The 69,028-nt window shown below is 47.3% G+C and overlaps 6 protein-coding genes across 10 annotated transcripts; 3 read left to right on the top strand and 3 right to left on the bottom strand.

The window, feature by feature from the left end:
* The first annotated feature begins 18,514 nt into the window (after positions 1-18,514).
* On the top strand, positions 18,515-27,356 carry LOC120660021 (LYR motif-containing protein At3g19508-like). 2 transcript variants are annotated; one of them, XM_039938338.1, is made up of 4 exons: positions 18,515-18,560; positions 22,381-22,606; positions 22,708-22,786; positions 27,221-27,356. In XM_039938338.1, exons 2-3 carry the CDS (start codon positions 22,415-22,417, stop codon positions 22,774-22,776), a joined length of 261 nt encoding a protein of 86 aa, XP_039794272.1. In that variant the 5' UTR covers positions 18,515-18,560; positions 22,381-22,414; the 3' UTR covers positions 22,777-22,786; positions 27,221-27,356. The 2 variants fall into 2 exon arrangements, with proteins under 2 accessions (XP_039794272.1, XP_039794271.1); XM_039938337.1 differs by lacking the exon at positions 27,221-27,356 and having other exon boundaries at positions 18,519-18,560; positions 22,708-23,183.
* On the bottom strand, positions 24,408-26,097 carry LOC120660020. 2 transcript variants are annotated; one of them, XM_039938335.1, is made up of 4 exons: positions 25,827-26,097; positions 25,642-25,744; positions 25,141-25,253; positions 24,408-24,739 (listed from the first exon to the last, which is right to left on the bottom strand). In XM_039938335.1, exons 2-4 carry the CDS (start codon positions 25,733-25,735, stop codon positions 24,662-24,664), a joined length of 285 nt encoding a protein of 94 aa, XP_039794269.1. In that variant the 5' UTR covers positions 25,736-25,744; positions 25,827-26,097; the 3' UTR covers positions 24,408-24,661. The 2 variants fall into 2 exon arrangements, with proteins under 2 accessions (XP_039794269.1, XP_039794270.1); XM_039938336.1 differs by having other exon boundaries at positions 25,849-26,097.
* Positions 26,097-40,661, top strand: LOC120660017 (cleavage and polyadenylation specificity factor subunit 2). The gene is made up of 18 exons (XM_039938332.1): positions 26,097-26,342; positions 27,221-27,389; positions 27,556-27,652; positions 27,725-27,851; positions 27,933-28,048; positions 28,268-28,362; positions 28,442-28,593; positions 35,605-35,662; positions 35,732-35,839; positions 36,255-36,507; positions 36,849-37,030; positions 37,327-37,422; positions 37,525-37,623; positions 37,951-38,082; positions 38,400-38,444; positions 39,616-39,780; positions 40,118-40,189; positions 40,385-40,661. The coding sequence occupies exons 1-18, from the start codon at positions 26,194-26,196 to the stop codon at positions 40,481-40,483; spliced, it is 2,214 nt and encodes a 737-aa protein (XP_039794266.1). The 5' UTR covers positions 26,097-26,193; the 3' UTR covers positions 40,484-40,661.
* Positions 40,662-41,413: 752 nt separating this feature from the next.
* Positions 41,414-44,850, top strand: LOC120660018. Its single transcript, XM_039938333.1, has 5 exons — positions 41,414-42,491; positions 42,578-42,636; positions 43,089-43,217; positions 43,581-43,716; positions 44,293-44,850. Exons 1-5 carry the CDS (start codon positions 41,778-41,780, stop codon positions 44,617-44,619), a joined length of 1,365 nt encoding a protein of 454 aa, XP_039794267.1. The 5' UTR covers positions 41,414-41,777; the 3' UTR covers positions 44,620-44,850.
* Positions 44,851-58,841: 13,991 nt separating this feature from the next.
* Positions 58,842-63,429, bottom strand: LOC120660014 (beta-amylase 2, chloroplastic-like). 2 transcript variants are annotated; one of them, XM_039938328.1, is made up of 10 exons: positions 62,753-63,362; positions 61,857-62,144; positions 61,686-61,763; positions 61,393-61,596; positions 61,033-61,227; positions 60,520-60,684; positions 60,157-60,417; positions 59,758-59,976; positions 59,173-59,392; positions 58,842-59,075 (listed from the first exon to the last, which is right to left on the bottom strand). In XM_039938328.1, the coding sequence occupies exons 1-10, from the start codon at positions 63,131-63,133 to the stop codon at positions 59,047-59,049; spliced, it is 2,040 nt and encodes a 679-aa protein (XP_039794262.1). In that variant the 5' UTR covers positions 63,134-63,362; the 3' UTR covers positions 58,842-59,046. The 2 variants fall into 2 exon arrangements, with proteins under 2 accessions (XP_039794262.1, XP_039794263.1); XM_039938329.1 differs by lacking the exon at positions 61,857-62,144 and having other exon boundaries at positions 62,753-63,429.
* A 1,190-nt stretch (positions 63,430-64,619) lies between these two features.
* LOC120660015 (5-amino-6-(5-phospho-D-ribitylamino)uracil phosphatase, chloroplastic-like) lies at positions 64,620-66,631 on the bottom strand. 2 transcript variants are annotated; one of them, XM_039938331.1, is made up of 2 exons: positions 66,466-66,631; positions 64,620-66,147 (listed from the first exon to the last, which is right to left on the bottom strand). In XM_039938331.1, the coding sequence occupies exon 2, from the start codon at positions 66,025-66,027 to the stop codon at positions 64,888-64,890; it is 1,140 nt and encodes a 379-aa protein (XP_039794265.1). In that variant the 5' UTR covers positions 66,028-66,147; positions 66,466-66,631; the 3' UTR covers positions 64,620-64,887. The 2 variants fall into 2 exon arrangements, with proteins under 2 accessions (XP_039794265.1, XP_039794264.1); XM_039938330.1 differs by lacking the exon at positions 66,466-66,631 and adding an exon at positions 66,284-66,459.
* Positions 66,632-69,028: the final 2,397 nt, after the last annotated feature.

The following is a 69,028-nucleotide window of genomic DNA, read 5'->3' as shown; positions in this document are numbered from 1 at the left end:
GAGAAAATTGTTAGTAACTAAATCTATCACATTTATTACAATTAGATAATGATAAATATATTTTTTATAGTTCTGAATTGGAATATTTAATTGGTTAAAGATACCGAGAGATAGATAATTATTAGATATATCTAACTACTCCGTGGGGAGCACGGGTTGATAGACTAATATATCTAACTATTATATGGTCTAGCTATTAGAATGGTTTAAGATAACATGACTACAATTTATAGCCCACGGCTGACTAAATGATTAGTCTTGCTTTTACTCATCTACTTATCGCGGTTAGTTATACCTATATATACATACGTATTGTACCAATATATACATATTAATTGTACCAGTTAGTCATCTATGGGGCCCCTGTATTTCGGGGGCCGGGGCGGCCGCCCCTCAGGGCCAGGTTTGGGTAATTACCTTTGTGCCCCTGGTTAATGTTTTTATAGGGCTGAATGGATAGGGTTGTGAAGGGGTACAAGTTGGAACAGTAATCTTTTTATGAGGCCCACAGGAAATAAAGCTCGTAAGCATTTTTTAAGAGCATGTTCAATAATAGAGCATGTTATTGTCTCTTAAGTTTACAAGAGACATCTATAAAATGACTCATACAACAGGTTGTCTCTAACTTTATCTTTTTCAATGGGTCCATGATCACATTCTCTTTTTTTTCTCTCTCCACTTTATTTACTCTCACTGCCTAGGAGCCTGTGAAGAGGCATCTCTTAGATAAGAGCCTCTTCTCCAACTTTTGACGTTTCTCTCTCTGCCATGTAAGCAAATAAAGAGCTATAAGCCCCTTGTTGTACTTGCTCTAAAGGGGCTAATAGGAATAAGCCTCACCTTTTAAGCGTAGGCATTTGGATGGAATGGGGCTTATTGGTTGGGCTTATTATAAACCGCTTAGTTAATTTGATTACAACTTTTCTACTTCAATTCGGGCTAAAATGAAGCATCACATGTTTACAATCAATGCGATTAGACTTGTGCCCTGTAAAAAACCTCCTAGTAAAATATATTTTCTACCTCAATTTGGACTTGTCATCTCGTTTCTCATACTGCCACTGATTGTCTTAAGAATTAAATGCACTATTAATATATAAACTCGGTAAATGGGTGACAATTAGGTGCGTCATCTTTCTAATTGTTTATTTACTCAAAACTTCCTCTTTAGAGGCTTTGACTTGCGGGCGGAAAGACTGCACCTACGGCATGCACATTAAGAACAAGTTCTTCTTACACAGGTCAAAAAAAATCCCAAACCCTAGCCCCGTTCATAGTGGGCCATCACCCGTGAGAAAGGTGGGGCCCCTCAAGAAGGTGCCCGGGGGCTACACACATGTGGTTGTCACCGTCGACAAGTTCAAGAATGGATTGAGGCTAGGCCGATCACGATGGTTAAGTCTGATCAAGCCTTGGAGTTCTTCCTTGACATCATCCATCGCTTCGGAGTCCCGCCATCATTACGGACAACAGTACGCAGTTTACGGCCAGGAAGTTCCACAAGTTCCGCAACGACTACAACATCAAGGTGGATTGGGCTGTTGTGGCGCACCCCCGCACGAACGGGCAGGTCGAACGCGCAAACGACATGATCCTGTAGAGACTTAAGCCCAAAATCTTCGAGTGAATGAAAAAATTCGGCGGTCGATGGGCCACCGAAATCCCCATAGTCCTCTGGAGCTTGAGGACAACTCCCAACCAGACGACCGGGTTTACACCTTTCTTCATGGTCTACGAGTCAGAGGCGGTCCTACCGACTGACCTCGACTATGGATCCCCGAGGATCAGAGCCTACAACGAGAGTGGGGCACGGACATCTCTCGAGGACATCACGGACCAGGTCGATGAGGCATGCGATGTCGCACTCTTGCGGTCGGCCAGGTACCAGCTAGCGCTCCGCATGTATCATGGTCACCACGTACGGGGTCAAGCGTTCAACGTTGGCGATCTGGTGCTCAGGCTCGTCCAAAGCAACAAGGATCATCACAAACTCTCCCCGCCATGGGATGGGCCGTACGCCATCGTGGAGGTGCTTAGACCAGGCACCTACAAGATGCAGACTACCGGCAACGAGGTCCTCACCAACGCATAGAACATCGAGCAGCTATGTTGTTTCTACCCTTAGCTTCCTCACGTTACAAGCCCACTTGGGCCACTCCTTTGGTTCCAGCTCCCTTCGTTTGTGAGTGACGCCCGACCCCTCCGAGAGTCGGGCCTCGCTCGGAGGCTCCAAGGGCATACACGCCCAAAAGAAAATTCGCCTCACGCCCAACCCCTCCTGGTCGAAAAGTCACCAAGAAGTGCTCGCACTGGTTCAAACTGGTCGGATCACGGAACGAGCCTACGCCCCAACGGCCACAGTACCTCCGCTCACCAGGTCGATAAAAAAAATTCTCCAGCGAAGATAAAAGCACGCAGCACGAATAAGGAACGTACCGACCACAAGGGGTCAGGGCAGAAGGTTTAATGAAATAGAAAAATATTCTGGCACAAGCACAAGAAAAACATTCAAAAGCTGCGACAGGACTGGCCCCCCTCCGGAGAAGGTGGCCGACGTCAATCTCGGCAGCGACATGGGCTAAAACTCCGATGAAGTCACCGATGAGCGCCTCCCGCTCCAGAAGATTGGCCCCCTCGGGAAACCTGAACTCCAACCGATGCAGACCCCAGCCGGACTGAAGCTGGGAGGCCAGCGCCAGGGCAGCACCCCGACAGATGCCGAGCTGCATCGCGCACTCGACCTGGAGGGTAAGGCACCGGAGGTGGTTGGGCAGTAGAAGCCCTTCCATGCCTATTATCCCCATCGTGTCAAGTGTGGTGTGGCATAAGGCCTCGTGATGGTGCTCCAAGTTGTTTAGGTGGCAGCGCAGCCCTTCCGTCTCACGGCGGAACACAGCCACCTCCTCCTCCAGGTCTAAGATGAAAGAGGTAAGCAGCAGATGAAACACACCATGAGCAAGCATGTTAGGGTTTTCTGACACACTAGAATAACTGTCGCTTGAGCATGAACGTCCGCAGGCTCCGCACGGGCTGACGCCGTCCCCCCCCCCCCCCAAGGCGTGAGGGTGGCCTGGATGGCGGCAAGGTCGAACTGTAGGCATCCCACCACCCGTGTCGCTTCGGAGTACCGGCCTTGGGCCTCGAAAGCCTCCCGAACTAGGTCCCGCAACTCTTGGCATTATATTTAGTCGGACGTTGTGGATGGAGAGGAGTCTGGCGACGCCACACACGCCTCTGGAGACATCGCGCCGGCAGCCCCGGCCGACGGCCCCCTGTTTGCATGCATATTTATCCAAAATAATGCCAATTCCGCGTGTCCCCGGGAAAATATTGCTATATCAGAATTTGGCCAGAAATGTAACTAAAACACTCTCCAGGCTCCAAGCTATGAAAGCCGACCAATCAGAGCGTGCCATTTAGCCTCCCATGGATCAGAGGGCCCACATCCAAGCTATCAGCTCCTGCATGAATGCATAAAATATGAGCATCAACGTTAGTGGTAGGAGTTATTACTAATGAATTTCACAAAGTGTTGGTGAATATTTGTGTGCAAGTTGCTTATCCTTGAATATCAGGAGGAAACACCTTGAGAGCAAGAACACATCATCAACCCAAGGGAACACCCTCTCGACCAATCAGGCGCGAGCACGAGGATTCACGGGTCACCCAGACCAAGTAAACCGCCTTAGGATAGCACGACGCACGGATAACCAACCTTGGGATCCACTTACCAGTCACCTAGAGAAGATGGGAGCTAGTTGGTACCAAAAGTAGGACGGCCGAACACCCAGTTCGGCCGGACATAGGTCGGCACCACCAACCTTCAGGCTTCACATGTCATATCCTCATTGGTGCACAATACTGGTTCCAAGTGCTTGGAACCCAACTCTCAGCCGAGCAAGCCATGGCTCCCTCCTATAAATATGAGGGGAGGGGTAAGAATAGGGAGATACAATCCACTCCTCATTCTCACCTTGGGCTTGAGAGCTCTCCTTAGAAGCTTAGTGCTGCCTAGGGAGTGTAGAAAATAGGGAGAGAGTGAGGGAAAGCCGGGGAAGTGCCGAGTTTGTCGGCACTCTTCTCCCACTTTTACCTCGACAGATGCTTATCAATCATAGTAAATATTTGTGGTCATCTTTGTGCTTTAGTTATTTAATTTAAGCAAAGCTCTAGTCCCTAGTTGTTTATGGGATCATTGTTTACTAGTATTAGTGGGTAACTTTGGTCTAAGACTCATAATAAAGATGTATGTTCTTGGCCGAGACTAGAGTTATTAAAAGACAGTGTAGATGTGGTTTCTAGACTAGACTTTATCCTTGATTATTGTATCACCTCACGGTTTGTAGTGGTAGATGACAGTCCTATTTACTCAGCGTAACCCTCAATGTCCGGGTATATCGCAATAGCTATATTACCAGAGCGACCTGGTCTTATCCAGGAGAAGCGGGTAGCTCGAAGTAAACAGCTAAGTTAGTTCTATCTTATCTTAAATTCTGAGCCTTAGGAAATCCTCTCTACCCTTACCTCTATTTATTGTGGTGTCCTTAGATGAAATTGAACCTTGATAGTATACTCACGTTTCTTAGTGGATACGATACCCTGGAATACTCCTGGGTGAAAGATACAGCGGTATCCGTGCGCTTGCGGATTCTTTCGTGACATTCAAAGATACCAACATTCCCCATGTGGAGATAAGCGATGGGGACCCATGGTGGCGACCCTACCCAGACACATGACCAAACGACCTCAGCCACGACAACGGCCAAGAACCCAGCAACAAGAATGGCGAAGCTTACCCTTGGTGATGAAGAGCGTTGCGGAGGCGTGCGGGGTCCTCGCGGTGTCGCGCTGGAGGCCTCGTCGGTAGCGGGACACTTCTCACTAGCCATCAGAATGTAGGAGGTGACGATCGTCAGAGATGGTCCTCCCAGAAACCTGGAGATGGTCCTCCCAGAAACCCTTGCCTCCCTTCCCCTCTCAAAGTAGGTGAGTCAAACACGTGCGCAAAACCTTCTGCCGAAGGCTCGAAGCGGCAATTCTTCATTAGCTATAAGTACAGGCTTAGCCGCAACATCGCGTTGGGCGTTAGCTGATGTGTGAACATACCATACTGCCGAAGGATGTCCACCAGCACTGGGTCCGTGGGAAAACGAAGGCCTACCAGAAAAATTCCATGTAAACGACAACTTCATTGTGCCGAGGGTGCTTAGTGGTCTCCCACTAAGCCGCGGGCTAAACGACCCTTCGGATAGCATCTCGTTTTTCACCATAGTGGCGAGGGACGCTTGGGTCGTCTTGCTAGGTCCAAGAGTCGTGGTTGGGGGAAGCATCGAACAGTCACCCTTGGGGGCCATGATCTTTGGGGGGGGGAGTCTGCACCCAGAATCTTCGGAGAGGAGCCGAGATGGCAGAAGGTGCAGCGGTATTCAGAAGGCAAAGAGCGATTGAAGGGGCACTGCGACGCAACAGCAATCGGGCTTTATAAATATCTCACCGCGACGTGGTAGGGACCCAGAAAGACGCAAATACCCCCAACATAGTGCTAATCTCATCTCTTCAACCAACGTGACAGTGCAAGGGCATTTTGGGAAACTCGAGAAGAAGTCGGGGCGTCGTGGAATGCGGCCCAGCCTGTCAGTTTCGCGAAGACTTTTTTCTTTTCCTTTTCCTATTCACTATTTTTGTGCAGGGTTGCTCCGAACCTCTCCCCCGGCAATGAAAAGCGAAAAGGACCCAAAGGGTGACGCTTTCGAGCCGTGTTGCACGCAGTGAAGGAGTCGAGCCCTAATCCTCCCAAAGAAGGTTATCGGCCCCAAGGGGCTACTATTGGGGAGCATCACCTTCGAGTCCATCCAAAGGTGGGCGGAAGACGTAGGAACATGGAAGTCTTCATAGCACTGCCGAAGGACTATGATGACATAGTCCGAACGTGGCAGCCTTCGTGCTGAAGCCTGAAGGCAGTAAAGGGGTTGCAACATCGAAGGCACGTCGAAGGACCGCAGGCCCAACGGCAGGAGAGGCCCGCGAAGAACGCACCTAGCTGTAAAGAGAGTTGAGAAAGGAGATTACATTGTACCCTGGAATATTCGTCGAATATGATCGTTGAGGTGGTAAAATGGTGTAATCAGTGAAGGGGTAGGTGAACGGCTCCCTTATAAATATCCCAATAACTGTTCTTGGTAGGACATTGAATACATAGTTTTAACATACCATGTTCTGTTCCCAAGCTGTTGTGGTACGTCTCCGCTCCGGAGGGTATTTTCCACCAACAGGACACCGTTTCACCACTCAAATTGATTATATACTCAAATTACAATAACTTGAATTCTCAAAACCCCTCTCAAATTTGTTGTTTTACTCAATCGGTCATCATTCAGCAAACCAACTGACGGGTCAAAATACTCTAGGTGTAGAATGAGCTTGTCAAGTTGGGGGCAAGTGGGCCTCTAATCACCGAGTCAAGGTAGATATGTTAAAAGCCGTTGCTTCTCCTTTTTTCTTTCTCTCTTCTCTTTTTTTTACTCATGTGTGTTTTTGCTCTCTTTCACTCTCTTCAAATGACATCGAGTACCTAGAAAACGAGACTATGGTTTTATTCGCTGATCACTCCTACTCAATGAGCCATCTCAACCATTCAGTCAGGCAACCAATCGATGGTGCAAAAAAAAAAAAACTGTGCTTGTGAAGTGTTTTTTGTTAAACTTTGCTCGGCTCGAAATTATCCTTCATGTGGAGTATTGTTAAACTTTGCTCGGCTCGAAATTACCCTTCATGTGGAGAAATTGCCTACGAATATTATACAAGAAATTAGTGGTTATAGTATGATTCCAAAATTTTTCTCTCAAATCATACTAAAATTTACACAATTTAATAAATTATCCTCTTACTTGCTACTAATTACTCCAGTGAACAAATAGTAATGACCGAGATGAGGTGGTCACGTGGGTTAGAGTATCTCCAACAATATCTCACAAATCACAATTTTTATATAGTTTTTGGGGGCTGATTCTCATCTCATAACCATCAAATAATACATCCAAGTCCAGCAAGAACTCTCATATTTCAGCCTTTATCCAAATTTAGGAGGGCTGGTGAGTGGAGCTCACGGATGGAGGGTTCCCTAAGGGGCGGCCTAGGGGATGGAGGGGAAGATTTGGAAGCCTCTCTAGCTTTGAGATTCAACTATCTTTTAAATTTGAGACGGAAGGTTTGATAGATGGTTTGCTGGACTTACACACAAAGCTGCAAGCCTGCAACTGCTAGACTATTTTGCGCGTCCACGATACCCGTGTTGGGGGTTCTGAAGGCGTATTTCCCCTAGCAGACCGTTCCGCTGGAACCGAAAAAAAAGGAAGAAAAAAAAACCTCCCTTCCCATCGCGTCCAGACCACTGCCCCACTGCCCCACCATGGAAGCGGCGGCGGCATCTGCTTCGGCGGCCGTCGGTAGAGGGAGAGACGAGACAAGGCAGCCTAGGGCGGCGGCGTGCGATGTGGAGGCGCTGCGGAAGTACCTGGAGGAGAACAAGGGCGACCGCGTCAAGTGCCAGGCGCACATCGACGCCTTCCGGTCGTCCTGCTCCCTCGGCCCCAACGCCACCTCCAAGACGCAATCCTCCTAGAGACTGAAGGGACAGGCAGGCCGGCCTCTCAGATCGCTGTACGAGCTCGTGCTTCCTCGGAATTACATGTCTTCTGTAGATCAACACTTGTTTTGAATAAGATAGGATGTATGCTTCGGATCATCAATGGCTCTGTGCAACAAAGAGAAATCAGTGGAGCAAAACATGATCGAGTTGTTCTCAGTTTCTCACATACTGTATATTGCAATTTTTCGCTACATATAGCTCCAGATTGAATTTTTATTTAGTTGGTCTCTAGTTGAGTTTCCGAGATACTAAGTAATCATTTGGGTATGAAAACTGTAAAATAGCATTGAGCTTTCATCCTAATAGACTTTACTGTCTTTAATTTGGGACAATGCGTACATATGGTCAAATGAAATCTGTATATGTGGCTGTAGCCCATAGACACTTTGTTCTATATTCTGCCTCACAAATTGAGGCATAACCTTTAGTCTAATAAATAACTAGGACAGGCATCAAATGACTACAAAGTCTATATGTGCATTTGAACTCTCATATGTGCTATAACGGATTGCTGTTACCAGGGCCCTTGACCCTCAGCTGTGCCTCAAAAACAGCCTGATACAATCCAACATATAAGAAGATCCAATTACTGAAGATATGAAAAAGAAAGAAAAGAAGGGGCACAAACCAAGCCGCACCATCACTGGTGTGCAGTGTTTTAGCTAGCACCTGTGTCCCGTGCTTCCATAGTTATAGCTATGTAGGATGGGCCTTGGAATGACAAGGGTATATCCCATAGTTCATGGCACACTGCCTAGATAAAATATGACATTATGACTGTGAGACACAGATCATCTATCTGCAATAGTGAACAATCTAACTGACAGAATTGTTCACCATGTTTACTTTCTTTCTGAAGCCAAGTGGTGCACTGGTGCAGAACTTCTGAAGCAATGGGTTCAGGTTAGATTAACGAATTAAAACAATGGGTTCAGGTAAGACTCACAAATTGAAAATTAAAACAATGGGTTCAGGTAAGACTCACAAATTGAAAAGTCTGGTTGCTGATTGATGTCATCCTCTCCAGGCATTTTGAGTTATCATGCATAATATTTGTTTGGCCCTGGAGAGGTCACCAACACCACGCTTTCTTGCATAATATTCTGATTATGTGACCATATCAACCAGAAATTGAGAAAACTTTGAAACTATGGCAACCAGGAATTCTTTTAGATTTACTGAAGGGAACATCAAGGTTAAGTTGCTTATTTACATGATCATTGGTTTGTGAATTTAAGCCCCCCCCCTCTGCCCAATGTGTGTCATAAATACTTAAATAACTATGCTCACCCTACCTAAATTCAAAACACCTACATCTAAACGGTCAGTAAGAAGATGAGTATTCTGCAGCATCATGATACGGTTCTACTTTTAGAATGTAAGACACTGCTCGAATGATCTGCTCTTTTGTCAAATTTTAAGACATGTTGCTGTTTTCATTAAACTGGGCATCTGTCACATTCCCCGTCCACATCATGGTTTGCTACTGTCCATATATCCAACCCCTCTTAGTCTTTTTTTACTTATCAGATTGCTCTAGGGCGCATCAAGGACGTCCTCACTTAGAACTGTAGCAGAAGTTGTTTCATGTTCTAAAGCAATCTCAAATAAGTCTGGGAATCCTCGTCTGCCTTGTGTCTTGGAAAATTGGTTTTATGTGCTTGAACCAACTGATGAGATAATTCTCCCTCATGTGTAGATATGATGGTTAATTTCCCCCCTTCCAAAGTTTAAGCCACAGTCTCTAATTATGTCTGAACATTTTATTTGTTGTTGGAGGCCCCACAGACTTCTGATCCAAAATTTAACAGAAACATTCAGTATTCATTTGATTGCCCACCTCTTAACCCAACTAGCAATTATACTGTAACAAGTAGGGTTCCCTTTTTGCAGCCTAGTAGACACATTTTTTGAGAACTGCTCCAATGGCAGTTCAAACTCCTACATGTCAGCTCCCAAAGGTATATGTTCTACTAAGGAAGCTTATAAGTATCTGTCCACTCAGTCAGCTACTGTTCTTCCAGATCCTAGGGCCTCGAAGGATATCTCCTTTTGCTCTATCTGTTCTTAAAAGATCTTGGAAGCATCACTTTCTTGCTCCTCAAATTAAGCTTTCACTTGGAGATTGATTAGGCACTCTCTTGCAACTGGTTACAGGGTGGCGAGATTTAATCCTAATATTGATAGCACTTGTAAGCTTTGTGGCATGCTAGAATCAGATTTTCATCTGTTCTTTGCTTGAGATTTCTCCAGAGCTGTTTAGTTTTCTGCTAAACCTTCTTTGAGAACAGATTCTCTTCCTTGTGAGGATGAAGGTCTGCAGGGCACTTTGCAACTTTTGCTTCAGAATAATTTTTCAAAATACCTTTTGCAAGAAATACTCACAAGGTTGTGGTACATTTGGAAGGCTAGAAATGATTTTAGGTTTAATAACAAGAAATGGTCAGTTCAGAAAGTTTGTCATGAACTTAATGCTGACATTCAGATTTCTAGACTGTTTTTCATGCCGGAACGTTGCGTCCTGAAAAAAAGAGGCGGAATGCTCTTAATGTGAGGGATTCTTGGACCAATGAGACTAACTACTTCTTCCATTCTGCCTCTTTTGCAGGGAATGTTGAACTCATCAAATCAGCATCAAGCAGTCATTTGCTTTGCTGATGCAGGTGTTTCCCCAGATGCAGCCCTTAGGGATGCTGGTTTAGGCATTTTCTTGATTTTTACAGGTCAGGAGAGCTCTGGCTCTCTACATATCAAAGTGAAGACAAGGGCTAGTTCGGTTCTTATGGCAGAGCTTGCAGCATTGCTTATGGCGGCCAAGGTGATAAAAAATTTGCAGATCAAGAATGCTGTCATTGCAACCACTTCATGCATCGCAGGAAGATATTTTTTCTCGAACACGCAGGAGAGCTGCGCATCAATATATTAAGAAGAAAAGGGGAAAAGATCCCCAAAATGTTACAGAAATGATGGGCCTGCAACTCACCCAAAAACCAGTTTTAAGAGACTCTTACAAAAAGAAAAAGATAGTCATGACCCGAAACACTAGACCAGAAGCCTCTAAGTGGCTGGAGCTGCTAGTGCGAGGAGATGAGATACTCCTCGAGCCCCGGCAAAAGACCATTGCTGCATTTCTTCTTTGATAATCCTGATGACACTGGACGAATTAGGGCTGATTCCATCAAAGACACAGCGATTACGGTGATTCCATAAGGACCAGGAGCCAAGAATGATGATGGAGTTCACCCCTTTTTGCACTTGACCTGAAACTCTGTTGCTTGTAGACGCCCACCAATCCTCAAAAATTCTTTCCCCAGCTTGTGGTGCGAGTGACTGCAAGCCAAGGTCATGCAGCACCGCAAACCAAACTTGCCGACTGAAAACACATGACATCAGCAGGTGATCAATTGTTTCATCTGCTTGATCACAAAGTGGGCAAGCTGCTGGATGACGAAGTCCTTTCCTTGCAAGTCTGTCAGTTGTCCAGCATTTCTTATGTGCCACTGTCCACATGAAGAATTTGCACTTACCCGGGGCCCAGCTTTGCCAAATTCTCTCCCAGGGACTAAAATGGATGGCCCCAGTAAAAAGTGCCTCATAAGCTGACTTTGTAGAGTAGGAACCCGAGGTGGAGAATTGCCAAATGTGTGTGTCTTCTACAGCTGGCTGCAACTCAAAATTCTCAAGAAGATCCCAGAGTTGCAGATACTCAATTATGACATCCACGGTGAGAGCACCTTTTAGGTCTGAAATCCACCTCCTATTGTTAAGGGCATCAGCAACTGTCCTTCCCTTTCCTCTGGCAGTTACAATTCTGAACAAGTTTGGTAGAGTATGTTTCAAACTCTGACCATCCAACCATTTGTCAGTCCAAAAGAGGGTGTTGGTTCCATTCCCTACTACTGTAACCACTGCAGCAGCAAAGAAAGCTTTGACCTGGGGTTGAGCTTTGACAGGAAGAAAGACCCATGCTTTTTCTAGTTCAGTCTTTTGTAACCAGAGCCATCTCATCCTCAGAGCCCAGCCTAAAAACTGAAAGTGGGAGATGCCCAGTCCTCCCAAGAAGCATGGTCTAGTGACCTTAGGCCAAGCAATTAGACAGTGACCCCCCCCCCCCTCACATCTTTTCTTCCTCTCCAAATAAATCCCCTCCTTATCTTATCAATGGCTTTGAGAGCTTGAGGAGGCAGATCCAAGGCCAGCAACAAATAAATCAACATAGAGGTAAGAACAAATTGTACCAAGATGCATCGACCAGCTTTGGTTAGGAGTTCAGCTTTCCATCCTGGCAGCCTGTCACCAATTTTATCAATGATTGGCTGAACCTGTGCTTTGCTTAACTTGAGGGGGGACAGAGGCACACCAAGATATTTGCAAGGAAACTCTGAGATTTGGCAAGGGAGATTGCTGTTCAGGATTGCAATGTCGTCCTCCAAGCATTGGATGGGATGAACACTGCTTTTCTGGACATTTGTTTTAAGGCTAGAAGCTTCCCCAAAAAGCTGTAATATATCCAAGGTGATGTTAATATCACTTGAAGTAGGCTGTAAAAAGATGACCACATCATCCGCATAGAGAGAAATTCGGTGCTGCAAGGCTCTCCTGGCCAGTGGTTGGAGAAGTTCTTCCTCGGAGGCTTTCTTTATTAAATGACACAGAACATCCATGACCATAATAAACAACATAGGAGAAAGTGGGTCACCTTGCCTCAACCCACGCCGGTGTGCAATTCTTTCTCCAGGAGAGCCATTCAAAAGAATCTGGGTGGAGGAAGCAAGTAGGCCACTAATAATATCACACCAAGCAGGCCCAAATCCCATTCTCTGCATTACCTCTAGAAGGAAGGGCCAAGATACTGAGTCAAAAGCCTTGGTGATATCTAATTTCAGGAGGATGCGTGGCTGTTTTAGCTGATGCAGAAATTTTGTGGTGTGCTGAACAAGCATGAAGTTGTCTAAGATGAATCGACCCTTGATGAATGCACTTTGATTCTGTGTGATCATTTGGTCAAGTCGCCCAGCTAGCCTGTTAGCTAGCAATTTGGTGATGAGTTTTGCAAAAGAATGGACCAGACTAATAGGCCTGTAATCTTTGATATTAGTGGCAACATCTTTTTTGGTAGGAGAGTGATATATGCAGAGTTTAGGACCTCAAAGTTGTTCATTTTTCTACTCCACATAGCAGAAACTGCAGCCATAACATCAATTTTAATTATTGGCCAGCACACCTTATAGAATTTTCCTGTGAAACCATCCGGGCCAGGGGCCTTGTTCGAAGGAAGAGAACCAATTGTTTTCCAGACCTCTTCTTCCGAGAAGGGGTTATCCAAACCAGCTAGATCAAAGCTAGGCACATTCAGTTCAGCAAGATTAACTGTGACCTCGCGATCAGAGCTGTCCCCTAGGAGTGATTTGTAGAAGCTGAAGATGTTTTGCTCTTTTTCCTCATGCTTTGTGAGCACCATACCCTCATCTGTCACAAGTTTACTTATAAAATTCTTCCTCTTTCTATGCCTAGCGAAGGAGTGAAAAAGGGCCGAATTGGTGTCTCCATCGCCAAGCCATGATATACGTGACCTGCTGCGGGCAATAGTGCGCTGCATGGAGGAGAGGGCCAAGGCATGAAGCTTGAGCTTATTCCGCAACCAAAGCTCCAAGTGTGATAGAGCTCGATGATCTTGTGCAATTTCCAATTGATGCAAAATTTCCCTAGCCAACCCTAACTGGGTATTAACATGCCCAACTGTTTTATGACTCCAGCTTTGGAGAGCCTTAACTGTTGCCTTGAATTTCTTTGCAAGGGTGTCAAAAGGGCAGTTTGAGGCCTGGACTGAGGACCAAGCTGTCAAAACTGTTTCCTGAAATCCATCAAGAGTGGGCCAAAAGGATTCAAAGTGAAAGCGGGCTTTGGCAGGTTGCACATCATTAACACCCAATAGTAGTGGGCAGTGATCCGAGCCATCAGTGGCACTACTTTGCAGGAGGCAATTTGGGAAGAGATCTTCCCACTCAGGTGAGCAAAAAACCCTGTCAAGCTTGACAAGCGTGGGTGTGTTTTGCTGATTCGACCAGGTATACTTTCTGCCATTTAAAGTCATTTCTTTCAGTTCCAAATCATTGATTAGACGGCGGAATCTGCCCATCATTGATGTGTTAATGTTTCCATTATTGTTGTCCTCCACATTAGTGATTAGATTGAAATCCCCAAGCACTGTCCAAGGACCACTACAAGCAGATCTGATCGTTCTTAATTCTTGCAGGAAAAGAACTTTACTGTCATCTCCTTGAGGCCCATACACGCATGTCAACCACCAGGGGTGAAGGGCGCAAGGAGAAAACTGCAAGGAGACACTATGGTTGTCCACCCGACTAGCAGTTGCCAGGCCAAGACTGTGCCGCCATGCCACCAGAATTCCTCCACTAGCCCCAACAGCCGACAGTTCAATCCAGTGAGTGAAGTCAGAACCCAACATAGAAAGGATGACACTGCTAGAAATGCCTGACATTTTTGTCTCCTGTAAACAAACAATATCGGCCTTGACAAAGGTAACCAGAGTGCGCACAGTGTCTTGATGAGCTCTTGAATTGAGACCACGCACGTTCCAGCATAGAATGGTAGATGGATTCATTTTGACACAATAAGGGGAGGCGACCAACACAAGCGATCCTCAATTATCAGGCACATCCTCATCAGGAGTTGCCCACCCAAAAAGGGCTGCCATGGCTTGAACATGTGTGTGTAACAGTGAACTCGAGGATGTGAATAACTTGCCATATTTACCTAGGCTTTGCTGATCAATGCCTTCAGTCTCGCCAATGATGTTCAGCGCTCGCATTACTTTCCTTTTGGATCTTGAGGGAGCACTCCGGCCCGGGGTATCGGGCGCAACGCCGGCCAGCCGCCGACTCCGGCGCAGAGGAGCAGCAGGTGTACATGCCCGGGATCGCAGCCGAACGGGCCAAGGGGTGGGGAGGATTCTTGTCGTCTTCTTCGACATCCTGTCCATGAAGCGCCCCTGGCGATCGGAGGGTGAGGCGTCGCGCTCGAATGGGGGGGAGGGCGCAATAGGCCATGATGCATCAAGGTCTTCAGGTAGTGGACACGGTTGTGGGCGCCGCCGGGAGTAAGTAATGATCGGCCGGACCTGTGATTGTGGCACAGGATCCGAGGGCCGAACTGCCTCAAAGGTAGGCGACCAAGCACTGATCTCCACAGCGACGGGAGGGATTGTGGCGATACATGTCTCGAGGGGGTCAGCCTCAGCCACAACCAGTGAGTCACCTGCGGCGGTGGGCATAGCGTCCAGGGGAGCTTTTTCAGAGCTAACGGCAGGAGGGCAGGTCGCGTCGGCGATGACAGGGATGCAGGCATCAGCTGGCAGGCCATCGTCCTGGCCCGCCACGAGTAGCCCACCCGGCCCGGCAACAGCCAGCGTAGGAAAATCTGGCACCTGGTCCTCCACTTCAGTCCCAGTCGGCCCAATAACTGAAGGAGATGGGCCGGGCGGCACCACGGACGTAAACACCTCCACAGGCCCCGCACCAGATGCTTGGGATGCTGGGCTGGACATCAAACATGACTTCAATGCTTGTGGCGACGCCTCGGGTGAAGGCCGCGTGTGCCCCTCGGGAACCATCGACCCAGCAGCCACACAGGGCACGGGAGCCGGGAGGTCCCCTGAGCCGCATCGTCGCGCCGGCCCCCCGCATCCGTGACTTCAATGCCAGGGATCCTCGGCGGTGAATTGATCGACGCGAGCCCCTTGGGAACCATCGACCCAATAGCTAGGCAGGGCACGGGAGCCGGGGAGGTCACCAGAGCCGCGTCGTCGTGCCAGCCCTCCGCATCTGCGACTTCAATGCCAGGGATCCTCGGCGGTGAGTTGATCGACGCGAGCCCCTCGGGAACCATCGACCCAGCAGCCATGCGGGGCACGAGAGCCGGGGAGGTCATCAGAGCCGCGTCGTCACGCCAGTCTCCCAAATCGTGGGGGGATGTCACCGGGGTTGGCCCCAGCCGAGCATGAACCGGCACCGGGCCCGAGTTCGTCGGCGGCGAGCTGAGTGACCGGCGCGCCGAGGACCCCGGAGAAGGAGAAGGGCGCCATCTTCGACGACCATGACGGTTGTCATCACCCGGAGATGGAGGGGGTGGGTTCCCAGGGTTCAGCGGCAGATCATATGGCGAAACAGAGATCACGATGGGATAGCACAGAGTTCGCTTCACCGTAGCAGAAGACCCAAACACCGGCGAGGGCTCAACGATCTCCAAAACTATCTCCGGAGGGATCAGGCTAGGGTCGGAGCACCACGCCGCCACTCTGAAGACGTCACGGCGATCCGTCGTGCTGGGATGGAGCGCACTGATCCAGCAGTAGTCGCTCAGGAGCAGCTGGGCGGTAGTTGGTTCCCAAGCATGAGCCGGGATGCCCACCAAGTCGACCTCCACGGCGACCGACAGGGTGCCGGCCGAGGAGTGGATGAAGCGAGACCACCGCATAATGTGAAGCCGAAGATTTGGGGTGACGATCGCTCTTCCGCCATTGAAGACCCGCTCCATCAGCTCCAAGCTCGGCAAGATCAACAAAAATCTCGCTGGACCAAAAGGTTGAAGAACCAGCAAGGATTCGTCGATCTCAAACCGGTGGGCGATGAAGTTGACGACTGAATCAGCAGCACCATCGATCACGGACACCACCAATGCCCGAGCGAGAACGTCCTCACATTGTGAAATGCTGTCCGAACGATCCAGAACATGCCGGGGCAGAGGAGGAGCAGCATCACCGACCAGGGGAGGCTCCCGCCCAGGAGAGCGCGGCGCGTCGCAGCCTGAGCCGCCACGCGACGCCTCGCCCCCAGAGTCTTCCCGCGTCGTGCCGTCACCGTCCATACAAGCACCGCCATCACTGGGAGCAGACGAGTCCCGACCAGTCCTCCGACTGCGCCCAGACCGCCTACGCCATCGACGCTTCCTGCTGCGTCCTTCCCCGGAAGCGCCAGCCCCTGCCGTCATGGTTGCAGGTGAACCGGCTGCCGGGGCTGTCGAGGTGATAGGCCGCCAAACCAGTCTTGGCGGTTGGGGTGGGGCAGTCCGCGGAGGGGAGAACCGACGGGGGCAGGAGTAGGACTGGTGCCCCAAGGCACGGCAAAGGAAGCAACGAGGCTTGTCACAGCATGCCGCCGCCCGGTGACTGGGGGAGAAACAGTTGAAGCAGCGACCCCGAAGGTCCACCGGAACAGGCCGCCGAGGGAGAGGCCGGAGCTCCAGACGACGGCGGTCACGACGAGTCCGGCGACTCTCCACGGTCACCCAGCCGCCCTTGTTGGGGCGACACACCTCCTCCAGGCACGAATGACCCACTTCCGCCTTGCTCGAACGACCCTTCGTCCTCAACCCGATGTGCGGGGAGTTTCGAGTAGCAGGCGGAGAGCCCCGACGCGGCGCAACAGCAGCTTGCGAGGTCACCGCAGAAGGAGCATCCGCCAGGGATGGGGGGCGCAGCCGAAGGACTCACCGGAGGAGGGGGAATCATCGTTCCATCGCTGGGCCTTGGAGCGGCCAGCGGTGGTGGCGTGGGTGGCCGCCGGGGCTCGGAGTGAACGCCGGTGTGGGGCTGGAGGAGTGGAGGGTGGGGGGAGGGACGGTGGGAGGAAGGGGGGAGGGTGGGTTGCGAGCCATCGCTGCAGGAAGATATCTTTTGGAGGTTACGATCATTTTCAAGCAAACCCAAGAAGGATCATGGTTCCAGGTGGTTAAAATAGATAGTAAGCTTGATCCTGCTGCTCATCACCTTGCTTTACAAGCGAAATCTGGGGTCCTTCTGACCTCATCACTGTACATTGTTCTTGATCTGTATAATATAAAAGAAGTTATTATCAAAAGGCAAAATAGCCATTTTGGTCCCTCAACTTTATTGTAAGGGTCAAATTCATCCCTCAACTTTTAAATTGGCCAATATAGTTTCTCAACTTTCTTTTTAAGGTCATACCCATCCTTATGATGATATTATACTCCATAATAATATGAGATAAATGCAAAAAGTCCTTTTTACCCTTGGCTTCTTCTTCCCCTCCTTAATTTCCACTCTTTATGCGCCCGCAATACAATACGATATATCGATAAATAAAATTCTATGTTCCAAATTTGACACTTGTGGTGTTCAGCTCCTAACTGCATTGATGCTCATGCCACTATATTGATTTGCTTGCATTGCTAAGTTTTTTTAGTAATAATAAACTGTTGAAGAATTTAGAAGAGGAAGGAGAAAAGGGTAAAAAGGACTTTTTGCATAAATCTCATATTATTATGGAGTATAATATAGCTTAATGATAAGTTTGATCAAAAAATGGAAGTTGAGGGACTATATTGGCTTGTTTGAAAGTTAGGGGATGAACTTGACCTCCGGGTCAAAGTTGAGGGACAAAAATGCCTATTTTGCCTTATCAAAAATGAAAACTCCTACATTTCATCAGTGGAAGTCCTACATGCTCCAATGGAATTTAACCGGGCATCAGTTCCCCTTCCACATCATGGTTTGCTTGTGTTAATGTATCCAACCCCTCCAAGTCTTTATTTGCTGATCAGATTGCTGTAGCTCAATGACATCATCCTCACATCCAGGATTGTAGCAGCATTAGTTTCATGTTCTATAGCAATCTCAAATGAGTCTGGGATAGTTTTGAATACCAACAAATAAGATCAATAACTCAAAATAGAGAGCCAACAGAAAGGGTACATTTTTTTTAAAAAAATATTGATGCTGGTTTCATATTTTTTTGATTTAAATAAATTATTTATGAATTTACGCTGTCGCCAAATGGGCCGGGCCGCGAAATGGGGTAGAGTAGGCAGGCCAGCCTGGGAAAAGTAGTGCCCTTGACACTCTTTGCTTGAAGCGAAGCAGCAATCAGCAGCAGCTCGCCCGCGGTTTTTTCTTTTTTATATTAAAAAAATAAAATTTCAAAAATATATGTCCGTTTTGGAAAATTTCAAAAATATACCCCGGTCGCCCTATGGGGGGGCGACAGGGCTCAAATGTAATTTTTTTTCTTCAAATTTGCAACGAAGTCCCTGGAGAAAAAAAAAAGAGGGGGCCTGTCGCCCCCCCAACGGGCGAAGGCCCCTGTCGCCCACCCCAGGGGCGACAGGGTCCTGTCGCCCGTTGGGGGGCGACAGGGTACCTTCCCCCTATTTTCAACCCTGGCCACCATTCGCCGCCATTCCCTTTGTCATTTGAGCCTAAAAATTCAGGATAAAAAAGAGGGGTGAGGAGAAGAAAAGCGGCGAAACTCTGCCGAATTGCGTACTCCTGATCTACAGGTAACTTTCGTATGAATCCATTGATATTGTATAACAATTTAATTTAATTAGTGGATTAGCTGTATTAGATTTGGTGTTTTAGAACACTCGTTTAGTATTACAATTTCAGTACTATTACAGACTTTTTTTTAAAATTAATTATGAATTAGAATAGAATTATGAAAGTGCCTTATTGATATTGCAGCATAAGGCAATGACTGCCTCAAATTGTGGAGGATTTTCATGGACCGAAGAAAAATCTAATATAATACTTGATATCATGACCCATCTTGTTATCAGTAAGAAGTTGGATCCGTTAGCGGATGGTACGATAGAGATGGTGTTGTCCAAAGTAGTAGAGTTTAAAGATTTCACATTATTTCGAGGTATTACGACGCAAGATGTAAAGGGACACCTGATAGAACGTCGGAAGATATACATGAGAGTATGTGAACTAGCGAATCATCCTAATATCATTGGATTCTTACAAAGTTCTTCTAAGATATGGATGCGGCCAGAGGTGTATGAGATGCACATTAAGATAACTCTCATTCAGTTGTAATCCCGTCCGTCATTTCGAATCCATATTTATGAAACAGTAACATTGTTTTTTAATTATATGCTAGGATTACCCCGAGGACACGGAGTTGATTAACAAAACGATACCAAATTTCCGTAAATTGGTATGTATCTTCGGTGGTGGATTTATGCCGCAAACTAGACGAAGGAGGCGGATAAGATCTTCGGGTGATAGTACTTGGCCTGCGCAAGAACAGATGCCCGAAAGTTCGTCAAGTCATGTTGCACCACCTGCAGCACAAACTTGTGTTAACTGGGATGATGACATGGATGACTTCATGCCCCCCAAACCCTGGCCTCCAACACATGATGTTACTCCCCCTGTACATGAACCTAGAATCAGAAAGGAGACAAAGGAAAAGACAAGAGGTTCGTCAAGTCATGTTGCACCACCTGCAGCACAAACTTGTGTTAATTGGGATGATGACATGGATGACTTCATGCCCCCCAAACCATGGCCCCCAACACATGATGTTCATCCCCCTGTACATGAACCTAGAATCAGAAAAGAGAGAAAGGGAAAGCCAAGAGGTTCGTCGAGCCATACTACACCATCTTCAGCACCACCATCTGTCAACTGGGATGACGACCTAGATGATTTCATGCCATGATCTATAACATATGATGTTCATCGGTTTAAGATGTATTCGCATTTAGTATTGTTAATGTTGTATTATGCTTGTATGTATGTCTCGTACCAAACTTGCATTCACTGGACATGTACATAATGTCGAGTTTGAATCGTACTTAGTCGTAATGGAGCATCAAAGTATAAACATACCATCTATTGATTGTAATGGAAAATACGAGAGTGATCAGAGGCGAGCGTTGAAGTGTATAAATAAGCGGTCCACAGCTATCTCATTACAAATAAACATCAGAGATATCTAACCACCCCTATGGCATCGGACCCTCTTAGCCCTCTGCTGGGCACGGACATGGCACGAAATAAACATAAGTACTAAGAAATGCATTACGTAATGTGAACCACCAAATTTTACATCATAATACAACGATAATGAAACACACACCACACATGCAGTGGCATGTCAGAACCCGTTGCAAACTACGGTAAACAGATTCCGGACTAACCTAACATGCCTTAGGTAATTTAAAAAAAAACAGAACAAACACAATGATGCAGCATGTCACTAGCACTAGGGTAGTCCTAGTAGCCGTACCCCCACGTAGCAAACTGCGTTGAGCCTTCTCCGCAGTATCCACCCATTGCAGGTGGTGCAGGCGGTGGTGCCGGAGGCGCATGGCCCTTCTTCTTTTGACAAGGGCAGTTGCAGTAAGGAATAGTGTATGGTTCATCCTGTGAACCGGCTGCATTGCTGGTATCATCAACTTCGTCGTTTTTGTTACCCTCGCTCACTTCCTCATAATGGTTCACCTTGCATTCCAGATCAAAGATCTTTATCTGGAGGTACTCGATGAACTCCTGAACAGAATCAATTGGTGCATGATCTACCCACCTAGTAAAACCACAGTTTTCTGGAGTATCGGAAGACTGCAAAACAAATTTCATGTAAGGTGTCTCATTGAAGATAAAGAAATGAAACAACGGCGTGCCCTCTCTCGCTTTCTCTCCCTGTCAGCTTCACGTTCGGCCGCCGCCTTACGATCCACCTCCTCCATCCTCTTGCGGATCTCTTCTTGCTCTTTGTTGCGCTTCTCCTCTTGCTGTTCCTCGTGCTTCATTCGGCGCCAACGTTCTGCAGCCCATCTTGCTTTTTGTTCCACAATGTCCTTTGCCTGCTGCGACTGCACGGTGTCGAACCACTGCATAAAATCACAAAGAAGCGGAGGAGACTTTGTCCAACACAAGTTAGAATCATAACTCAATGTTAGGTCATAGAGAAAAATAGCGTATGTTGTCCTACTACCTTGGCCCGGTCTTTGCTATATCGCTTAGGTAGATCATATTCGTAGTTCTCACACATAAAGAACCTCATGCCGTAGTCATCTCCTAAAACCTCAGATTGCATGAACTTGCATAACGAACCGCAGAAGCACATTGACACATTAATTCCTTTGGGTACGGTGGCTTTACACTTGCTCTACGGAATGTAGGTTGATCCTGACGAAGACATTGAGGCTATAGTGTGGTGCGCCAAATAACAAACAATGATTTAAGCAATGCACATATCGTATACCAAATCGATGCTTGAAAATATAGGTACTGTTATAATTTTATTGTCTTATACTGCAATATCAATAAGGTACTATCATAATTCTATTCTAATGTATAATTATTTTATTTGAAAAAATCTGTAATAGTACTCAAATTGTAATACTAAAACAGTGTTCTAAAACACCAAATCTAATTCAGCTAATCTGCTAATTAAATTAAATTGTTATACAATATCAACGAATTTATACGAAAGTTACCGGTAGATCACAAGTGCGGAATTCGGTAGAGCTTCGCCGCTTCCCTTCTTCTCACCCCTCTTTTTTCTGGATTTTCTTCGATTTTTTGAGGTCAAATAAGAAGAGGGAATGAGGGGGAGGCTTATATAGGCGGCCTGACCCGGTCGCCGGGGGGGGGGGGGGGGGCGACAGGCCCCCCCTGTCGCCCTTAGGAGGGGCGACCGCCCCCCCTGGCGCCTGTAGGCCAGGCCCACTGGTTGGTCGCCCGAGGGGTGGGCGACAGGGGCCTGTCGCCCGTTGGGGGGGGGGCGACAAGCCCCCTCTTTTTTTTTCTCCAAGTACTTCGTTGCAAATTTGAAGAAAAAAAAATTACATTTGAGCCCTGTCGCCCCTCATAGGGCGACCAGGGTATATTTTTGAAATTTTCCAAAACGGTCATATATTTTTGAAATTTTAATTTTTTTAAATATAAAAAAGAAAAAACCGCAGTTCGCCCCGGGCCCCCGGCGGTGTGCGGCGATGCCGAACGCGGGGCTGCGCGCGTACCGCGAGGTGCTGCGCCTGGTGCGGCGGCTGCCGGCGGAGACGCGGCCCTACTACGCCGAGTACGCCCGCGAGAACTTCGTCAACTACCGTGACCTCTCCGCCGACGACGACCTCGCGGCCCTCCTCCGCCGCGCCTACGCGCACTCGTCATGGGCCCTCTCCAAGGTAGTACGGCCGCTTCGTTCTCAACCTCGCTTGCTTGCGTCCAAGTCCACCGCGACCGAGCTGTCATCTAAGCAAGCAGTGCTGGCCTGGCTGCCTTGCAGTACTCGATCGACGCGGAGAAGGCGGCGGCGCGGCTCAAGTCTCTCGGCGACGGCCACGCGGGGCGGTGACGCGCGCAAGGTGTTCGACCCTATGCCGCTCTACGCCTGAGGCTTCAGTTAGCCTTTAATTTTGTGCTTGGTTTGGCAGGCGCTTGCATTACTCCGTCTTGAATAAATCTGCTCAAGGTTTTGGTTGCTTTGATCCCGACTACAAGTTCTATGGCCAGATGCACACGTAGTTATCTTTGTCTGTCCGCCCTTTTTCAATTCATTTCAACTTTGCCGGCTTCGTGTTCGCCATCTTTATTTCCTTCGTGGTATCCAGCTACATGGATAACGTGCGCTTGAGCTTGATCCTGGACATGTTTATCTTGTGCATAAGTTCTGGATTGCCATATTCCGGATCATAGATGAGTATGTTAGGATGTCATTTTCTCCGTAACATTGTTTTTTATGAATGAGAAACAAGTTTTTGATGACTTTGGGACAAATGTTGGGGGGGGGGGATTCAAATTTAGAATGAAATTGTTCTAAAAATAGGGTACAACATCAACCAGAAGAAAAATTATTCAAGGAGAACAAACGTTGTTTAAGATGAACAAAAATTATATACCTATGTTTTAGGTTACTATAGGGAATCGGGACCCATCTCCGTAGTATTAGCCCTAGTAGATCGAGTACTCGTCTAAGTTTTAGGTTTTCCTATGCTGAGTTTTTCAGTGTTAGGATCCTGGAGTTCCTTCTTTCCTCAGGCATGACAAGAATTTTACAGCATAGCATCATCTAGGGCTAATGGTCACATTTTATATGCCCAAGGGTCATTTTGATCCATGCCACTCCAATTTCTTGAAGTTGGATTTCATGTTCAAAATCATGCCATTGAGTGGCATGATTTTGAACGTGACACCCAATTTCACGGAGTTGTGGTGGCACGAATCGAATTTTCCCATTAGTCTAGGGTCGTCTGGTTCTCTGCAATTGTGTACATACTATTATTAGTCTTGGGTTGTTTGGTTCTGTGCAACAACAATCGCTCTGTTCGGTTGGCTGTGGCTGGCAGCTGTTGCTGATTTATTATTAGAAAAGTATTGTTCGGCTGGCTGTGGCTGGTAGTTGGTGCTGATTTATTGTTAGAGAAAAATACTGCCTGCTAGCTGGTGGCTGATATTGATTTGGTGTGAGAGAAAAGTAATGCTGGTTGGCTGACAAGCTATTTGAACAGAGTGAATAGTAGCACACTCCGGAGATGGGAGACTCAAGCTGATTTTAGTGGACTTTTTCCACAGAAAAAAAACTTTGGATTGCAGAAAGATCGACTTAGCATTCAAAGGAATTGCTCAACATATAATCATCTAGGACATATAATGCTTGGGCCTGTACAACAGGCACTGAAAAACGGCACATTGGGGATGCTTTAACCTCATCTCTGTGACTTGTGTTTAATAAATAAATCATACATTTATAAAATATAGCGAGAACTCATTCAATTCAAGGTGAAAACGTGGTGGAACACATAAATATAACATTGCATCAGTTAGATCACAACAACCGGGCAGCTGCAACCACTGTTGTGATTAGAGCTAAAAATCAGTGACACAAGTAAATGCTTTCGTTGAATCAAACTACAAAAAGATCCAACATGTTATTTCTTTGTAAGACACCTTCAAAAAAAAAGATGATTGGAATGAAAATTAGTGAGATACATAAATGCCTTCTTTATTGGATGCAACAGCAAAAGGATCCGAGATGTTAGTATTTATCTGTAAGCCTTATCTTTAATTAAAGAACAAAAAATGCTAGTTAAAAGCGCAACTGGAAGCAGGCAAATGATACTTTACAGCATAGGATCAGCTGAGAGCGATGTTTCCTTGTATTTAGTTCACTGTCAAGCTAACGATCACAACAGTTAACAGAGCTGAAAAGTGCTCTTTAGAAAGAAACTAATATCCTAAATCTACTTCTTCCTATGCTTTGAGGTCTTCATTGTAATCAGTCTTGGTTCTTCAGGCATTTTGGCTTCCACGTTCTGTTCCTGTGAATCAGTATTAACATTTTGAGACACCTCATTACACATGCACATACAAAAAAAAGGTACCGCAGGGCTTCCAGGCAAAAACAGAATTTTAATACTGTAAAGCAATACATATAATTCCAGGATGAGAGAATTAACATCTTTCTCAATAACTGTTTCAAGTCAACTCATGATCCCGAACCTTAAACAAAACTAGAAATTGAAAAACTAGCTAGCAAGTATGTGTTGATGAGTGAATTCTTTAAAAAGTAAACTAGAGTCCAGCACACTTTCTTTTTTCACACAAATTGAACAATGATATAATCTAATAGATGCAAATCCAATTTTCACACAAATCTAATAGATATGGAGGAACACAGGGAGCTCTACAGGTAAGATTTTGGAAGATGAAATGTACCGACCTCCTCCCACTGTTTCTGAAGCTGCAGGAGTTCTTTACAGGATGCTATACACTTAGCATGGTACGCTGCAGCCAAATCTTTAATCAGGGCCTTCCTTTTGATTATCCCGACCACTTCAAAACATCAAGAAACTAGATGTCAGACCACTGAAAAGATTAAAATATTACTCCAAAAGCAAAGTTTTGATAAATTAGCAGTTGACAAACTAAAAGGTTTGGTGGATGCTCTTCTCGAGATAATGACAATTTCCAAGAATACAACTGAGCATCCAGTTTGACAACATTCTAATATCCAACGACACAGTCCTTACAGTAATAGTTTTCTGAACTTCCCTGGTACCAAAGAATAACCTACATAAAGCTAAAACTAATTCAATCTTCCATCAAAATTCCTCTGGCGAATTATTTCCTACGAACAAAGCAGGAACCAACCTACAGCTATACAAGAAGAATCTACCGAAACGAATCGAATAAGCCAGTCAATACGAGAACGCCCCCTTACTTCGGCTGGGATCGAACTGCTGCTCCTCGGATTTGGACCCGTTGGCCGCCGGCTCCCCACTTCCTCCGGCGGTGGCGGTGGCGGCGCCGTCCATCGGAAGCAGCTGCATAGAGATATCGCGCGAGTTAGGGTTTTGCCTAGATCCATCCAACCAGAGACACCACACGAGAGAACTTCAATCCAACCAAAAAAAGGAGCCGATCCGACCGGAGCAGAGGAGCTTCACTTCCTTGCGGATTGGGTAGCCGTCCTCTCAGGCTCTCACTGCTCGTTTGTTTGGTCGGCGCCGCCGGCGGCGAGGGAAGGGGCTCACCGCACCGGAGCCGGGGAACACGTGGGCACAAAAGGATTCGAGGGCCATACGGGCTTGAGTTTGTTCGGCCCAACACGGCCCACACCAGTTGACGCGCGGGGTTTAGGCAAAAGGTTCGCTGCTTGCCTGCTTCCGACTTCGAAGTTCGAACACACCCCACCCTTCCCCAGAAGGCGGAATCCTCCGCCTCCGCTCGCCGCCGCCGCCGCCGCCGCCGCCGGAGGGGGATATCGGATCAGATGGGGACGTCGGTGCAGGTTACGCCTCTCAGCGGGGCGTACGGGGAGGGCCCCCTGTGCTACCTGCTCGCCGTCGACGGCTTCCGCTTCCTCCTCGACTGCGGATGGACTGACCTCTGCGACACCTCACAACTCCAACCCCTCGCCAAGTACGCCTCGCCTTGTGCTCGTGAGCTTAGCTTGTCTTTGATTCTGTTGACTCTTGAGGGAGTGGTTCCCGCTCCCGACGCCACAGTAGCACACCTGTTCGACCAAATGTCTCCGAGAGTGAGACTGGAATTTGGCTGGCGCTGCGCTCAGATGCGGTGGTGATCTGATGCAGTGCGAACCACTTATCGGCCCAATTGCACGAATCTTGTGGGTAGTGTAAATTCTGGCTGATGATTGGTGCCTCTGCTTGGCTAGGATGGAGGCCCCTCGTGGTTTGTCAAGTCCTAGGGTTTTGTGTGCTCTAACCAGTGTGATTTCCAGCTTGTTTGGAAAATCGACCGATGACGAGTTTGTGCTCTCGTGCTTGTGTGTTAGGGGGTGAATGTTCACATACCCATACGAACATATGTGCAGGAATGTGCTTGGATGCGTGTCTGTCGCTGAATGACCTGTTATTTATGCAGCATTTTATATGCCTAAGGTGTAGTCTAGTACTTGCTCTAAACGTGTCTGCTCGTGCCTATTATTTCTTATAACAGGATGCAAATAAGCCTGATGATGTAGAAACATGACTGCAAACTTTGGCCTCCTTGTGTGCCACCATGTATACATGCTAATCGCCTTTGCATAGCCTCTCCAGTGACTTATGTACTGACCATTCATTTTGCTGCCACTTGTACCATTAGACATCTTACAGATGCAAGGATGCACTCGTACATATTTCTTTCCAAAATCCTCCCTCTGTAGTGAAGTAGAGGAAGTACTTTCCATTACTGCAGAATGCATACATGACATTTCTGTCAATGTGCTGTTGTCGTCGAAGCAAATTGAATGTTACTTTTCACTTACACTCATAAGGGCACTATATATGTTTCAGGGTTGCACCAACAATAGATGCTGTTCTTTTGTCACATCCTGACATGATGCATCTAGGAGCTTTGCCCTATGCTATGAAACATCTTGGACTCTCTGCACCAGTGTATGCAACAGAACCTGTGTTTAGACTTGGACTTTTGACCATGTATGATCATTTTCTTTCTCGATGGGTAAGCTTCTTGGGGCCCACTATTTCCATAAGGCGTATGATATAAAATCACACTCATTTACAATACCATACAGTCTCCCTCCCTCCCTTCCAATATGTTAAAGAAAACTGGACTCCATTTTTGTAGTCTATATCCATTCACAGTAGACCTGTACCTTCTTTTGCAGCAAGTCTCAGACTTTGACTTGTTTACTTTGGATGATGTTGATGCTGCATTCCAAAACGTTGTGAGATTGAAATACTCACAAAATTACATTTTGAACGGTCAGTAAGATCATGCTGTTACATTGTTTTAGCATGCCACACTGCATATGCTCACATAGCATCTCTTGGCAGATAAAGGTGAAGGAATTGTTATTGCTCCACATGTGGCTGGGCATCTTTTGGGGGGCACAGTGTGGAAGATAACAAAAGATGGAGAGGATGTTGTGTACGCTGTTGACTTCAACCATCGGAAAGAGATGTTAGATCCTCTCTTGTGTTTTCCAGTATAAATTTGGTGTTCTCTTTTGCATAAACTACTAGAATTATCTCATTTTTCCAGGCATTTGAATGGTACCGTTCTTGGATCTTTTGTGCGGCCAGCTGTTCTGATAACTGATGCTTACAATGCTTTGAACAATCAAGGCTACAGAAAAAAACAGGATCAAGATTTCATTGGTACGGCACTCAGCTCTGGACTTGCTTTTATTATTCTGTTTCTATAGATTTTTGCAATTTTAATAATATGCCTACGTGCTAGCCTCTACCTTAATGAATCATGATGAAGACTCATTGTTAGATGCTATAACTCCAAATGATATGTTCACCACCCTTTCCGGTTTATATATGTGATCATCCTAGCCACGGTGTTGTTTATTGCCATCATGTTTCATGCAGATTCATTAGTTAAAGTTCTGGCAAGTGGCGGAAGTGTGTTACTTCCTGTTGATACTGCTGGTAGGGTGTTGGAACTTCTTTTGATATTGGATAAGGTGAAATCTTTGATACTATCTCTAGACTCTTCCTGTTATTTCAATAATGTGCTAACTTTTTGTCTTGTATATATTGCAGTACTGGGGTGACCGGCGTTTGGAGTACCCTATCTACTTTCTTACAAATGTTTCTACAAGTACTATCGACTATGTCAAGAGTTTTCTTGAATGGATGGGTGATCAGATCGCAAAATCCTTTGAAAGCAGTAGAGCTAATGCCTTCTTGTTAAAGTATGGCCTCAAACAGCAATAAGTTCCAGCTAAAACTTTATTTGATTCTTTTTGTGCTACTAGCATAGATGCACGTGCGACACGCACGTGATTTAAAAAATCTAATTTGCTTTTAATTTAAAATTTCTTTTTATATCCGGTTTAAAAATATGTTGATAGATGGTTCTATAATATGTAACAAAGAACCCATATTATTCCTATACCATCATATCTATACTATAAAGATCGAAAACAATTGAAAACGTTTTTCACCCAAATTGGGTCCACCTTACCCCTCACGCTGGACCCACCTGTCAAGGTCCAAGGAGGTGGGAGGAGGTGGAGACCCATAAAAATTGAACGTTGGGGGATGTTTCTGCCCACAAGCGATTCTTTTTCTCACCCGGTGTTCCATACCCGCCGGCGCGTACCCGCTCGTCCCCTCGCCCGGTCATCTCGGCTCATCACCACAAGAAACAAATGGATTTCAGACCTTTGAATCACGTCCCTAGCTATGAACCATACGGATATGAATAGAGCGAGTGGAGGAAGAGAGATGGGAAGAGAAAGGATGAGAAGAGGATCAGATCTTGGTTTCGCGGGCTCCAGAAATAAATCGGAAGAGTCGAGGGCGGGAGCAGCTGGATTGGGGAAAAAAAATTTTGCGCGCGTAGTGGACGCGGGAGAAAGGGGAGGATTCGCACGCAGGCCACAACAGACGGGGGAGGAGAAGGATTTGCGCGCCGCGGGATGGGAAGGAGAGAGCTCCGCGCATAGCGGACCTGAGTCGAAGCCAAATTGCCAGAAGAATAGCTAGTAGATGGTGAGGAGGCCGGCGATTTAGCGCATCGTGATGTGTGCGAGATGAGCGACGAGAGTCGTTGGCTCGATTTTTTATGCACATTCTCTTTCCTCCATGTAGGATACATGCTGATGTGGACACCCAAATAGCTAGCTGACTCACCCTTGTTGCGGACTGTCACGGGCTAGGGATGGATTGGAGTTGGTAGGAGGAACACTGCGAAGATTGTATTCAAAGGAGGTAGGCGGCCGTGGCCCTGGACCTCGTCGGCGCGCCGGAGCTATGGTTGAAGCTCACGGCGCGGCAAGGAGGCAGGAGCCCAGGCCAATGTTCAGATACAATCTTAGATGCCAAAACTAAACACAGGTCATGACTTATATTGCGCCAAGCCTTGTAACAAACTTAGAAACAAACTAACCGAACCAATCTAATCTAAACCGACTCGGACTCTCCTATTGCCTTGGGGCGCCGCCTCTTGTACGTGAGTCTGACCATGACATCTCTCCCCCCTGGAGAAGCAGCTCGTCCTCGAGCTGAAACTTCGGAATTGCTGCTGGAATTCTTCAAGTAACACACAAGAACTGTCCGTTGCTGGAGCTCCTTTCCAACGAACCAAGAGGTCACGTTGTCCTCGCGCTAGGCGACTCCGAATCACCGACTCCGGTTCAGGCACCACCCGTCCATGCTGCAATGGAGGCAGTGATGGAATCTCAGCAGGAGGCGTACCATGAAAGGGTTTCAGCAATCCCACATGGAAGACATCATGAATCCGAGAACCTGCTGGGAGAGCTAACTTATACGCTACTTCACCAATGCGATCCAGCACTTGAAAGAGCCCAAAGAAGCGAGGACCCAACTTCCCATGACCACGAACGTTGAGGGAGGCAGCTGGCCGGTGTAACAAACGGAGCCATACCCACTGCCCCGGTGAAAACACCACCGGACGATGGCGCCGATCATAAACTGCTTTGTAATGCTGCTGAGCCTGCTCCAAACGGTCTCTGACCTCAGCCAAAAACTCATCCCTATCCCGCATAGCTTGATCAACAGCTGGTAGATGGGTATCACCATGTTCATAAGAACGAATTGTTGGAGGAGAGCGCCCATAAACCACATGAAAAGGGGAAGTTTTCAGAGATTGCTGGTAGGAAGTATTGTAACAGAACTCAGCCCATGGCAGCCACTCAAGCCAATTACGAGGACGATCTCCAGTAAGGCATCTTAAGTACATTGCAATAATCTTGTTGGCAGCTTCCGACTGACCATCGGACTGAGGATGAAAGGCCGAAGTAAACTGAAGCTTGACACCCGACAAACGAAACAACTCACGCCAGAACGAGCTAGTGAATACCGGATCACGATCGCTCACAATCGAAGTCGGAATGCCATGTAGCCAAACCACCTCAGAAAAGAACGCCCTTGCCACGGATACTGCTGTGTATGGATGAGAAAGAGCTATGAAGTGAGCTGCCTTTGAAAACCTATCAATGACCGTCAAGATTACTGATTTCCCATTCACTTGCCTAAAGTTTCCACAAAATCCATTGCCACGTCAGACCATACTGGAGATGGCACCTCCAACGGCTGCAGCAAGCCCCCTGGTTGCAGATGCTCACTTTTGTTGCGTTGACACACAAAGCAAGCACGCACAAAATCTTGCACTACCACCCGATCATTTGGCACATGAAAGTCAGCTCGCAGACGGTGGACAGTTTTGTGCACCCCTTCATGACCAGCTCCATGAACCGAATCCAGAATGGATGGCAGAAGTTCAGAAGATGGCGAGACAAAAATCCTTCCTTTGAACAGAATCAACCCGTCCACAATAGACCACTACCCCTCCTCTGATTGCATCACGCAGAGCCGAGAGGTTAGAATTCCCATTGATTTCCTGACGCAGCTGGTCAAACACCTCGAAGCGAGGCGCCGACAACGCTGCCAGCTCGCTGGAATGTTCTTCACGTCGTGAGAGAGCGTCGGCCACAACATTTAGAGAACCCGGTTTGTACTCCACCACAAAGTCAAACCCCAGAAGTTTGCTTGCCCATTGATGCTGTGGAATAGTTGTAAGACGCTAGTCTAGTAGGAATCGCAGGCTCCTGTGATCAGTGCGCACGACGAACCGACGACCCCAAAGATACGGCCTCCAATGACGAACAGCTTGGACTAGGCCGATCAGCTCTCGCGTTCATACGCCGCGAGCTGAGCGTGGCGAGGGGCCTGCTGAAAAATGCGACTGGACCGCCGCCCTGGTGAAGAACGGCGCCAAAGCCGGACCCTGATGCGTCGCTGTCGAAGTCTGTGCGCGTTGGTGAGGCCGAATGGCATGACGAGGAACTCGAACAAGCCCTGGTGTGTGCGGAACGCAGTCTTGTCGACGTCGTCGGGGTGCATCAAGACTTGGTGATAGCCGGAGCGCATGTCCAGCTTGGTGAAGAACCGCGCCCCGCGCAGCTCGTCCAACAGCTCCTCCACCACAGGGATGGGAAACTTGTCCTTGATGGTGGCGTCGTTGAGCGCGCGGTAATCCATGCAGAAACGCCATGATCCGTCGCGCTTGCGAATCAGCAGAGCCGGGGAGGAGAATGCCGACGAACTACGCCGGATAATGCCCAGGCGCAACATCTCATCACACTAGCGTTCAAGTTCGTCCTTCTGAGCGTGCGCGTAGCGGTATGGGTGAACAGCCACAGCGTCAGCTCCCGGTTTGAGGCGAATCCGGTGGGAGAGATGCCGCTCCGGAGGGAGTCCCTGGGGCTCGGCGAAGAGGGACTCAAAACTCCTCCAGGAGGGCGTCTAGCAGATCACTGTCACGACTCATGAAGGTCGCCGAGGTGAGGCCCGGTGTAGCGTCCAGGCCGCGCCAGGTGATGGAGCGCCCAGCTCGCGTGAAGCACATGGTGTGCCTCGCGAAGCCCCATAGTATCGGGCCAAGAGTGCCAAGCCATTGGACGCCTAGCACCATGTCGTACTCGCCCAGGGGAAGCGTGTAGAGGTCGACGTCGAATGCCTCGCCGTCGATGGAGATGTTCTGTGCAGGAGCCTTCCCTAGCGACGCGACATAGTCGCCGTTCGCCACGGTGACCGCCAGGTGCGGACAAGGCTGGAGTCGGACGCCCGCACGCTGCGCCAAGGCGGTGTCGATGAAGTTGTGGGACGATCCGGAGTCGAGGAGGGCGATCCCGCTGATGCCGGCGAGACACGCGCACTTTCATGGTCTGGCAAGCGCGCGCGCACGCCGGTGATCGCATGCAGGGAGATGCCTGGGTCGCCGTTCGCGTCCGTGCTTGTGGTCGCCTCCGCGTTCGTCTCCGTGTCGTCGAAGCCCACGATCTCGATGACGAAAAGCTTCTTGCACCGATGTCCCGCGACGAACTTTTCGTTGCAGTTATAGCACAAGCCCTCTGCTCGGCGCTGCGTCATCTCGGCTGGGGATAATCGTCGGCGAGGCAGGGTGGACGCGAGCGACGTGGCCCTGCCCGACCCTGCTGGCGCCAAGGACGCCGTGTCGCGGGGTGTTGCCGACGCGCGTGGATGACGGGGTTGTCGCTGCGGACGGAGCTCGGAACGAAGAACGCGTGCCCCTAGTGTGTCCGGGGTCGGTCGACGACAGATGCAGCCGTTGCTCGTATGCCCTGGCGAGCATGATGGCGTCGTCGAGCGAGGAAGGTCGGCATAGCGCGACATCCGTCTTGAGGGGGTTGACGAGGCCGGCGGTGTACATATGTACTAGCTGTGCTTCCATCAGGTCGGCGTCGCGGCACGCGAGGGCGAGGAACTTGTCGGTGTAGTCATCCACGGTGCCGTCCCGGCGTAGCATCATGATTTCGCCGACCGGGCTGTCAGTCATGGGCGGGCCGAGAGGCACGCGAGACCAGTGGTGGGGGTGCTGGAGTGGACGGCGCGAGGCCGCCGTCATGGGCGCGGCGGGAAGCTGGCTTGGTGCGCGGCCACCGCGAGTGGGTGGGATATGTAATAGTCACTCTCCTCCTTAGGGCACCACAGTGTATCGAGCCAGACTCGGTAACAGTGGGACCAAGGAACAAGTAGAAGGAGTGATCGGCAGTTGGTGCAATGTTGATCCAAAAATAAGGTGGGCCCTTCAACATGCAGAGCAGTAGTAGCATACAGAGAGAATGAGATAGAACATAGAAGCAAATCTGATGCATGCACCTCATTTTTTTATTCACTCTTATCCGGTAGTAAGACTACTACCCAGTAGTTGTTACTACCGATTCCCACAATGCTTCTTACTGGTAGCAAGGTATTCTTTATTCCTTCTTACCCCTTTCTTACCTCCCATTGCGGGTGCCCTTATGAAGCTCCAATCTGAGTCTATCTATTATGCAAACTTCTTCCCGTTTCATGCCATACTGTGTGTTCTAGGCTAGCTTGATAGATAATTTTTGCTAACAGCTATGTATATTTCAAATAGTGTTCAGACATTCAGGAATTCAGAAACTCTGAGTGTGTGGTTTGCTGTCCAAAGTTCAGAAATTCAGGAACCATGCTGTGTGCATGCGAAGAACACAGATCTTAAACCTTTCATGGCATTCGAATATACACAATTGCAGGTGATCAGTATGAGTCGGTTTAAATAATTAAATCAAACATACGAGGATGATTCTTTTAATGCCATCTTATTCCTACGAAATAGAATCTGCTGTCAGTGCCAAATGTTAAACCTAACCTTATCAATCGTGAAAAGAGAGGACAGAAGCCGTTGTTGCTTTGCACAGCGTTTGGAGCTTGTGGCGTAGGGGTCCATGAATCCATGGCCGCCGTCACCCCCTCATCCATCTCTCCGTCATTGAGTGCCGGAGTATCGATTGGGGGTGTGCGGCAACAGGCGGGGCGGGCTGCGCTCGGGGGTCCCACGAGCGAGTGCAGAGCCTGGCAAGCGCAGGATGCTGATGGGGGAGCCCAGGTGCTTCTCGTTGAGGTCACCGACGGCGGGGGCGGGGTCCACAATAGGCGGAGGTGACTGGGGCGCTGATGCCGAGCGGCAACAGGCGTGCGGACTGCGAGCTGGGGTCCCACGAGCGAGTGCGCAGAGCCTGGCAAGCGCAGGATTCCGACGGAGCCCAGTCGCTGCTCGGCGGCCACAATTGGCGGAGATGACCAGGCGAGGGGACGAGCGAGTACGCGCCGGCGGGTATGGAACACCGGGTGAGAAAAAGAATCGCTTGTGGGTAGAAACATCCCCCAACATTCAATTTTTATGGGTCTCCACCTCCTCCTACCTCCTTGGACCCTGACAGGTGGGTCCGGCGTGAGGGGTAAGGTGGACCCGATTTGGGTGAAAAACGTTTTCAATTGTTTTCGATCTTTATAGTATAGATGTTCACTATTTAAGTTCAAATATTAATACTCTCATTTGCATCTCTTGTAGTCACAATTTTATTATGTCTGAGTCGTTCTGCTGTTAGAGTTCTATCATTTGAGCCATACTTAAGTATCCTTTTTTAAGCAATGTTGCACCTCGGATTTTGGATATTTGTCTCGAGCGAACAGCTCTTTAATAAATAAATGAGTAAATTGCACCCCAAGTCCCCGAACTTGTAGCGAAGTTCCGCTTAGGTCCCCAAACTCTCAAATCGTCCATCTGGGTCCCTAAACTACATTAAGTGTTTCACGAGAGGTCCCAAACCCGCCACGCGTGCATCCGAAGCCGACGTGGCATGCCACGTGGTGCCACGGTGACGAATATTTGTAAAAAAGACCCTAAATTTCTTTATCTTCTCATATTTGGTCCTTTCTCCCTCTCTTCCTCCCTCTCTCTCTCATCTCTCACCAGCTCATCCACCGGAGCTGGCCACCGTCGCGCCGCTCTCCTGACCACCGAGGTGAATTGTATACTCGCCGGATACGGAGAGAGAGAGAGAGAGAGAGAGAGAGAGAGAGAGAGAGAGATTGGTGAGGGAGAGAAAGAGAGAAAGGACCAAATATGAGAAGATAAAGAAATTTAGGGTCTTTTTTGTAAATATTCGCCACCGTGGCGCCACGTGGCATGCCACGTCGGCTTCGGATGCACGCGTGGCGCGTTTGGGACCCCCGTGAAACACTTAATGTACTTTAGGGACCCAGATGGACGATTTGAGAGTTTGGGGATCTAAGCGGAACTTCGCTACAAGTTCGGAGACCTGGGGTGCAATTTACTCTAAATAAATTGAACTACTAAAGTCGATCTGATTCTACCATTAACTAAACTTCATGTTTCTGTGTTGCAGAAAGGTCACACTTATAATTAACAAAGAAGAGCTTGAAAAATTGGGAGGTACTCCAAAGGTTAGGGTAACATATTTCTCTGCTCTCCATCATACTGTTGGAACCTTGAGTTTAATGGTTATTTAGCAGGTGGTTCTGGCGTCAATGGCAAGTTTGGAGGTTGGCTTTTCTCATGGCATATTTGTTGAGATGGCAAATGAAGCAAGGAATCTAGTGCTCTTTACTGAGAAGGGACAGGTAATTTCTTATGCGTGGCATATAAGTCTAAAAGTCAATGCAGATGTGTTACTCTTGTCAGCAATCTTCTTGTGGTTTCAATAGCTGGCAATCCGAAATGACTTATCACGGGAACTGTTGAAGCTTCTAACTTATGACTGCTGACAGTTTGCACACACATATTTGAAATTTTCAGATATTGAAAGATGAATAGTTGCTCTTAAAGTGAAGGGCACATGAATTGAAGGAGTCAAAGGGGAAAGTAAATTAGATGCTAAATAGAACTTTTGTAATTTGTAGAACAAAATATATATGATTATGAAGCCTCAATTCCATGAAACTACGTCTTTTTAATCTTAATGTTCTTTTAACTAACAAACATAATTTATATACTACCTTTCTACAATTATCTGACTAGATAATATTTGCTCTCCAGTTTGGTACACTTGCTCGAATGCTTCAAGTGGATCCACCCCCCAAAGCTGTGAAGGTCACTATGAGCAAGCGAATTCCTTTGGTGGGTGATGAGCTAAAAGCTTATGAAGAAGAACAGGAAAGGATAAAAAAGGAAGAAGCAATAAAGGCTAGCCTTGTCAAAGAAGAGGAACTAAAGGCTTCGCATGGACCGAATGCGAAGGCTTCTGAACCAATGGTCATTGATGCAAGTTCATCTCGTAAATCCGCCAAGGGTATATTGCATTTTTGTGAACTTTGCTGGTCAATCTTCTTCAGAACTTACCACACATTGATTCTTAAATATATGTCATCTTCTGAAAACAAATTCTAGAGTACACTTGCTGTTTCTTTGACCCTACTCTAATTTTTTCTGCCTTTATAGCATTGACCTGATCAAGTTCAATATCCACATTCATGATTGTTGACTGTATTCAGCAGCCAAGATGATGATAGTTACAATAACATAACTTCTGTTCCATTTAGATTCCCCAAACTTGTGTTATTATGTAAGTTTTAATATTTGATGTGATATGTTATGTATAGTTGACTATCCTTTACTTTGTGATACTACCAGCCGGTTCACATTTTGGTGGGAACAATGATATTTTCATTGATGGATTTGTCCCTCCTTCAACCAGTGTTGCTCCAATGTTTCCCTTCTTTGAAAATACTGCTGAATGGGATGACTTTGGTGAGGTCATTAATCCTGATGATTATACGATGAAACAAGAAGAAATGGATAGTACTCTGATGCTTGTAAGTTTGTTTATGCACCCACTATGCCTCTTGAGTTTTGACAGATGGTCATTTGTAATTAAACTGACTGTCATGTAATTCTTGCTCATTATTAGTTAAGTGGCATGACTGACTCATATGGTTCAATTGAATACTTCGGTAGTTCTGTTGGAAACTCTATGCATTCCTTCATGATAGTTGAAAGATGCTTTAAAGTATAACTGGAAATACATGGAAACCTTTTTGCCATCTTTGGACTAAGAAGAAACTCAAGAATAAATCATTCTTGGTTCTTACGTGCATATCTTATTCTCCAGGGTCCTGGAGATGGTTTAGATGGTAAAATTGATGATGGCTCAGCACGCCTGCTTCTTGATTCAGCACCCTCAAAAGTTATTTCCAATGAGATTACAGTAAGTTTTTCCTCTTTGTTTTCCTTCATTAGTCTTTGCGTCAATTGCAGAGCTAGCTATATGTCTATAACATGTGCTCTGGTATACTGAAAATTTTTCCAGGTTCAAGTGAAATGCTCATTGGTTTATATGGACTTTGAAGGTCGATCTGATGGGCGTTCTGTGAAGTCAGTTATAGCTCATGTGGCTCCACTGAAACTCGTATGTGAGTTTAATTATAGATACTTTTTTATCTGTGTGGTTTTGTTTTTTCAGGTTTAACTAAAGCATGCTCCTTTCTTGGGCATTTTGCGCATTTAGTTTATACTTCTCCATACCTGACACCATAGATGGTAGATTATGTCATATATGCATTTTCTACTGTTGACACGCCACAGCAAAACTTTATTTAAATTATAAGTGTCTATTGCTTCTTGTTTGATTAGTTACAAGATTTGAGTGACCTGCAATTGTTATGTTTGTGGTCAGCAGTTGCTCTGTGCATAGAAAATTGCTATCTCATGCTAAAGCATGCATGACTTTTTGCAGGTTCTGGTGCACGGATCAGCGGAAGCTACTGAGCATTTGAAAATGCATTGTTCAAAGAATTTAGACTCACATGTTTATGCTCCTCAGATTGAGGAAACAATTGATGTAACATCGGATTTATGTGCCTATAAGGTAAGCATTTTAACTGCAAACTCATTTTAAAGTACTATAAAGTAGAAGGCTTAGGAGGTCGTTAAGGTCAGGCAACCTAATACATTAATGTGCTGCTTGTCTGATGGCTGGAGCAAGTAGAGGCAAAACCAAACCCCTTTCACATACGAATTATTCAACTTTAAGTTATTGTGCACTGTCGATCTTTTTGTGGGCAGCAGTAAGACCCTTGTGTGCATGCCATTATTTGTTAAGCTAGGAGCCTGTGTCCATGACATAACTATATCATCAACCTTCCATTTTGCAAACTTTTTGATGTTTGTGCTGTCTTGTCTCAGGTCCAACTTTCGGAGAAGTTAATGAGTAACATCATTTGTAAGAAGGTATGAGCTATATTTCCCTAAAGCATTATGTTTCATTCTTTCTATTGCTCTTAACAAACTCAAGAAGCTTTGTATGATAATCTAACGGTCGAAGTTCTCACTTTGTATAGTTTAGCCCCAAACTTTGCAAAATTGCAAGTTCTTAAAACACTGCACTGGAAATTTACCTCTTTAAGCATTGAAATCTTAACATACTGCTGCTTCCGATCTTATGTGCCATATTGTAGAGGCGAAGGGGCCTGTAGCATAATGGTTACAGTGACCTTAGTAGCATTCAGGTCAGTTGCTGGTTCCCTGGTCGGCATGAATGAACCAACAGTGACATTTCTCGGCCGGGCTCCGGTTGAGTTCTTCTTAGTGATACCATGGGGGCCCCCACCGGCTGATTTATTTTTGTAGTGTTTCTTAAATCGGTTGCTAACTGTAAATAATATTGAATTAGTTGAATTCATTAGTCAACTTTGAAGGCCTCGCATGCCAAAATATTGTCCATCTGTCATGGCCCATGACATGACATAAGATGCAGTGCAAGAGTGAATGCGTACTGGAGTGGATTACATATTTGATGTCATTTACTTTGATGTTTGTTCATTATTTCCAGTTAATCTGTAAGTGGGCCCAGGTAGCCTGGTGGGGTATCTTCTAATAAGCCAGTGATGTAATAGGCTTGGGGGGTTGGGGGGGGGGGGCTGCAGTCCAGGTCCAGCCCAAGAGCGCCTCTGTCCTCGCAGCTAAAGAAAGAAAATGGCTCAAGAGATCAGCACTAGCCCAGACACGGAGTCATCAGGATGCATGCTGAACATCTCTATTAGCTTCCGTTGCCTGAGTGTTCTTTTGGATAGAGAAAGATTGGCAGTTCAACCGGGGCCTGGGACCATTCTGGCTCCACCCCTGTATGAACTTATCCAAAATGTAAATCAGGAAGAGGAATCCTTCCTCATTCCTCTCCGAATTCTGTTGCTCGTTGTGATCGTCACACGCCTCAGCTCATCACCAGTGGGAATGGGTGTTACAGAACCCACCTCGTTTGAGTCGGTAGTTATAGATTCTTTTTTTAGGCAAGTTACCATGTTCTTCATCCTCGAAACTTGAATCAGCTAGTTACTTTGTCATGAACTTGCTTCACTATGGATCATCATTACAAAATCATTAACACTAACATGGACTGCAGTTGGGTGAGCATGAAATTGCTTGGGTGGATGCAGAAGTTGGAAAGGAAGATGAGAAGCTTGTTTTGCTTCCCCCATCGTCAATGCCGCCACCCCACAAGCCAGTTCTTGTGGGTGATTTAAAATTGTCTGATTTTAAACAATTTCTTGAAAATAAAGGTTGGCAGGTAGGTTTGTTGCATTCCCAAGTCTTTGATCTTCTACTGTACTAAATGACATTTTCAGTACTTTCAGTTTTAGGAGTGGACATGAGGAACATTTTATTTATTATAAGTAGGATTGATCAAATGTGTTGAAGACCTGGGAGGGCATTAGTATGCTGAGAAGAAACTGAAGCTGGCAACTTTCACTATTTCTAGCATACTGCTGGATATTAGATGGCACTTGTCTGCTGCACAGTCTGTTTACATTGCATAGCCTATAGATGTTAGTGGGCAGGGCTAGCTAATATCTGTTGGTGTACACACTATACTAAAGCCATTGACACCTGTCACTGTTGCACAGGTTGAATTTTCTGGTGGTGCATTACGATGTGGCGAACACATCACGGTGCGCAAGATTGGTGATTCCCAGAAGGTAACTGTACCTTCCCTTCAGGAGTGTTTCCCACACTTGGATCTGCTGCGGTTGTTCATGGATGATGATCCAGATTCCAGAACTCCAGACTGTGCATAGCAAAGCGACACTTCGAATTCCTGTGGATGCTTCCGCTCCCATGGAACCTCAGTAGGCACACGCTTACGCAGCTATGCATTTGGTGTTGTGTTGCAGGGCAGCACTGGTTCTCAGCAGATCGTGCTCGAGGGCCCTCTGTGCGAGGACTACTACAAGATCCGGGAGCATCTCTACTCGCAGTTCTACTTGCTGTGAGGCCGACCGTGCGGGTGCTCCAGTTTAGGGCCCGTTCCGGATGGGGAACGAGGGTCGGAATTGATCCAGGCATCGGTACCTAAGTAACCGAACGAGGCCTTATCCTGGTACGTCGCTGCAACGCAGTCGGGTTGTGCAAGTGATGAGTGAATGGACAGGCAGAAGCTGATGTTTGGGGGGGGGGGGGGGGGGGGGGGGTCCGGGAGCCCCTGTACTGTTGTGGTACATCCAATTGGACATTTGGAACCGCACGCGTGAATGTTTACTGGACATGCTTTTGGCTCCCGTTGATTGTATTCCTGAACTGCAAGACGCTGTCTGTAGATTAGACGTGTATATATTCTGTTCAAGTCTTGTTTCGTAGTACTATTCTGGAGGTGTCGCAATTTTTTTTTCTGTTCCCTGTCTGTGTTGGCAATAATATAACAAGTCTCAATCTTGACCTTCATCTGGACGGACCAGAACTGACCGTTTGTGTTTGTTTGAGAAAGGTATATGCTGCGGCCGTTAAGACATTATGCAAGGATATTCCATCAGCGGCTTTCCAAGTCCAACCCGAGGAAATTAGAGCACTTTGATGATCACGCGGCGCAGTGCCATTGCCACGCACGCATGGTGGGGACGGGGCCTAGGACTAGGAGGATGGTGATGTGCGTTAGTCGGGAGCTGTCTCCGCTACCACATCATGAGCCCATCCATCCATTCCAGAAGGCACCACATGAGATCGAAAAAAAAAGAAGGCACCACTAATCCGGTATTTCAAAAAGAAATAAACTAAAAAGGAATTACCACTAATTCCTTTACAAAAAAAAAGAATTACCACTAATCCAACACAACGAGAGAAGGTACACTACACTGGCGCCTCGCCTGGCCGCCCTCCCAGTTGGTCGTCAACCTCAACCCGCGGTTGACATCGCCAGGTGACGGAGTTACCTCAGCCAACTGTTTCGTCACTCTCCTCCACAGATCACCAGTGGACTCACTGGCCGCCCGCGCTCTTTCAATAAAAGAAAAAAAAAGAAAACCACGAGCCGATTCCATTCGTCCAGACGCCCCCCTCGCTCGTTGAAAGATTCGCACCCGATCGTGAGTCGGATCTCCTCCGCTCCCCTTTGGAGAGAGCGAACATCCATCTCGGCGCGCCCGAATCTTTGGTTCCCGATTCGATTCGATCCGCGCCGCGCGCCGTCCGTTCGACGCAATTCCCGCCCGGCGACCACCGCCGGCGCCCCTGCCGCGGCGGGCAATGGATGACTGATCGCCGCCGCCGAGTGCCCCCGGCGCGGCGCCGGCCATGTCGTTGGCCTGCGGCCTGCCGCTGCTCGAGTGCGTCTACTGCCTCGCCTGCGCGCGCTGGGCGTGGAAGCGCTGCCTCCACACCGGCGAGGCCGACAGCGCCACCTGGGGCCTCGCCTCCGCCGCCGACTTCGAGCCCGTCCCGCGCATGTGCCGCCTCGTCATGGCCAACTACGAGCCCGACCTCTCCGCCTCCGCGCCGCTCCTCTTCGCGCCCCCGGGCGGGTACGGCGTCGACCCCGCCTGCGTCCTCCGCCGCCGCACCTACGCCGACACCCGCGGCCGCGTCACCCCCTACCTCCTCTACCTCGACCACGCGCACGCTGACATCGTCCTCGCGCTCCGGGGGCTCAACCTCGTCAAGGAGTCCGACTACGCGCTCCTCCTCGACAACCGCCTCGGCAAGCGCCGCTTCGACGGCGGCTACGTCCACAACGGACTCCTCAGGGCCGCCGGCTGGGTGCTCGACGCCGAGTGCGACCTCCTCAGGGACCTCCTCGAGAGGTACCCCGACTACACGCTCACCTTCACGGGGCATTCGCTGGGCGCCGGCATCGCCGCCATGCTCACCATGGTCGTCGTGCTCAACCTCGACAAGCTCGGTAACGTCGAGAGGAGCCGAACGCGCTGCTACGCCATGGCGCCCGCCAGGTGCATGTCGCTCAACCTCGCCGTCAGATACGCCGACGTCATCAACTCTGTCGTCCTACAGGTCAGTCACACAGCCTTACTAATTCTTCTTTATGTACTCCGCTGCTTCCAGCCATGCTTCATCTTTCCTTTTCCCCATGGCGGCAGGATGACTTCTTGCCCCGGACAGCTACTCCTTTGGAGGACATTTTCAAGTCAATCCTCTGGTACGGCCATGCCACTAAATGTAGTACTCTTGTTTTCTTGAGTCTGAACTAATGATTTTCATGTTTTTGTGTTTAGTGTTAAAAACCAAATCATTATGTCATTCATTACTGGTTCATTCTTTCCCGTTGCATAACCCCAGTTACTCTATTTGTTTTTACACAAACCAACCTCTCTATTTGTCTGAAACATAAACTATATAACTGTTTGATGATGAATCATATCATAGTTGTGTCTGATGAACATCGTGACTGTAGAATGGTTACAAGTCAGTCCTATCAGCTCTGGACACTGGACAGAGAGCAAGGAATTGTATTGTACCTGGTGTTGGTTTATCTGGTTCTATTTTTCAGTTTATCTCTGCACTACCTATGTTGTAGCTATGTATCAGTATGTTTACTGCGTACTAGTTTCAAGCAAGTCTGAAAATAAGCCATCTTCTCTTCTTGGACAGCTTGCCGTGCCTCCTATGTTTGAGGTGTTTGAGGGATACATGTATACCCGAAGATGCAATGCTAAAGGATCCAAGAAGGCTTTATGCACCGGGCAGGATATATCACATAGTGGAAAGAAAAATGTGCAGGTACCATTTCCTTATTTGGTAGTCTACAATGCAAGAAACAACATGAGGTTGCATTGTATCAGTTAATTTTAGGAGAGGTCCTACAACTGTAAATAGAGAACAAGTTATGCTAATAGTTTTGGATCTTGGACTTGATTGTTTCAAGAGAACGATCAACCGACACTTTGTATGTACCTATTATGTAGTTAACATTTTGTTCAGCAAGTATAACATACACAACACTGACTGTGAACCCATATTGATACTGCTACAATTTGATATTGAACTTGCTCTGCTGTTTTATGTCATTTGCTCAGATTACTCTGTCGCTAACGAAGCTCTCCAATATTTCCATGAACAAACTGAATTCCTTGAATAACACAGGTGCGGAAGATATCCACCGGTAGTCAAAACAGCTGTGCCTGTGGATGGTAGGTTTGAGCACATTGTTCTTTCCTGCAACGCCACAGCAGACCATGCCATTGTTTGGATTGAGAGGGAAGCCCAAAAGGCTTTGGATGTGAGTTGCTTATTCTAATAGTTATCCTTACTTTTTAGTCTCTATGCACCACTGCATTCTTGCCTGAGAAATACTTTCCGGTAAGCTCTAAGGGATGCTTTATCTTTGGTAAACTGGACCTTGCATATCACTGCTTTTCTCCCCCTAAATTGTGCATGCTAACTAGAATGTAACCCGCTAACGTTGTAGAAGATGCTAAAATAGCTCTGAAGAACATGTAGAAACTAGAGATGCTAAAATATGAGGAGAAATGCTAAAATAACCCTCTAAATTGTGCATAGCTCTGAGGCAGGTTCTTTTTTCTATTTGTGAACATTGTAGAAACTAGAGAAGCTAAAATATGAGGACAAATTCTGAAGAACTAAGGTAGTGACCAAAAAAAAAAAAATCTTGTTCAGAAATCAGTTACACGTTGGTGAGATAAAGTTCATCTGCACCATTATTCAGTTTTTGTCTTAAGTAATCATTAAGGTAGGCACAGGATGATTTGTTCACCATGCAGGTACAAGTGGGTGTAGCTTAGCTGCCTCTCTGACTTTTCCCTGCTAGTAACATGGCTCCACTGTCGGTGTGCAGCTGATGCTGGAGGAGACAATGGCGGTGCCGTCGGAGCAGCGGATGGAGCGGAACGAGACCCTGCAGAGGGAGCACGTGGAGGAGCACAAGGCCGCGCTGCGCCGGGCCGTGACGCTGTCGGTGCCGGACGCGCGGGCGCCGTTGCCGTACGGCACGTTCGACGACGACGCCGGGCGGCGGCCGTGGCAGCAGCAGCAGCCGGAGAGGAGCGAGAGCTTCCCGCCGGCGGGGGCCAGGCAGCGAATGAGCTGGAACGACCTGATCGAGCGCGTGTTCGACAAGGACGAGGACGGCCAGATCGTGCTGCGCAGCTCGGTTTTCTCCTGAACGCCTCCGCGCGCCTCACCTGTTGTAAATTCGCTTTGCTTTGGTGCCCCGTGTCCAGCAGTAGCCACATTCTTGTGTCATTGGTTTAGACGTTTAGTGTCATTCATTCATACTTACTAGAAGATAATATCTCTATTTTTTAAAGCTTTTGCACGGATCGGTCGTGGTCCGTGCAGACGAGTTTTGTGAATGAATAATGAAGGTGAAATTGAACAGAGCAATTTAGGCACCTTTCCCTCCGTGACGGATACAGGTGAGACCAAGGACAGTACCAAACATACCTTTACTTCGAATGAGGCGATCGCATAAAGAGTCCAAACTCATAGCTTATTTTATCACAAAAAAAAACTCATAGCTTCCGTTGCTGAGTACTGTCCCAACAGTTTCATCCCATGCGTATCAGCAGAGTTTCCCACCTTGGGTATGAGAATCAGCAAAAGAATGCCTTGGTTTTCAGGTTTCACGCCAAAGCCCACGCTGCACAGCCTTGTGCACACCCAATGGCTATGCAATTCAGGCAGATGTACATGGATGCGAATTCACAGTTTACACATGTTGACACTGTTTTTTGACATGTGTCAAAGAAGATAATTTTTGTGAAGGCAAGGTGGTCGATTTGGAAGAAACCAAAAGATACACATCCAATACAATAAATTTTACAATTCCTTTGCACTTTTTCGGCGACTTCGCCTTTTCTCTTCTTTTTTCGACGAGTTCTTTCAAGTTGATCAAGGACGCCTCACATTCGAGCGACTTGATTTGCTGGTGAGTTTTCGTTTTACCGAGTATATTTGAGCTTTAGCTACCAGGCGCATCGCTGTGGCTTCGTTTAAATTTATTCAAAAGTTATCGAGTTTATCTAGGCTTTGACTTCCGGGCGCATCGCTGTCGTCTCGTCTAGATTTATTCACCAATTATCGATATCGGCTAGATTTGTAGGTTTTCCTATGCTTTTTGGCCATTATCATATCTAAAAATATATTAGATCGGCTTTAGGTTTTGGAGTAACACTTTTGTTATCACAAGAGCCGGTTTAGATCTGTTTTTAGCTTCACATCATCTGAGCTACACATTCGTAGTTTAGATCTTGTCATACATACACAATCGACTGTTCAAAGCCAGTTTTGTCGTTTAGTGTATCGGCTGATCCTGCCGATACGCTCGTTTATTACGCGCTTGCATTTAATATCTTTTTATCATCTATAGTATTGGCAAAGCTTGCCGATACGCCCATCTGAGAGATATTCAGAATCCCAGCCGATACGCTCTCGAATTTGACTTTGTTTTCTCCCTTGTCAATTTCAGGTCAAATTGACTGGCACGCTTGGTTGACTTTCCGTGACTCGGCGAATACTTGCCATCGGATTCCAGTGTGTTGATTTTTGCGTCAACACATCTTTTGGCATGCTTGGTGGGACCGAAAGCTTCAACATGGTGGAACTCACAGATAAATCTGCGGTTAGTGAAGAAAACCAGATTTCTGTTCCTGAAGACAAGCTTAAAGAAGAATAAAAAAAGAAATATGAAGAGCTGGTGGAGAAATTCAAACGTTAATGCCTCAAGTCGTACAGCGTCAACAGATCTGGTGAGGTGATCAAGAAGTTTAATCTTCCATCTTTTCAGCCATTGACAGAGGCTCAACGTGAAAGCAAGATGATAGACGCAGTTGGCCAAGCTGTGGCATAAGCCTTCATCAAGAGTGCAACAGTCATGGGCAACACGGTGCACAATGCAGTGGTCAAAACTTTTGCTGAAGCCACATTACCAGGGTGCATGGGTCCTTGCTATATACAACCAGATCAGATGCAATATACTCCCTTGGAGGTGTCTATGGCAGCATCCCTGTCGGCTCAAGATAGCCAGGCAGGAACAAGCAATAGTCAAAGTCCACCCCAGATGACTACTGCAGCATTGGCGGGTACAGCAGATCCTATCTACTCAACCACGCCACCGATTGCTACAACTGTGCAAGATGGATCTGCGTCTGTGTTTCCTAAAGGGTGGAATCCTGCTACTGGATATGGTATGCATCCGGATTTCTTTTCTACGCCACCTAAGATGCAGTTTAGTGCGTCGGCTTCTCAGCCGATAGCCTCTCAGCCTGATCCATCGGCCGTTCAGCTGATGGGTACACAGCAGGATGCATCGGCAATACAGCTAAATGCATAAGGCGCATGGAGTCCACAACAGATGGCACAAACTAATGCATCGGTGCCATCGCCGATGACCCCACAGCAGCGTCTTGCTATCCTGCTCCAACCCCAGTCTCCTTCAGAAGTGTTATTGTCGCAATCTCCGCATCAAAAGGGAATCAACTGGGTATTCCACAATCAAGCAACCGGACAGATACGGTGTGTCAATGTGCCGTACATGGATATTGCTGGTCAACAATCGGCCAACCCATCAGCTACACAGCCGACGATGACTCAGCAAACACCCAATCAGATAGCACAACAAACACATCAGATGCAATTGGCTGGACAGCCGATGAACCATGTAGCTCAACAACTTGCGATGATGACCAATGCAGCGAGTACGGTTTCCCCTCAGCAAATGCCAATAGTTGAGCCACAAGTTGATTGGAGCACAAAGATAGCTGAAGTGATGAGGGAGCAGTTTGGTTTGAGGCCAAAGCAACAATCTGTTATGTACAAGACTCCCTATCCTCCAGCTTACAATCAGATTCCTCTCCCCCACAAGTACAAGATGCCTGACTTCACAAAGTTCTCAGGGCAGGGAGAAGTTTCTACGATGGAACATGTTAATAGGTTCCTTCTACAGTTGGGAGAAGCGGGCAACCATGATGCACTCAGAGTCCGTTTGTTCGCCTTGTCTTTATCTGGATCGGCCTTTGCTTGGTTCACTACTTTGCCGGCAAACTTCATATTATATTGGGCCGATCTAGAGAGACAATTTTATCAGTTCTTCTTCTCTGGGATTACTGAGTTAAAGTTGACCGATTTGACCGGCTTGAGACAAAGAAACGATGAATCGGTTGCTGCTTTTATCCAAAGGTTCAGAGATGTCAAGAATCGATGTTACAGTTTGGTTCTGTCTAATCAGCAGTTGGCCAATACAGCATTTAATGGGCTCTTGCTGCACATTAAAGATAAATATGCATTGCAGGAGTATGAAAGTATTAGCCAGATCGCGAGTCGGATAACAGGAGAGACTCGATGCTACGAGTCCAAGAAGCCTTTTCAGAAAAAGATCAACTATGTGGAGTATTCTACCAATGATGAATCTGAAGAGGAGCAAGAAACGGTCGCATAGCTGAGTGGATACAGAACAGTAAAAAGCCGGTGACATGTCCGTTTGGGAAGAAAGAGCCTGAGTCGTATGGGTTTGACATCACCAAAGCCGACAAGATCTTTGATTTGTTATTGTTGGAAGGGTTGATCAAGTTGAAGCCATATCACAAGATTCCATCGGAGGACGAGCTCAAAAATATAAAGTACTGCAAGTGTCACAATGCCACGTCGCATGACACAAATGAGTGCAAGGTCTTCCGACAGCAGATTCAGATGGCTTTCGAACAAGAGAGATTGAAATTTGAGGCTCCCAAGAAGATGATGAAGATTGACGTTCATCCTTTCGCCACAAACATGGTTGATGTGGCCAGAGATGAGGGTTATCCTCAAGCCAAGATTCTGACGTCGTCATCGGCCAAGAGATCTGGGGCTGTTGATCCTAAAGCGCAGATAGCTGCCGATGAGGTCAAAGGAAAGGGTCCGATGGAGTATGTTGGACGTTCATCGGCACCATGTAGACGTGTAACGTCTCAAATGCTGTTGAATAAGTTTCAGCGTGATCGTGAAAGGCGGCAGCGTAGAGAAGAAGAGGAGCGACGCGAGCAAGATCATTGGAGGTGTCCTTTCTTTGTCTACTGCTGGGAAGAAGGGTTGACATTGCCATCGGCATATGATTGTCCCGAATGCAATGGTCAAGGCAGCCGATCATATGAAAGGTCACGTCATGAGCCCTATCGGTGTGAATGCACTCCTGTGCATGATCGGCTAGGAAAAAGAGTATCGGTGCATGATCGACTGGGGGGTAGGACAATGCTACGTGATCTGCTGGGAGAAGAGTGCCTGTATACGATCGGCTAGAACAGGTGGCCGATGACAGAGTGCAAGATGATCAGCCGATGCGGAGAGATCCAAAACGTGAGCCTGATTGCACGGATCAATCTCAATGGTGCCCAGGAGGTTTGACCAGGTCTCAGAAGCGACGTGTTCAGAGGTTACGCCAGTTGGAGATTATTGAGGAAGAACAAGAACAGACTCTGAACAAGAAAGGAGTCAAATCACAAGTCTGGCGTGTCAAGGCTAAGGCCGATGGTGAATCGGCCAGTAACAGTTCCACACCGATCCAAGCAGTCGGTTCTTCAGAAAGTTCTTGATGGATGAATTCCTAGAGGAAGAAGGGACGTTGGGGCATGGGTTTACGTCGGCCGATTTACTAGAGGAAATTGATATTGGAGATGGTGATAGACCAAGGCCGACGTTTATTAGTGCCAATTTGGATCCCAAATACAAACAAGAATTGAAGAGTTTATTAAAATAATACAAAGATTGCTTTGCTTGGGAATACTATGAGATGCCTGGCTTGGATAGATCTATTGTGGAACATCGTTTGCCTATAAAACCGGGATATCGGCCATATCAACAAGGAGCGAGGCGATGTAATCCTAAGATTTTGCCAGATATAAAGGCCGAGATTACGCGGTTAATTGAAGCTAATTTTATTCGGCAGTGTCGTTATGCCGAATGGATTTCTAATGTGGTTTCTGTTTACAAAAAGAATGGCAAACTACGAGTGTGCATTGATTTTAGGGATCTCAACAAAGCTATGCCGATGGATGGTTACCCTATGCCGATAGCTGATATGTTGGTAGATGCTGCAGCTGGGCACAAAGTGATCAGTTTTATGGATGGCAATGCTGGATACAATTAGATTTTTATGGCAGAGGAAGACATCCACAAAACTGTAGCAGCACCGCCCAAATTAAACCGGCTTAAGTGCGCTAACCAACATCTGAATACTTAATCAAATTACTATGCACTTAAAACAGTGTAATCTGACAGGCTGTCGGGTAAATCCCGATTAAACTACTGTACTCCAGGATCACAATTGCACTAGCAGACCCATACGAAGACGAGCACAGGTGATACCAGCATACAGAAATCTTCAAATTAATTTACAACACATGTTTTACATAAAAACTTTAAGTACAAACGACAGAGTTCAAAACACAGCGGAAGTTTAAGACCGAGTTCGAAATACAATACGATAACCACGATGACAATACAAGGTGAACTCCACATCCTGCCCACCGATGTGATGCCAGCCTGCCTGATCTTCACGGCGAAGACGGGGCCCACTCGACGGTCCACCCAGGAGGAAGCGGTTGTCCAATCCAGGACGCACAGACCTCCTCGAAGTCAGCGGGGACACAACCTGCTCAGAAGGGTTACAACAACAACCCTGAGTATACTAATACTCAGCAAGGCTTACCCGACTTTGGGTATACTTAGCCCATTACCTAGACATGCAAAGCTTTTTGGCTCTGGAGTTCTTTTGCAGAAAGGCTACTAGCAGTGAATCCTTACTTTCAATATTTTAGCTCTATTTAGTATAGCGATTATTAACTAAAATTCGCTTAAGCATCTAGAGCACACATGGTGGATCAGATTATCCTTCAGTAACTCACCAACCAACCTTTTCCATTCCGTTCTCATTCCACTTTCTTACTACGATGTGACACAGTGACCAAGGCTCTCATATCCGCGAGTCACGGCGAATCGATCCGATTTAACCTTGCAAGGTGGACCTAACTCACACGACACGTGAAAACCCCATCGGGCCCCACACGTCAATTGTTCCCATCATCACCCCGACGTTTGAATCACGCCTGCCAAAACCCGGGTGAAGGGTCCCTCACGGCGAACTCCCGGAGAACCTGGAGGCGACATACTATCCAACACCTGCCATCATTCCACTCCCAGAGTAGCGGGCCGCGATTCAAAGTATCGGTGCAAATCAGGTAATTAGCTTACCGGTTTCGACTACCTCCTACTTCCGGCATGTGGTTAGTACTGTTCAATCCTCGATCATCAATGCCAGCAACGGTACGGTCCTCAATTGACACAGGCGGAGGCTAACTTCCATCCATTCTATATCCAGAACCCATTTCATCTCCGCCCGGTCTTCATTTCTTTTTCCTCATTGATTCATTCTCAACCACAATGCCATAAGTAACACTATCTTAAATCTCGCGAGCGATAGGAATCACTCGACTTCTACCGAGATCCTGCTTAGCAGAGCATTTCTATCGACATCTGCATACTAGTATTGACCCTCGGTTACCTAGGGAGAACATGCATACTAGATTTCCATACAACTCCTAGAACGTAAATGCACAAATACTTAATTAAACATTGAATACTTAAATTAGGGTTATGCTCCGGGGCTTGCCTTGCAGGTCAGCGGGGTTAGCAACTTCTTCGCAAGTGGGCTCGACTGCGTCCTCCTGCTACTCTCCCGCTTGCGGCTCCTGGGTCGGCTCGGCGATCAGCTCATTGGCGACTTCGCTCGTGGCGTCTACACGTATGAAAAAGAATGCCATGCAACAGTTAGGACACAGTGCGACGCATGAGTGCTCAAGATGCGATGCAATGTGATACAATGCAAAATGAGCCACAATCAAGATAGACCAACATTAATTGAGTAATCACAACAACAAGGCTAAAACCGAAAGGGTGTGGGTGCTTATGATTGGTTTCAAGACTTCAAAATATTTTAGCCTGAAGTGTCTCCACCAAACAACAGCTGTTAACTTGCTTCGGAGGATAAAACACAACCTAGAGCAACATGGATTACATTACGGACCAAAAATTTGCTATCAAGCAAACCTGAGCAAGATACCTAAACAAGCAACAATCAGGTCCTACAAGATTAGCATGATTCACATAGGAGCTTGCTCTGCTGAAAACACACAAATGCAAGAATTAACTAGCAACACTATAAAAGAAAGACATAGCTAGGAACTTAACAAAAGTAAAGGCATAACTTGCTGAAATAATATAGCAACGAAATTTTACCAGATCAACATGATAAAGATAAGGCATGCAACAGAATTGTTCCAGCTTTTATTGATGATAGAAAGTATTTATTTTAGCCCAAGCAAGCTAACCAAACACAAACAGATCTACACAAAAGTGTACAACAACAGGTCATGAAAATTTTACAGTTGGTTACACATGAAAAGATGAGGCTACTAAATTAATTTCAGAATTTTTAGATCAATAGAACTGCAGATATTAAATAAACAAGCTCAAACACTAAGTAAATTCTAGCAGGGATAAAACTGACATTTGACATGCATGAGTATTTTTCCTCTGAAGTTCTAGATCTAAGAAAACTAACAAAATTTACTTTGCATTTTTAGTATTTTTCTACGAATTTCTATGCAATTATGAAATTTCAGCCGAAATAAATAAATGAAAAAACGGAAAACCAAAATTTAAAAGAGGGGGCTGACGAATGGGCCCCACCTGTCAGTGGAAGGAGCCCAGCTCAGCTCCCCTGCTCTGCCCCGCACGCGCGCCAGGGCCATGGCCACGGCCAGGCTCGGCGGCGGCGCGGCTTCTCCCGCCGGTGGCGGCCGGCCGGCGGCGTGGCCTGGGCGGACCGGTGGAGCGGGGGCGCCCGCGAGGTGGCGCAGTGGGCGCGCGGGGTGGCACAGGACGGCGCGGCGGCGTCCATGGCGGCCACAGCGGCGGCGCAGCCGCCCAGGCGGCCGCGAGGCTAGGTGGCGGCGGGGCGGGGCGGTGCGACGGCCAGCGTGGATGGGTGGACTCGACGCGCGTGGTGGCATGGCGCGGGGCCGCGTGAGTGCGGCCCGCGATGGCGGCGGTGCTAGGCGGGCCGGCTGGCGACGGCATGGCCGCGTTCCGGCGGCGTCCGTGCAGGAAGAGGAGGGGAACGGGGCCGGTAAGCACGAGAGCGGCGCACGGAAGCTCACCACGTCGTCCAATCGAGCAGAGAAGGGCCGGAAGACGAGGATCGACGGCGGCGCGGAGCTTCGACGGGGACGGCAATGGCGGCCGCGGTGGCGCAGGCTGATTCGGCCGAGGTGGGGGCTCGGCCGAGCTTGTGGAGGGGCGGAGGAGGTTCGGGGCGAGGCGAGGGAGGTTGGGGCGCGCGGAATCGAGCTGCGGCGGCGAGGGTTGGCCGGCGCGACGTCGACGGCGGCACGCAGCACTCAGCTCAGCTCGAGCTCGAGCTCCATGAAGGGGAGGGGAAAAACGGATGACGCTTCGCGAACGGATAAGGACGCGCAGCGCGGCGTGCGAGGATCGCCGACGGCCGACGCGTGGAGGAGGCGCCGACGGCCACAGTCACCGTCATGGGCACCGGGCGACACCGTGGCGAGCACAGGAGCAAACAGTGACACATTTTGACTGATTTTGACCCGTGTTTGACCGGCCAAAACTCAAATTTTGATATAGAAACTTGAAATTTGGCCAAAATAGAAGTTGTAGAGGAAAAGAAGATCTACAACTTTCATTTTGGGCGAAAGTTGATTTGACGCTCGGATCATCGAGAAAAATGAGGTCAAACATGGCTAAAACAATGTTTACTATGCGAACACGATTGACGCTAATGGCGTGGTTAAGCCACGATTAGTGATTAAACTCGGGATTAGCGAGCACAATTAACACAGGGGTGTTACAAAAACTGCGTTCAGATGTCCAGGACATCTCGGTTTATTCGAGTGGTTAGTCATGACCTTCGGATTAAAAAATGTCGGTGCTACGTACCAGAGAGCTATGAATTATATCTTTCATGAACTCATCGGCAAAATTTTGGAGATATACATTGATGACGTGGTTGTGAAGTCAAAGGGGCACCAAGAACATTTGGCCGATCTGCGTAGAGCTTTGGAATGCACCAGAAGGCATGGTTTAAAAATGAATCCAAACAAGTGCGCTTTTGGTGTATCAGCTAGCCAATTCTTGGGTTTTATGGTACATGAACAAGGGATTGAAATTAGTCAGAAGACTATATCAGCTATCGACAAAGTTGAAGCTCCTACGACGAAAGTTGAACTTCAGTCATTGATCGGCAAGATTAATTTTATTTGAAGATTTATATCTAATCTGTTGGGAAAAATTCAGCCGTTCATTTCTTTACTGAAGTTGAAGGCCGATCAGGAATTTGTATGGAGAGAGGAACATCAGAAGGCATTGGATGAAATCAAATATTATCTAGTAAAGCCTCCGTTATTGGTTCATCCCCAAAAGCACAAGCCGTTTAAATTATATTTATCGGCTGATGAGCGTGCTATCGGATCGGCCCTTATTCAAGAATTTGAAGTAAAAGAAAGAGCTATTTATTTTGTGAGTAGAAGGTTGCTGAATGCTGAAACTATGTATTCTCCTGTTGAGAGATTGTGTCTTTGCTTATACTTCTCCTGTACCAAGTTTAGACATTATTTATTATCGGCTGAATATATTGTTGTGAGCAAAGATGATGTTATTAGATATATGCTCTCGTTGCCAATTTTAAAAGGGAAAATAGGAAAATGGATTTTTGGCATTGTCAGAATTTGATTTGAGATATGAATCGGCTAAAGCAGTTAAGGGTCAAGCCATAGCCGATTTTGTTGTGCAACATTGTGGACCAGAGCTGAACATGGTAGATCTTGTTCCTTGGACTTTATTCTTTGATGGATCTTCGTGTGGAAACGATTCTGTAATTGGTGTGGTGCTGATTTCCCCTCGGGGGGCAAATTTTGAGTTCTCATTTCCAATTGAAGCCTCTGCAACCAATAATCAAGCTGAGTATCGCGCTATTCTCAAGGGGATTCAATTACTTCAAGAAATCAAAGCCGATGTTGTTGAGATTTTTGGAGATTCTATGCTGGTGATCAACCAGTTAGTTGGGGAGTATGAATGCAAGAATGATATTTTACAATTATATCATGAAGAATGTCTCTGGCTGCTGAAAGAATTCAAGAAGGTAACCATCGAGCATGTTCCCAAATTTCATAACAGTGATGCAAATCGGCTGGCTAAGCATGATTCAGGATATCGGCCGATGGAAAGAATAATGGCCTCGGAGTTAACAGCCGATGATTGGAGGAAAAAAATTATTGATTATTTGAAAGATTCATCCAAAAAAGTGAACAGAAAAATTAGAGGTCTGTGGATCCCATCAATCGGCCTATAAGATGAAATGGGTGATCAGGAGGAACGGATATTTTTGGCCGACGATACTGGAAGATTGCTTCACATATTACAAAAGTTGCCAAAAATGTCAGAAGTTTGGGAGCGTGCAAAGAGTTTATGCGTCAGCCATGAATCCCATAATCAAGCCGTGGCCGTTTAGAGGATGGGGAATTGACTTGATCGGCCGGATATATCCTCCATCTAGTAAAAATCATAAGTTTATCTTGGTGGCTGCCGATTATTTCACCAAGTGGGTTGAAGCAATTCCTCTGAAAAATGTTACATCAAAAGAGATGATTGAATTCGTCAAAGAACATATTATCTATCGGTTTGGTATTCCACAAACCATTACGACCGATCAGGGTACTATGTTTACGTCGGATGAGTTTCAGGAATTTGCTATTGGAATGGGGATTAAATTGCTGAATTCTTTTCCATATTATGCCCAACCTAACGGTCATGCAGAAGCATCTAATAAATGGGTCATCAAATTGATCAAGAGAAAGATTGATGAATATCCTAGAAAGTGGCATATTGTACTTCATGAAGCTTTATGGGCATACAGAATGGCTTGTCATGGCGCTACAAAGGTGTCTCCATATCATTTGGTGTACGGACATGAAGCTGTTCTCCCATGAGAATTGAAACTTGATTCATGGCGTGTCACGTTTCAGAATCAATTGATGGCCGATGAATATTCTGCTATGATGAAAGATGAATTAGAGGATTTGGCTGGCCATCGGCTGAAGGCTCTTATAAATGTTGAGGCAAATAAAGCCAGAGTTAGCCGATGGTATGATAAAAAGGTAAAAGCCAAAACCTTTGAGCAAGGGGAATTGGTTTAGAAGTTGATACTGACGATAGGAACAAAGAGTTCAAAATTCGGCAAATGATCGCCAACGTGGGAAGGACCATTCAGAATAAACAGATGTGTTCCTAGCAATGTTTATATTTTAGAGACACTCGAAGGGGAAGAATATTCTAGAGCTCTTAATGGAAAATATTTGAAGAAGTATTACCCTAGCGTTTGGATGGATGGATAGCCGATTAATTGAGTTATCGGTTGGATTGTTATGGCTGATACGATATGTGTCGCCCTTAGTGCAAAAAATCTACACAATCCAGATTGTTCAAATTCGTATCAAAGTTGATTTTTTGCAACGTCAATTGGGAAATTGCAATGGAAATTGGCAGGAAAAGGGGAATACTTCATTAATAATACTATTTACAAAGGGGCCGATCTGAAGATCTGGCCGATACAACAAAAGATTGTTTCTAGGAAGATGCTACTCCTAGAAATCTAATCATCGGCAAAGACGTTGCCGATGACCGCCTCTATGCTGACATCTGCGGAGATGGCGGCGGCTGCCATCTCCATGTCGTCGGCGAGCTCTTCGAAGACCCACCAGTCTTCGCTACCCAGCGGAAGGTGGACCGGTTCGACCTGCAGGAGGTCGTGACCAGTCTGAAACTGGGCAGTGGCGAGGGCCACGGCGGCGCCGCGGCGGACCCCATGTCTGGCAACCTCCCGAACGCGGTTGGGGATATCCTGTAGACGGGCGGCGACGGTGTCGCCACGCGCGTTCACCGACTCGGTGGCGGTGGCTGCTGCGGCATGGAGGGTTTGGACCTGCGACTCCAGGATTGAAGTAAGATGTCAGAAAAAGGGTCAGAAAAACAGGAAAGAGCAATGCTTTGGAAGGGGCAACTTACAAGCAACCCTGGAGTCGGCGGCGGTGAGCTGGGCCTGGAGGATTGCCCGATCGGATTGCGCCGCCCCCAGTTCGGCGGTAAGGAACTGAGACCAGATGGTCTCCTGGGAGTAATTCTGCCGAGCTTCATCCTTCTCGTGAAGGAGCTGGCGAATGTACTCCTTGGTGCTCTCAGGAACACCAGGGAAAGGGGGTCCCTCCGAGTTGGAGGAGCCGGAAGAAGCATTGTCACTTTACAGAAAAGAGGCAGAAAAAATTAGAGATCAAAGTTGAACAAAAGCATGGCAATCCGAAGACGGAAGAAAGAGGGGCTTACTCCACGTGGCGACGGATCGCCGGCGGGGCATTGGAAGGACCCTCATCGGGGCGCTTGGAGCCCGCCATTGTTACAGGAAGACCTAGGGTTTTTTTGCTGGAGAAAGAAGAAAGGAGGCTCTGTAGCTAATGGAGGCTTGTTGCCGATATAGAGCCGGAGGGTGATTTTTATGGATCTATCTGGGCTGGTAAAAAGACGGAAAGTGAATCGGCGCGTTGGGCTTGCGCGGATGGAAGGCGAAAAGCCAGGGGCAAAGAAGAGTTTTACCCAGTTGTACGGGGTAAGCCGTGTGCACGGGGTACGAGGAATGGCTTTGAATGCTGGTTGGAGTAATTTCGGAACAAAACAAATTATTCCGAAACTAGGGGGCATGTGTTGACACCGTTTTTTGACACGTGTCAAGGAATGTGATTTTTGTGAAGGGAAGGTGGCCGATTTGGAAGAAACCAAAAGATACACATCCAATACAATAAACTTTACAATTCCTTTGCATTTTTCGGCGACTTCGCCTTTTCTCTTCTTTTTTCGACGAGTTCTTTCACGTTGATCAAGGACGCCTCACATTCGAGCGACTTGATTTGCTGGTGATGTTTCATTTTACCGAGTATATTTGAGCCTTAGCTACCGGGCGCATCGCTGTCGTCTCGTCTAGATTTATTCACCAATTATCGATATCGGCTAGATTTGTAGATTTTTCCTATGCTTTTTGGCCATTATTAGATCGGTTTTAGATTTTGGAGTAACACTTTTGTTATCACAAGAGCTGGTTTAGATGTGTTTTTAGCTTCACATCATCTGAGCTACACATTCGTAGTTTAGATTTTGTCATACATACAAGATCGGCTGTTCAAAGCCGGTTTTGTTGTTTAGTGTATCGGCTGATCCTGCCGATAAGCTCGTATTATCATATCTAAAAACATATTAGATCGGCTTTAGATTTTGGAGTAACACTTTTGTTATCACAAGAGCTGGTTTAGATGTGTTTTTAGCTTCACATCATCTGAGCTACACATTCGTAGCTTAGATTTTGTCATACATACAAGATCGGCTGTTCAAAGCCGGTTTTGTCGTTTAGTGTATCGGCCGATCCTGCCGATAAGCTCGTATTATCATATCTAAAAACATATTAGATCGGTTTTAGATTTTGGAGTAACACTTTTGTTATCACAAGAGCTGGTTTAGATGTGTTTTTAGCTTCACATCATCTGAGCTACACATTCGTAGCTTAGATTTTGTCATACATACAAGATCGGCTGTTCAAAGCCGGTTTTGTTGTTTAGTGTATCGGCTAATCCTGCCGATAAGCTCGTATTATCATATCTAAAAACATATTAGATCGGCTTTAGATTTTGGAGTAACATTTTTGTTATCACAAGAGCTGGTTTAGATGTGTTTTTACCTTCACATCATCTGAGCTACACATTCGTAGCTTAGATTTTGTCATACATACAAGATCGGCTGTTCAAAGCCGGTTTTGTCGTTTAGTGTATCGGCCGATCCTGCCGATAAGCTCGTATTATCATATCTAAAAACATATTAGATCGGTTTTAGATTTTGGAGTAACACTTTTGTTATCACAAGAGCTGGTTTAGATGTGTTTTTAGCTTCACATCATCTGAGCTACACATTCGTAGCTTAGATTTTATCATACATACAAGATCGGCTGTTCAAAGCCGGTTTTATCGTTTAGTGTATCGGCTGATCCTGCCGATAAGCTCGTTTATTACGCGCTTGCATTTAATATTTTTTTGTCGTCTATAGTATCGGCAAAGCTTGCCGATACGCCCATCTGAGAGAGATTCGGAATCCCAGCCGATACGCTCTCGAATTTGACTTTGTTTTCTCCCTTGTCAATTTTAGGTAAAATTGACTGGCACGCTTGGTTGACTTTCCGTGACTCGGCGAACACTTGCCCTCGGATTCCAGTGTGTTGATTTTTGCATCAACAACACACAACAATTCAAGTAAACCCACTTGTCTTCTTCAAATCTAGGGTATATGTATATAAAAATAGCCTTTCAAATAGAGCAGCGAGTTCTATGTAACAGGTCAAAATCAGCTGATACTACTACCTACGAAACAAAAAGGAAAGAGCGAAAATGTAAGCCTTAAGGCCTAAGCCAATCAGAATCACTTGTATATGTGTATGTAATACGCTAGCAATCTATACTTGCAGATCAAGAACCGCCTCACCTGCAAAGAACATGTCGCAACAGGTCAGCATGGGATCAAATGGAGCTAAAATAGGATTCCCATCAGACCAATCACTCCAGTGGCCAGTATATCTTACCGTGCATTCTCTTGACAAAGCGCTCGAATTCGAAAAAGTTGCGCCTCTCAAATAGAACTTTGCTAAGCCTCAGGTAGGTGAATCCAAACAAATGCCGTCCATCTGGGTCATTCAGTGGTTTGGCATTCTCCAAAATCTTGTTGAATCCATCTCTATCGTAGCAAGGTAAAGCGTTCTCACTAGCCACTTGTATCCCAGCATCCCATGCAGCGTTTAGCACCTGAGAAACAATGCATCCAATTGTAAAACACTAGTAAAGAACTGTGTTTTCAAGGCGTCGCCTAGGCGACAAGGCGGTGGCGGCTCGCCTTGCTTAAGGTCTCGCCTTAGCCCGCCTAGGCGTCGCCTAGGCGATAAGGCGGTGGTGGATCGCCTCGCCTTACCGCTTTAAAAACATAGGTAAAGAATCAATCTGTCTGTAATTAAACAGCAAACATATGATGTTGTGCAGGTGTCAACTATTCATTCAAATAAAACCTGTAAAATAGTATCACAGGTCTGTGCTCACTAGAGAATATGATGGATCAGCTAGTAAGCTATTGATAAGGGAATGTGAAAACATGAAACAGAAGAAAGGATCCCTACCTGCCATACCAGGCCCTCTGGATCTGCAAATGCCTCAGGGTATACCTCATGCTGGTCCATAGTGCGCAATTCAACACATGTAAAGTTCAAAGCAGCATCATATTTCTTCAACACTGCAGCAATTGGAGCATAGCCATCACGGTTACATGGGTTGTAAAAACCAGCAGTTAGTTCAGCAGCATGACTGGCAGTTTTGTACCACCAGTGCACTCCAGAAACCTGTAAATATCACGGAAGTGGATAGCTGAATTCAATCATTTTATTTGATTTGGGGATATAAATGATAAAAGATAAGTTTACTTTAGCAATTGTAAGACCAGGTTTCTAACATAAAGAATAAATGCTGGCAAAACAACCAAAGTCCTGATTGGATTTGAGGAGATAACAATGACAACTGACCTTAACAGCTATGCTTGAACCCTCAAAAGCCAACCTTGCTAACATGAGGACACGGTCTGCATGATCCACCAACATCTGAGAGTACCAGTTGAGGAAAAAACGACCATAATAACTATCATAATCTCCTCCATCACAAAAAAACCCAGTGAGATTTGGTTCAGAATTATAATGGCCAGCATTGCCTGGCCCTCTTGCCCATATAGTATGTCCTCGTGCTTCTGCAGCTCTTCTCAAATTTTTCTGTAAGTACCTGTCGTAGCACTGAAGAACAATACATTCTCAATGGTCAATAAAAAAATACTGATAGGTATACCTAAGAAGATAGTGCGAGTGCAACAGAAAGAACAAAGTGTGAAGAGTTACCTGAAATTCTCCAATGCCAGGGTATTTCCAGCCATGTTTTGCTGGATAAGATGGATACCGCAGCTCTCCACAAGCCCCTAGTCCAATCTCAATTTCCGAGATGATCCCATCCTCAAAATACTCATCAAACTCCACTCGGAAGCTTCTCATGAAGTCAAAATATACCTATATTGATATATGGGGATGGGATAAGAAATGTGTAAACACAATTGGTCTTTCAATAAAAATGAATTGAAAGGTGTGAACATACAGAACAAATATTTCCATAACATACAAACCAGTTTCATCATGCAACCATCCTAAAACATTATACCATTATCATGAAAGTACCAAACATGACAATGTATACATGACAATTACAGTTTCATGAGAAGCCATTTGCAGCTTCTAGTCTCAAAAGTAGCCAGGACCAAGATGCAGAATTATAGGAGGCAAGTGGAAATCAACAAGACAAGCATTAGTTAAATTTTCAGAGTGACAAGTGCTGAGCAAGATCCAGCGAAATGGCTGTACCTCCACTGCTGTTCGGCCTTGTAGAACCCTTTCCTTATCAATTCCCCATGATAAGCACTCGGTATTACGCCTTCCTGCCCTGTCAGTAAAGTAGATATCCGGGTTGCTCCTTCCAATCTCTGTTACCCAATGTGGGAGAGGAATGGACACATCATCTCCAACATTGCCACCACATTCGTGGAATGACATGACCACCTAAGTAATTCGATGAGAAAAGCATGTAAGCCACACAAGCAAAGGAAATCAACACATTCTGCCACCAGCAGATGACCGATATAGAAGTATTACATAAACCGACACACAACAATGCAGAGAAGCACAAATTACTGAAGGGTGCATTGAGATCCTGGATCATCTGACCTGCAACTTGAGCTTGAGCTCCCTGATCATCTGGAAGAGGCGCTTGTAGCCAGTCCAGTTGTACTCCTGGGGCCTGTGCGCCTCGACATTCCCCCACCAGCAGTCAACCATGACCCCGTCCACCCCAGCTGCCTTGAGCACCCGCAGCTGGCCCACCAACTCGTCCGCGTCCACCACCTCACCATTGACATTCACTACTCCAAGCTGCCGAAAACACACGCACACGAATTGGAACGCGATCGCGCCGGTCCAGTAACCAGTGTAGAAGAGGAATGTTGGAGGCGGGTACTTACAGGGAGCATGACGTATACGGGGACGTAGGGCGTGCCGGCGAAGTCCCGCTCCGGCGGGCGCGGCGCCACATCGGGCACCTGCAGCAGCAGACCCCAACAATCGTGAGGGACCGATGGATGAACCGATGGGAAGGGACGTGAAGCGAAAGAAGGCGGCGGGGGCTCGCTGACTTGGTTGGCGACGGCTGCATCTTCGGCGGCGGCGGGGTCCATGGTGACGGGGACGGGGACGGCGAGGAGGTGCGAGGAGTCACCGTCGGGGACGTCGTCCGCCGGGGGGCGCGAGGAGGCTGCGGCCAGCGGGGGCGAGAGGAGGACGGAGGGCACCGGCGCGAGCGCGGGGCGGTGGGAGATGGGGCGCGCGGCCACGGGCGGGGCACCGCGGAGCGGGAGCGCCGGCGAGGTCGGGAGCGGGAGCACGAGCGGCGCGGCCGCGACCATCACGGGGCGGGGCGCCGGCTGGATGGGGAAGACACAAGGAGCAGGCGCACGCGTCAGCATTCCGATCCGGCTTATCTTGGCTCGAGAGAGAGAGGTGGGGAGGCCGGGCGCGGAGGAGGAGGAGGCGGCGGGCGGTGGTGGAGCGCGCCCTCGGGAGGCGGGAACGGAGCGGGGGAGCAAGAGCAAGCGAAGTAACGCCGTGAGGGGCCGCCGCTTATTTTGGCTGCTTGCGCTCGTCCCCTTTTCCCTTTGCGTGCGATGGACGGTCAGGAAAAAACCTTTAAATATACTAGTTATTATTACTCTTACTAATATACAGTGTAATAGTTTGCACTCGTATTTTTCAATCAAACAGTATTTCCCATTTTTTAATTTTCATCACCGTCCCGAGCATTTATTTATTAATCACATCTGGTTCGAAACCGCAGGGTGTTCAATTCATTCGTGACGTCATAAATGGCAGTGGGATAGCTACTCCCACCAGGCTTGACTCCCACACGCTGCTTTTCCCCTGGGCTGCCAGTTCACACGCCATTCGTTCCCTTTTCTTTCCCTTCTCCCAAATGGAGAGCCCGACTGACTGAACTGACTGAGAAGGAAGCAGCAGAGAGAGGGAAGGGAGGGACCTGCGCGGCGGCGGGGGGCGGGGAGGAGGTGGGGAAGGTGGTGCCGTCGGGGAGGACGATCCAGCCGGCCTCGCGCGCCAGCGCCGCGATCACCTCGTTGATGTCGGCGCGCGCGCGGAGGCAGTAGTTGCCGTGCTGGCGCAGCCCCGCCAGGATCCGCCCCGTGATCGCGCGCCGCTGCCGCTCCCGCAGCTTGGTCCGCTCCTCCTCGCGCGCGCGCCGCCGCCCCGGGTTCGCCCTGCCGACGCCGCCGCTGCCAGTCGGCGACGCGGCGGACACGGGGCACGGGTCCATGTAGAAGCAGCCGTCGTCTTCCTCCTCCTCGTCGCCGTCCTCCTCCTTGACCCCCATCTCCTCGTCCTCGTCCTCCGCCTGCTGCATCCCGCTCCCGCCCGCCCGGATCTCGCGCCGCCGCGGGGGGAAAGGGAGGGAGATGCAGGGGGAGGGGAACAGGGGGAGGACCCAGGACCAGCAGGGTCACGCGTGCGAGGCGTGCGGCGGCGTGCCGCGGGGGCTCGGAGTGATATGGTTGGCACGGTGGCCGCGCGGGGGCGACACGTGTGGAGGGATGGACGGCCGCGATGGCCAGGACAGGAGGCCGCGGCGCACGCTTGGAGCGCGCCCTCGCCCTTGCCCTTGCCCTTGCCCTCGCCACCATCGCGGAAGGGACGAACCGGGAGGGGCACGGGGGAGGATTGGCGCCGCACATGGGGCGCATGTGATTGGGCGGCCGTCGCTTCCGCTCCCAGTGGTGGGCGGGGGTGGGGCACGCACACATGCTCGCACGCGTTGCCAACGCCATTACGCCAAGCCCATTGGCGCCGCCACTTCAGCGGCGGCACGACGCCATGCCTCTGCTGCTCTGCGGCGCCGCTTCTTCTCCTCCTCCCATCTTGGTGCGAGTGTGAACAAGCAGCAGGGACAGAATACTTGCTTCAGCCACCATCAGGCAGTTGGTGTTGCGTTTCAGCTTCGGTTGCTTGCTTCCATTGGCATCCTTTCAGTTCCGGACAAAGCAAGGCACGGTGGACTGGTCGATTAGTTGCTTATCATTGCAACTGGGCAGTGTTCAATGATTTGTTCAGAAGGGCAATCATACATGGTTCGGGACAAAGATCATGCCTTCCCTGCTACACGGTTAAATTAGCTCAGGAGAAGCGCAGTAGACTTCACATCAGCAAAATGCCACTCAGATCAGCAAATCAGCACATCTCAGCGGACAGCAAACAATATCATGTATGAATTGGCGTACCAGGTTCATAGCATGACATTCGACAAAAGCCAATTTTCAGGCAGTTTATCAACTCATACGAAAAAAGAAACTAGCGTCTGAGTTTGGAATGAACCGACACCATGTACATAAATGCCTGAACAGACAATCAGAATTCAGTGCCATCATTAACGTTTTTTTGTGGTGAAGCACAACACTTTTTAGAAATAAGCTCAAGGATCATTGTACCCAAAACCATCTATATGAATTTAGTGCCAGCATCAAGCTAAAGCAAACTGATAGCCTTAGGCATCAACTTGAACAAACATTTCCAGTAATGAGGACAACTCCTTAAGAGGGGGGGGGGGGGGGGGGGGGGGCGGAGGCAGCGGTGGGGCGGGAGGGGCTCCAGCTCCCCCTACCGCTGTGATCTCCATGAAGCCCGCTTAAGCCTCTCCTACAAATTTGAGAAGGAAGAAGAAGGAGGGGAGGGGCTAGAGGAGAAAGAAGGGGAAGCAGCCCCTCCTACCGTGATTCCTGACTCCGCCACTGGGGGGGACATCATTCCTACCAACAGTATCTGCAAAGGTGACCAAACACTAGATTGACTAGAAAACAGACAAATATTGATAATGGTCTGATGCAAGACTGCAGATGTAGCACCTGGAACACCGATTTCATAATAGAATTGCTGTGGTGTTATACATAGTTTCAGGAACTGCAGTTCCAAATGGCCTGATCGATATATTCAGTTCCCTGCTTTCTTTCTGAGTATATATACAGTGTGTGAGCTCTAAACAACATTTTTACATATCACATTCTACTAATTAGAAGGATGATAAGCCCTTCTTCCTGATCGCTACAACAGTTGACAATAATACATGCTGTGCAGGAGAGGAATCAATCAAATGTACAATCTGGCCTCTTACCAGAATAAATCTACACCCACTGATGATGATGGTGTGGATGCTTCTTCCTCCATCTCTGGTTCAGGTTCCATGCCAAACTCTGGAGACTCAATGTCAGTGAGGTTCTTCAAGTCAACAACAGATAGCTCATCCAGTTGCTTCACCACAAGATCTGCAGCGCTAAGCTCATAGATTCTGTGCTTGCTTGCGACCGCGACACACTTCATTCGAGCATCATGAGCGGCTTCCACTGCGGAGTTGGAGTTCCCGAACACGATGCACCTCTCCGGGATGAGGCTTAGGAGCTGAGCAGCGTACAGAAACATTTCAGGGTCAGGCTTCCCCCGATAGACATCCTCCGCTGCCACGACAGCATCAAAGAAATTCAGCGCGCCAACAGCTTCGATGGCTTCTTCAATAACCTTCCGTGGGCGTGTGGTGGCCACAGCGATAGGGATCTTGTAATTGGCCAGCGTGCTCATGAACTCCCGCGAACCGTTCCTCATCTGGTACAAAGAGCCACCTCGAAGGCTGCTGTGTATCTCCTCCTTTCGTGAGGCCAATCGCCTGAGCTCCGAGGGGTCCCGGGACCAGCAGAGAACCTCAGAAATCACCTGCTCGTTCTTCATCCCTTCGACTCTCCTCAACAGGAAAGCCGGAGGCGGCGACTTCCCCTCCTCCTGTGCCAGGGTCAACCATGCCTGCCTTTCCAATTCGGCATCATCCTCGACGATGACCCCCTCCCACTCGAAGACGACGCCGAGCCACCCGCAGCCCATCCGCTCGAGGCGGAGCAGGGGGTTGTGCAGCTTGGGGTCATCCGCCCTGTTCCGCGGGGGCCAGGATGGGGCCGGGTTGGTGACCCCAGCATCCCCCATGTCGCCGCCGTCCCCGGGGATGCCCCGGTACTCCCTGCGCGGGCTGGCCTCCTTGGTCACCCCCATGGCCAGCGCCTTGACCGGCCAGTCCGCGAGCCGCGGCGACGGCTGCCTGGTGACCCGGGCCACGAGGCGGCGGCCCGCGAAGGCGGTGGCCAGGGGGCGGCAGGCGACGACATGGAACGTCCGGCGGAGGGGGCGGTGGGGGCCCCTGGACCTCTGGTCGAACAGGTGGGGCGCAATAATTGAGGTGCTCGCGCTGACCGTATCAACAACCATGATGACGGCCGCTGGATCCGACGCCCGCCCGCCCACCTACCGATCAGGAACCGAGATCCCGGAACCCCCGAATTGTTGGGGGCAACCGCTTGAACCGCCTGCTCTCCCGACGGGATTGGACTGCAAGACGAAGACACCAACCGCTCAGAATCCAATCGAAGAGAACTCGAGAAGAAAACGAGGCGACGAAGGCAAGAACCAAACAAAGCACCGAGAGGGAAGAAGAAGAAGGAAAAAAAAAGAAAGAGCAAAGCACCTGATTGACAGAGCACCTAATCAGCAAAGCACCAAATCAGCGAGGTGAAGCTTAAGCCGAGCTGGTGCGGATTCGCAGGGGGGGAGCGCTCGAGCAATGATTGGATGGGGGGAGGAAGGGGAGGCGCACAAGGCAGAGGAGGAAGAAGATAAGGAGGAGGAGGGGGAGGGAGGAGGCGGTACCGGCGGCGATGTGGGGGAGATCGGACGGCGGCGGAGGGGTCGCGGAGGAACGGGAGGTTTCGTCGGGAAGCCGCCTACCTTGTTTTGGCTTCGGCCTTCCCTTCCTTTTATTTTCTCTTTCTTTTTTTTATTATTGCACGCTGAGGGAGATTTTATGGTGGGCCGCCGCGGTTGAGGACGTGGAGGAGGAAGGGGAGACGAATCTCCGCCGGATGCGCGACGCGTGGCGCGGCGAGGAGCGTCTGATGGGGATTTGGGGGGAACGTGAGGCGGAGGATACGCCTTGTCGGCTCTGCTCTCCCGCGGCCTCGGAATCGCGGGGATGCGGTCTCGCCTTATCTTCGTTATATCTCTCTCCCTTTCTTGTTCTGATTGAAGGATATATGTCGGCACTTGATTAATTAATCATATACTAGTATAATAGATGTACTATACTTTTTCTAAAACTTTGGCTCCATCTATTTTATTTATATATCGTATTGAGTTTTCTAAATTAAATTTAGCTTGCTTTGACTAAATCTATAAAGAATCTATAGTAACAACCGTACCACCTAACATATGTACTATGAACATTTATTTTATGGAGGATTCAATGAAACAAATGTGGTATTGTCACTGTTATTATTTTTCTATAGATTTGGTTGACTTAGAACAAACCTAATATTGATATGTAAATAAAATTAGAGATAGTAACAGGCAATGTATTACGTAATTATCTAAATGTGCAATATGATTCGGATTTCGTTCGGTTTTCTAAGGTAAAAAAGAAAGAGACATGTTTGTCCCTATGTGTTTATCTTGATTTGATTGACAATATTCAAGCTAATTATCCTATTCAATCATAAAAGAGCGGTAGTCCCATCACAAGGAGCGCCATGGCAAAATGTTTATGGAAATACCATTTCGTCACATTTTCCATACAAGATAACTATTTATAGACCTTTAACCTTTTTGAATAATATATGTATCACATTTTCCTAAAGAAACCCATATATGTACTACTACCAGGCAGCATATATACGTAATTACGAACATATGCAATATGACACGGTTTTGGTTTGGCTTTTCAAATTAAAATATAAGAAAGACATGTTTACTACTAGGCATTTATCTTGATTCGATTAACATTATTATTCAAGCTAATTATCCTAGAGACATCATAAAAGAGTGGAAGTTCCACCAAAGGAGTGTCATGGCAAAATGTTTATAAATTATCATGCTGTCACGTCTTCCATAGGTACACCGATATTATAAGCCTTTTTGAGAGAGAAACTTATCCAAATGCCAAACTATACACCGAGCTTTTCTTCTCTCCTTTTTATGTGTTGTGCAGTTACATTGCTAGTCTGCCAAAAATTATTATTTTCTAAATTCAAACTTTACAAATTCTATTTTTTAGTACTCCTTCTACAAATTTGACCAAAATGAAATTAAATTAACTTAAGTGAAGGTTAGTACCTCTATAACAAAATAATTATTTTACTAATTTACAAAACTTCTAAAGGTTGCAATGATTTTGGAATAAGAATTTATCTCCAAATGTAAATGAAAATGGATAGGCCCAAATGCAAAGAAGAAAGGAGAGAGTGACACAGGGGTCGTATTCACCTGTTCTAAAATTCTCTCTCCATAGGCGGCCTCCACATCATTTTTTTATTATCGAAAACAATGTTTAAAATAATGTTTCACAACTTAGAGTCACTCTTTTATGGTATTTTTCAACTCAAGTACTCTGATGATGTTAGCTTTTTCTGGACGCTAAATGTTAGATCATCATTTATGCTCTAACTATTGACAAGTTCTAGCTATAAATATGCAAGAAAAATATTCAAATAGTTATTATAGTTAAAATATATGACTTGAGTACATAAAATTAATTATTAAAAAATAGACCAAGTAGCTTGTTCTAAACGTCATACCATTTAAAAAGGTGTGGAATACTATAACTAACGAGTGAGATTTGAGGCTTATCTTCCAATTCTAGCAGTCAACTTTATTCTTTCATTGTGTCCATAAGTTAATTCATTACTTATCAAATAAATATTAAGTAGCTATCATATCAATTCGAGCATCCAGTTTTTTTTTATCCTGCCCTCACCTCATATATGGCCTAAATGGCCATGTAGAACGCTGTTTCATAGTCCAGTCCGTGTGAAAATTGTGTAGCTGTGAATTGTGATGCCTAAAGCGTGTATGGCCAGGTTTGACAGTTTTATAAACTCCTAAACTAGACAAAAACTTGTGGACTAGCGTTTAAACCTCTCTTTTTTTGGCCAAAGCATTTAATTAGACGGGCTAGAGGACTGTTAAGACGAACACTTTGACAGTCTTTGAGCAAATGTACTCTTCTTATTCTGTTTGTAACTGGACTTCTTACACTGTTGGAGAAAGGGTTATTAGGGCCGGTCCCTGTGACCGGCGCTAAATGACCGGCACTAACGTGACAATACGTTAGTGCCGGTTACTCTGACCGGCACCAATGTGCGCGGCCACGCGGGATCCCAGGCATCCTCTTTAGTGCCGCTTGGTATCACTGGCCGGCACTAAATGTTTTTCTCTTTTT

This window comes from Panicum virgatum, chromosome 2N (assembly GCF_016808335.1).
Source record: "Panicum virgatum strain AP13 chromosome 2N, P.virgatum_v5, whole genome shotgun sequence".
In the NCBI taxonomy this organism is placed as follows: Eukaryota; Viridiplantae; Streptophyta; class Magnoliopsida; order Poales; family Poaceae; genus Panicum; species Panicum virgatum.
The sequence above is the reverse complement of the archived record's forward strand: the minus strand, read 5'-3'. Positions and strand labels throughout refer to the sequence as shown.

Coding starts and splice junctions, on each gene's coding strand:
- LOC120660017 (XM_039938332.1), top strand. CDS start 26,194: ATGGGGACGTCGGTGCAGGTTACGCCTCTCAGCGGGGCGTACGGGGAG. Junction 37,423..37,524: donor TTATTTCCAATGAGATTACA/GTAAGTTTTTCC, acceptor AAATTTTTCCAG/GTTCAAGTGAAATGCTCATT. Junction 39,781..40,117: donor TTGAAAATAAAGGTTGGCAG/GTAGGTTTGTTG, acceptor ACTGTTGCACAG/GTTGAATTTTCTGGTGGTGC.
- LOC120660020 (XM_039938335.1), bottom strand. CDS start 25,735: ATGGACGGCGCCGCCACCGCCACCGCCGGAGGAAGTGGGGAGCCGGCG. Junction 25,254..25,641: donor GCAGTTCGATCCCAGCCGAA/GTAAGGGGGCGT, acceptor GATGTTTTGAAG/TGGTCGGGATAATCAAAAGG. Junction 24,740..25,140: donor TTCAGAAACAGTGGGAGGAG/GTCGGTACATTT, acceptor ACTGATTCACAG/GAACAGAACGTGGAAGCCAA.
- LOC120660015 (XM_039938331.1), bottom strand. CDS start 66,027: ATGGTTGTTGATACGGTCAGCGCGAGCACCTCAATTATTGCGCCCCAC.
- LOC120660014 (XM_039938328.1), bottom strand. CDS start 63,133: ATGCAGCAGGCGGAGGACGAGGACGAGGAGATGGGGGTCAAGGAGGAG. Junction 61,764..61,856: donor ATGCAGCCGTCGCCAACCAA/GTCAGCGAGCCC, acceptor CTGCTGCTGCAG/GTGCCCGATGTGGCGCCGCG. Junction 60,685..61,032: donor AAGGCCGAACAGCAGTGGAG/GTACAGCCATTT, acceptor ATATCAATATAG/GTATATTTTGACTTCATGAG.
- LOC120660018 (XM_039938333.1), top strand. CDS start 41,778: ATGTCGTTGGCCTGCGGCCTGCCGCTGCTCGAGTGCGTCTACTGCCTC. Junction 43,218..43,580: donor GTGGAAAGAAAAATGTGCAG/GTACCATTTCCT, acceptor TGAATAACACAG/GTGCGGAAGATATCCACCGG. Junction 43,717..44,292: donor AAGCCCAAAAGGCTTTGGAT/GTGAGTTGCTTA, acceptor GTCGGTGTGCAG/CTGATGCTGGAGGAGACAAT.
- LOC120660021 (XM_039938338.1), top strand. CDS start 22,415: ATGCCGAACGCGGGGCTGCGCGCGTACCGCGAGGTGCTGCGCCTGGTG. Junction 22,607..22,707: donor CGTCATGGGCCCTCTCCAAG/GTAGTACGGCCG, acceptor GCTGCCTTGCAG/TACTCGATCGACGCGGAGAA.